Source organism: Phaseolus vulgaris, chromosome 3 (assembly GCF_000499845.2).
Source record: "Phaseolus vulgaris cultivar G19833 chromosome 3, P. vulgaris v2.0, whole genome shotgun sequence".
NCBI lineage: Eukaryota > Viridiplantae > Streptophyta > Magnoliopsida > Fabales > Fabaceae > Phaseolus > Phaseolus vulgaris.
In genome coordinates, this window is record NC_023757.2 from 39,857,645 (window position 1) to 39,925,764 (window position 68,120).

The 68,120-nt window shown below is 30.4% G+C and overlaps 5 protein-coding genes across 7 annotated transcripts; 2 read left to right on the plus strand and 3 right to left on the minus strand.

Annotated features, from left to right (window-relative positions):
* Positions 1 to 6,562: 6,562 nt before the first annotated feature.
* On the plus strand, positions 6,563 to 6,967 carry LOC137805625 (protein FAR-RED IMPAIRED RESPONSE 1-like). Its single transcript, XM_068605566.1, has one exon. The coding sequence runs from the start codon at positions 6,563 to 6,565 to the stop codon at positions 6,965 to 6,967; it is 405 nt and encodes a 134-aa protein (XP_068461667.1).
* A 33-nt stretch (positions 6,968 to 7,000) lies between these two features.
* Positions 7,001 to 8,525, plus strand: LOC137805627 (protein FAR1-RELATED SEQUENCE 5-like). Its single transcript, XM_068605567.1, has 2 exons — positions 7,001 to 8,383; positions 8,472 to 8,525. The coding sequence occupies exons 1-2, from the start codon at positions 7,001 to 7,003 to the stop codon at positions 8,523 to 8,525; spliced, it is 1,437 nt and encodes a 478-aa protein (XP_068461668.1).
* Positions 8,526 to 10,296: 1,771 nt separating this feature from the next.
* Positions 10,297 to 12,368, minus strand: LOC137805628 (uncharacterized). The gene is made up of 10 exons (XM_068605568.1): positions 12,264 to 12,368; positions 11,602 to 11,966; positions 11,441 to 11,522; positions 11,263 to 11,352; positions 11,155 to 11,187; positions 11,068 to 11,088; positions 10,844 to 10,972; positions 10,657 to 10,760; positions 10,451 to 10,541; positions 10,297 to 10,308 (listed from the first exon to the last, which is right to left on the minus strand). The coding sequence occupies exons 1-10, from the start codon at positions 12,366 to 12,368 to the stop codon at positions 10,297 to 10,299; spliced, it is 1,032 nt and encodes a 343-aa protein (XP_068461669.1).
* Positions 12,369 to 27,870: 15,502 nt separating this feature from the next.
* On the minus strand, positions 27,871 to 31,818 carry LOC137807638 (serine/threonine protein phosphatase 2A 57 kDa regulatory subunit B' kappa isoform-like). 3 transcript variants are annotated; one of them, XM_068608366.1, is made up of 4 exons: positions 31,630 to 31,818; positions 30,934 to 31,429; positions 28,725 to 29,907; positions 27,871 to 28,515 (listed from the first exon to the last, which is right to left on the minus strand). In XM_068608366.1, exons 3-4 carry the CDS (start codon positions 29,883 to 29,885, stop codon positions 28,147 to 28,149), a joined length of 1,530 nt encoding a protein of 509 aa, XP_068464467.1. In that variant the 5' UTR covers positions 29,886 to 29,907; positions 30,934 to 31,429; positions 31,630 to 31,818; the 3' UTR covers positions 27,871 to 28,146. The 3 variants fall into 3 exon arrangements, with proteins under 3 accessions (XP_068464467.1, XP_068464468.1, XP_068464466.1); XM_068608367.1 differs by having other exon boundaries at positions 30,128 to 31,429; XM_068608365.1 differs by having other exon boundaries at positions 30,934 to 31,818.
* Positions 31,819 to 40,956: 9,138 nt separating this feature from the next.
* LOC137807639 (palmitoyl-acyl carrier protein thioesterase, chloroplastic) lies at positions 40,957 to 45,490 on the minus strand. Its single transcript, XM_068608368.1, has 7 exons — positions 45,127 to 45,490; positions 43,623 to 44,132; positions 43,330 to 43,463; positions 42,838 to 42,951; positions 42,326 to 42,497; positions 42,152 to 42,220; positions 40,957 to 41,586 (listed from the first exon to the last, which is right to left on the minus strand). Exons 2-7 carry the CDS (start codon positions 44,112 to 44,114, stop codon positions 41,317 to 41,319), a joined length of 1,251 nt encoding a protein of 416 aa, XP_068464469.1. The 5' UTR covers positions 44,115 to 44,132; positions 45,127 to 45,490; the 3' UTR covers positions 40,957 to 41,316.
* Positions 45,491 to 68,120: the final 22,630 nt, after the last annotated feature.

A 68,120-nucleotide genomic window follows, 5' to 3' on the forward strand; every position in this document is an offset into this window, starting at 1 on the left:
CTAAAGCTTCACATTAAGTCCAATAATCTACCGCAATTGCCTCCACAATCCAACAAACATCCATAGTAAGTCAGTGCAACATGTAGAAAGTCACTGCAACACGTAGAAGAAGATAATCAAAGTCGAAGACAAACACAAATGTCAAAACCTCTCATAGTAATATAATGCCTGTCTACAAGAACCCCACTCCACATGTTTAGCCAAAACAATAACCGCCAAGGATAATAAAACCTAAAGTTTCCCTGAACCTCCATTCACTGTTTCTGAAACCTGTCCACATATATATTGCCTTCCAATAAAAGCTGAACAAGAATCATGGGGATTCGAGAAAACTAATCTCTTTTAAAGAGATGACATGACATAGTATAGAAGAGCTAAGGTAAATTCAAAATTTCAAAACCAAGGGAGGCCACAAATTCAAAACCAAGGGAGCCGCCCATAGGCTCGACACAGCACGGGAAGATTACAAGAAACACTTCCAAATATTACAATAGAGAAACCAGTTCACAGTTCAACCCATATGGTTGGTGACAAAGTCCAAAATTACTCAAATACCTTCAAATGAGTCATTGGTTGTGTTAGCTGTAAAGCCCAAGAATTAAAGAAAACCATTGACACTCTTAATAGAAGTTATAGAAAGTACACAAGATGAATTCATAAATTCAAGAAAGAAAAGCCAATAGAGAAAGTCCTACCAGGCGCTCTTGATAGAAGCTATAGAAACTAGAGAAGATGAATTCATAAATTCAATAATGAAAAGCCAAAGAGAAAGTCATATCAGGCTCAATGCTATGCAACACCTGACAAAAACAATTCAATCCTTACTGTTAGGTGATCAAGTCCAGAGAAATTAATAAGATGAAGCTGAAGAAATAATATTATCCTGAGCAGTTGCAAATCAATAAAAGTAGCAATAAAATGGTTGATGTAACACAAGAGGAGAACAAGAAAATCGGTATCTCATTTATTCTCAATCTGAACCACTGCAAATAAAATCAAGGAAAACACTTTAAAACAGAAAAGACAAAAATAAACCCTCAGAATATGAATAGCAAAGCCAAGACTCATGAAATTGTAGTCACAAGTAGACTAAAAATAAAAAGACAAAACCAGGAATTCCAATGATAAATTATGCTAGAACAAGTTCAAGATACAATTGTTCGATGCAGAAAAACAATACGAGACAAAAGAAAAAGTTTTGTAACCAAAGGAATGAAGTCTTCTTGTTAATACAACTACTAAAATGAAAGAAATGACTCCAAGAACCAAATTTTCAATACTGCTAAGAAAATATAATTTTTAGAACTTCAATGCAAAAAGATAGATAATCATGCAACACAAATTAGGCAAGAACATTGTTGCTTTGCAAGAATCAAGTTCAAGATCAAAATTCATTTGTCAATAAAAGAAACTAATAAAGACAAAATAAAGTATATCGGACAAACACATCGTCTATTTCAAACTTCAATAATCAACAAGAATATATTCAAATTTATATTTTTTAATCCTCAACCGGAATCATGCTGAAAACGAACTAACACAAACACATAAATGGTTGCATATGATAGATTTAACATAAAATAAATAACTACATCCAAACTCAAGTAGACATCTGTCATCAAAGAGAGACAAAAAATGTAGGATAACAAAACCTAACGCATCAAGGATCTCCATCCATTATTTAGATATCCTACCTCACATTCCTTTCATTCGTACACACTCGAAGATTTTAATCCTCAACCAGTCTTACACGCAAAAAAGGTATGAACACAAAGAAATCAATAAACCATAAAAAAAATTAAGAACAATATTTAAATTCAAATAGATATCAGTAATAAAAACCAAGAATTTAAGAAAGCATAAGATAAATTAATGAATTCAAAACCGGTGGAGCCTTAGTTGCTCGTAACTAAGGCACGATGAGATACAGGTCATCACACAAAACTAAACAAAACCCTGCTGCAAAGAAACAAATCACAATTCAAATCTTAATGTTCGGTGATCAACTCCAGTTCAACACATAGAAGAAATTAAAAGAAGATTCAACCCTTAGGCCTTATATAACATTCTCCAAGAGATGCTGCAGGACATTAAGTGAAAATAATTCAAACATCGAACACAATTCAATCCATGGAAATCAAGTAGAAAAAATTCAAACATCGAACATCATGTCTTACACTACACCACACATCCATTGCGTGCCTTCCCTGTACAGCCCAAAAGTTCAAGAAACGAATTAGCTGTACAGCCAAAAATTCAAGAAACGAAATAAGCTCTTAATAAAAAGAAGAATAGAAAAATGATAAAGATGAAGATGCAGATGCAGATAAAGACTAAAAAACTCTTGGACAGTTACACAACTAATCCAAACAAAACACCACTGCAGACAAACACCAATAAACAAATCATAATCCAATCCTTATTTTCAGTGATGAATACCAGATAAATTAAATAATAGAAATGAGACTAAAAGAAGACTTGGATCAATTGGCCTTTCTGAACTACTATGTTTTTCATTTCATCCATAGACAAAAAAAATCTCAAGACCCAAGCACCAGCAGAAAAGGGATAAAGGAATTTGATCAAAAGATTTAAAACTCTCCATCATCACAAAGAATCACATTCGGCGTAAATGAATCACAATCCAATAAAAGCACATTGATCACTTACTAATAATTCTTAATAACTCTTCTATTCCACGACGCAAACATCATGTAATTCCACAAAACATTATAGAGAATCACAACCCAAAGCAATACCAACAAAACTGATCTTGGATATTGACCAAACATAATATTTCAATTGGGGTTTTAGTTTCACGCTGTAGGATTTGGTTTCAACTCTGGAGATTTCCAAAAAGATGGTAAGTTACAGAGATTTAACATTGAAAAAGTGAAATAAGAGACGAAAGAGAGAAGAGTACCTTTGACGCTTGAAGTTCACAACTCAACCCATATGTTTGGGATCAAGAATAATGAATCGAAAGGTTTTGGAAAACTATTAAAAGAACAAAAGACCTATATTATAGAATTATGCAGAGAAGTCAACAAAATTAAATAGTAGAACTTTTCAAACCAAGAAGCAAACCATCAAATCAAAGAGTAAAGCCCAACCGCACTTGTATCATGCTCATCCCACAATGCCTCTTAGAACCATACATTATCAAAATACAACGAAGATTATAATCAAACCAACAAGTTACAACCAAGATTATAATCAAACCGACAAGTTGAGCCAGTTAAAAAATAATTCAGATGAACACAACAATGTCCTGGTGAAAGAAACATTTAGTTTCACCAATCACAGAATTTCCACCCACCATTTTTACATCTTACACCACACTTCATTGCTTAGCTTTCCTGTAAGGCCAATGAATTCAAGAAAACTATAATCAATAAGGATAGATGATGGAGGACCTAGACGTATCGCTCTTGCTTAGATACATACAATGAAATACCTTCCAACTATCCAGCCAATAAGAGAAACTCTAGACATTCCAAATCCAGCACATCAGAAAAATAGTGAGTAGAAAAGTAATAAAACCTGAAGCTTCACAATATGTGCAACAAACATCCATGATAAGTGTTCATTGCAACACAAGTAGAAAAATAAATCAGATCATCAAAGTCAAAGGCCCAATTACAAGAACTCCCGCTCCACAAGAGTAGCAAAAAGAATAACAACAAAGAAAATAATGAATGCAAAGTTAATAAAACCTAAACTTTAACTGTATCTCCATTCGCTGTTTCCAAAACCTGACCCCTACATCCTTCATGTAAAAACTCAAGAAGATTCACGGCAAAGCTCAAAGTTCACTACAACACAAGTATAAGATAATCAAATCATCAAAGTCAAAGGCCCAATTACAAGAACTCACACTCCACAAGAAAAGCAAAAAGAATAACAACAAAGAAAATAATGAATGCAAAGATTTTTTTTATCAGCATAATAAATGCAAAGATAATAAAACCTAAACTTTAACTGTATCTCCATCCACTGTTTCCAAAACCTGAACCCCACATCCTTCATGTAAAAGCTCAAGAAGATTCAGGGCACGCTCAAGAAGACTCATGGCAAATCTCAAGAAGACTCATGGCAAAGCACAAGAAGACTCATGGCAAAGCACAAGAAGACTCATGGCAAAGCTAAAGAAGTCTCATGGAAAAGCTCAAGAAGTCTCATGGCAAAGCTCAAGAAAACTCGTGGCAAAGCTCAATAAGACTCATGGAAAAGCTCAAGAAGACTCATGGCAAAGGTCAAAGTTCACTACAACACAAGTATAAGATAATCAAATCATAAAAGTCAAAGGCCCAATTACAAGAACTCACACTCCACAAGAAAAGCAAAAAGAATAACAGCAAAGAAAATAATGAATGCTAAGATTTTTTTTATCAGCATAATAAATGCAAAGATAATAAAACCTAAACTTTAACTGTATCTCCATCCACTGTTTCCAAAACCTGAACCCCACATCCTTCATGTAAAAGCTCAAGAAGATTCAGGGCAACGCTCAAGAAGACTTATGGCAAATCTCAAGAAGACTCATGGCAAAGCTCAAGAAGTCTCATGGAAAAGCTCAAGAAGTCTCATGGCAAAGCTCAAGAAGACTCATGGCAAAGCTAAAGAAGTCTCATGGAAAAGCTCAAGAAGTCTCATGGCAAAGCTCAAGAAGACTCATGGCAAAGCTCAAAGTTCACTACAACACAAGTATAAGATAATCAAATCATCAAAGTCAAAGGCCCAATTACAAGAACTCCGACTCCACAAGAGTAGCAAAAAGAATAACAGCAAAGAAAATAATGAATGCAAAGATTTTTTTTATCAGCATAATAAATGCAAAGATAATGAAACCTAAAGTTTAACTGTATCTCCATCAACTATTTCCAAAACCTGACCCCTACATCCTTCATGGCAAAGCTCAAGAAGACTCATGGCGATTTGAGAAAACTAATCTTAAAAAGATGACATGACAAAGTAAAGAAACAATAAGATAAATTCACTAATAAAAAATATCAAGGGAAGCCACAAATCAAAACGAAGAGCACGAAGAAGATTACAACAACACTTTGAAATACTATTGTAGATAAACAACAGTTCAACCCATATGTTAGGTGATCAAGTCCAAAAACATTAAATAATAAAGACCAAAATCAGCAAGGGAATAAGATTGAGAAATATAGTTAGCAATAATATACAGTCCGCTTCCATATCCTATCACAAATACTGAGACCCCAACCCGAAAGAAGTAAATAGAGCTCTCATGTTGGAGCTTTCCTTTTGGAATAGGTCACTCATAGCCTTGAGAGATAGTTTTTCATTCTCATATTGGAAATATAACTAAATATTACTGTCATTATGGAGAACATTCTCATTTTGGAAGATAGTTGGGATCATGAGATCAAGGATAAGCATAATTAAGAATCGCCCTAGCTTAGACACACAGTGACTGACACGTGTAGCTTCCTACTATTCAACCAATAAGAGAGAATAAAGCCATTTCAAATCAAGCACATAAGATAGTGAATGGAAACATAATAAAACCTAAAGCTTCACAAGTCCAATAATCTACGGCAATTGCCTCCACAATCCAACAGACATCCATAGTAAGTCAGTGCAACATGTAGAAAGTCACTGCAACATGTAGAAGAAGATAATCAAAGTCGAAGACACAAACACAAATGTCAAAGCCTCTCATAGTCATATAGTGCCTGCCTACAAGAACCCCACTCCACAAGTTTAGCCAAAAGAATAACCGCAAAGATAATAAAACCTAAAGTTTCAGTGGTCCGCCATTCACTGTTTCTGATACCTGCCCACATATATATTGCCTTCCAATAAAAGCTGAACAAGAATCATGGTGATTCGAGAAAACTAACCTCTTTTAAAGAGATGACATGACATAGTATCGAAAGGTTAAGGTAAATTCAAAATTTCAAAACCAAGGGAGGCCACAAATTCAAAACCAAGGGAGCCGCTCATAGGCTCGACACAGCACTGGAAGATTACAAGAAACACTTCCAAATATTACAATAGAGAAACCAATTCACAGTTCAACCCATATGGTTGGTGACAAAGTCCAAAATTACTCAAATACCTTCAAATGATTCATTGGTTGTGTTAGCTGTAAAGCCCAAGAATTAAAGAAAATCATTTACACTCTTAATAGAAGTTATAGAAACTAGACAAGATGAATTCATAAATTCAAGAAAGAAAAGCCAATAGAGAAAGTCCTACCAGGCGCTCTTAATAGAAGCTATAGAAACTAGAGAAGATGAATTCATAAATTCAAGAATGAAAAGCGAAAGAGAAAGTCATACCAGGCTCAATGCTATGCAACACCCGACAAAAAAAAATCCAATCCTTACTGTTAGGTGATTATCATGAGCAGTTGCAATTAATAAGATGAAGCTGAAGAAATAATATTATCCTGAGCAGTTGCAAATCAATAAAAGTAGCAATAAAATGGGTGATGTAACACAAGAGGAGAACAAGAAAATCGGTATCTCATTTATTCTCTATCTGAACCACGCAAATAAAATCAATTTGTTTCAATTGGTATATTATGTCGGTACACGAGGAACACTCACATCAATTGAGCCCGACGAATTCTAGATTGTTTCACGGTAATAGGAAAATATCTTTGCAAACAAAAAGAGTGTTGGATATTAATGACAATGCTGGGGTTCGTATAAATAAGACTTTTAGGTCTTTTGTGTCTGCTGCTGGTGGTTACGAGAATCTCAACTTTGTTGAACGAGATGTGCGTAATTATGTTGCCCAAAGTAGGAGAGCATTGGGGAAGGAAGGTGATGGAAAAGCTCTCTTAAATCATTTTTGTCGCATGAGGGAATTGAATCCACAATTTTATTTTGACATTCATTTGGGCGATGATAACTGCATACGACATGTATTTTGGGCTGATGCTAGAAGCATGGCAGCATGGGATAGTTTTGGAGACATTTTATGATTCGATACCACATACCTAACAAATAAGTATGATATGCCGTTTGCACCTTTTGTTGGTGTAAATCATCACGGTCAATCAATATTGTTGGGATGTGGACTCCTATCTTCTGAGGACACTGATGCTTTTGTGTGGCTTTTTCAAAGTTGGTTGCGTTGCATGTCAAACAGACCCCCCGTAAGCATTGTGACCGATCAATGCAGGGCAATGAAAATTGCAGTTGAAGTTGTGTTCCCAAATGCACGTCATAGGTGGTGTCTTTGGCACATTATGAAAAAAATACCAGAAAAACTTCAAGGATATAGTCAGTACAAGGAAATGAAACGTGGAATGAAGACAGTAGTGTATGAGTCCACAAGTGTTGATGATTTCTTGTCTTCGTGGGCAAATTTGATAAATGCATTTAACTTAAGTACAAACGATTGGCTTAGTACATTATTTGAAGAACGACATCGTTGGGTTCCTTGTTATCTAAAATCATTTTTTTGGGCCGGAATGTCAACAACGCAAAGGAGTGAAAGCATGAATGCTTTTTTTGACGGGTACATTAATTCAAGCACAAGTCTCCAACAATTTGTGCAACAGTATGAGAACGCTCTGCAACATAAGGTCGAATTAGAGTGTGAAGCGGATTTTGCTTCTCTTAACACCATAATTCCCTGCACATCTCAATCAGGCATTGAAAGACAGTTCCAATCGGAATACACACATGCAAAATTGAATGAGGTGCAAGGGGAGTTTAGAGGAAAAATGAATTGTGCTGTTACTAATGCCTATATTGAGGGTCATGCATGTCGTTTCACTGTTGTAGAGGAGTCTTTCCAAAATGGTAAACTTGAACACCGCAATGTAGTAGTTCTTTTTGACCGTGAACAACTAGATGTATGTTGCACTTGCTTGTTATTTGAATTTAGGGGAATTTTGTGTCGGCACTGCCTTGTTGTCCTTGCTCAAGAAAAAGTGACAAAAGTCCCAAAAAAGTATGTATTGGAAAGGTGGAGTAAAAATCTAAGGCGAAAGCACACGTACATAAGATCATCCTTTGCCACAAAAGACAAGGATCCACAAGTTCAAAGGTATGATGGATTGTGCAAGAAGTTTTATGACATAGCTGAACATGCCAGCGAGGAAATTAATACAACAGAAATCTTGCATAAACAACTTGACAAATTTGTGTTGGAATATGGTCAACAAAGACATGATCAACATAGGACAAAGCATAACATTTGTGGAGCTCCTGAACAACCAACACCAAGTACTCCTACCACAACAATCAACATGAACGGTGATATCCGTAGCCCTATACTTGTGAAAAGAAAGGGTCGGCCGCGATCAACACGACAAAAATCCAGGTGTGAAAAGGCTCCGAGAAGAAAAAATACATGTACTAGATGTCAACTTCCTAGTCAGTCAACTACGGTTAGTATAACAATTTCTTTTCATTTTTTTGTTTACTTTGATATGTCAAATGTAAATATTATATCTAATTCAAAACTAAATGCCTTAGGGAATTGAGGAAGGAAGTTATGTGGGAGGTGTTCAAGCAAATCTGCCTGATTAAACTGAAGGAAACATGAATACATTCAATGGGATGACTAATGCAATTGCAAGGGTACGTGTCTATTGTATTTGTTGTTGTACTTCTTCACTATTTTTCACGTTTGGAACTTCCTGTTTTGTTTAATTACTACGAAATAAAGTGTAGGTGTCAAGTACGGGGTCTGTTGGCTTTCTTTCATTGTTGAACTCAGTCCAAAGTAATTTACCAATATCTCAAGAATCAAATGCTTCAGAGTTGTTTAGGTTTGTGACCTTAAACCCAACAAATGTTCTATACATATCAATTTGTTCATGTAAGTTAAATTCATTATTTGGTTGCAGGTTGTAATGAAGGATCCACAAAACTTTTTGCACACAAGGAAGTGTTTTATATGACATAGAAGAGAACCTTTATCATTTTTGGTGCATCACAACTCCTCACTATTTGAACATCGTACATGGGATAAATTCCTATATGTATTGATAATACTTGTTGTACTGCAATGTTAAGTTACAAATCAATTTCATGTCTTCTTTGTTTCAACAGATGGTTATATAAAAATCATTCTTGCACCATTTGGTTGTACCTTGTGTATTGAACAAAATGATAACCATGATGTCTTCAAAATACAATCATTTTAAATTTGTTGCATTGAATTTCGTTGAATTGAATGACAATTAGGTTGGTCATAAAATTATTGTAATCCCCTCCTCTGCATGCATGCAGTTGCAGTGAGATAAAGCAACATGAAAACCATAACCATGCAGAAAGTAATTCATGGGTCCCCACTTATTAACACATGGGTCCCCACTTACAGTACAAGGGTTTCTATGACCACCACATCAGGGTAAAACCCACCCAATTAACATCCATACACTGGAAGTATGTCTCACTTGCACACAACATTCAATTCCATTTACAGGAATCCAAAATTTATTTTGAAATCAATGACCATGCACAAAGTTATTGTTGGGTCCCCACTTACAGTACAAGGGTTCCAATGACCACCACATCAGGGTAAAACCCACCCAATTAACATCCGTACACTGCAAGTATGTCTCACTTGCACACAACATTCAATTCCATTTACAGGAATCCAAAAAAATTTATGAAAACAATGACCATGCACAAAGTTATGCTTGGGTCCCCACTTATTAACACATGGGTCCCCACTTACAGTACAAGGGTTTCTATGACCACCACATCAGGGTAAAACCCACCCAATTAACATCCATACACTGGAAGTATGTCTCACTTGCACACAAGATTCAATTCCATTTACAGGAATCCAAAAAAATATTTCAAAATAATGACGATGCAGAAAGTAATTCATGGGTCCCCACTTATTAACACATGGGTCCCCACTTACAGTATAAGGGTTTGTATGACCACCACATCATGGTAAAACCCACCCAATTAACATCCATACACTGCAAGTATGTCTCACTTACACACAACATTCAATTCCATTTAAAGGAATCCAAAAAAATATTTGAAAACAATGACCATGCACAAAGTTTTTCTTGGGTCCCCACTTATTAACACAAGGGTCCCTCTTACACTATAAGGGTTCCAATTAATTTATTAACAAAGACCTTCACATTCATGTGCTCCAGTGACAACTTTCTGCCCAAAATATGATATAAAAAAATTCTTAAATTAAATAACTTAAATGAAATTGAGAATGCTTCCATTCATTAAATAAAAGTATCTACATTGTTCACATAAACTCATAATAAGTAACATTTTTTTTTGTTACAATTGAAAGTGTCCAATAAAAATCAAGGGCAATCTACTTCCAAATCTGTCAATATGCAGCACCCACGAAGTTAGCATCTCTTGACGAAAGCGTAGGAGCTCCTTCTAAATAATATATCATGGAATCAGTTTGCAATCACCAAACTATAAATAAATAAAATGTGTTAAGTTATCAAAATAACTCTTACCGTGGTGTAATTTGGAAAGGTATACCCTTCCAAGTGTTGTGAACCATCCCACAACAACATATATTTCACAACTAAAATACCACAGTCATAACTGCATACAACCAAAATAAATTTAACCCTAAAGAAGAATTCAAAATATTAACTCCAAACCAAATTAGAGAAAATATCAAATCAAAATAAATATGAATATTACTGTCAATACTAACCAATTCGGTTGTAGGGGAACATTTTCTTTTACCAATAAAATTTGACGACCACTCTTTCCAGAAAATTCGTCAAGAATTTCAAAAAGGTGTTGTAGACGATCAACCTACCACATGCAATTTAACAACAATGATGAAGAAATCCAAACCAAATATATTCATAAGTATTCAACAACATGCAGGTATTTACCATTGCTTTATCAATCTTGAATCGATCTTGAATTCCATGACCAATGGAGTCCAATACAAGCAATTGCCTGGTTCGACAATTGAGTGCGTACAGCCACCAGTGTTCCTGGAACACGGTTGGGACAAACACCTACAAAACGTTGCAAAGTTTAAAGTCACACTCAACATCACCATTCTAACAAACACCAACAAATTTCACAGAAAACATGAATAATATTAACTTACATAATCACAATAAGATATTCCCTAATATGGGAATAAAGCATTCTCATAAAATGACATGTAATCCAAACTGGACCATGAATTTTGTACCCTTTTGTTGATCATCTCCTCAATTACACGAGTCTGCAACAACAATTTCTATTATTAGTAATAACAAAAACTTATAAGAAATCAAAATGAATTTAAATCGACACTAACCGCAAAAAACGGATTGAATGAAAACCGATTCAACACTCCAAAATGAACAATTTGATTCATATTTAAGAAGCCGGTTACAAATAGCATAACCTACAAACACATTAAATATAACTAAGTAAATATTACAAGTAAATATTACAAGTAAATAGAACAACTAATACAATGTGTACATTTTTACCATATTGTCAACTCTTGATCGCGGCCTTAATGATTGCAAATCTAGCCTCGTCAACATGTTGTTTTGTATATCCACAATGACACTACATCAACATTTAACACCAACTCAATAATCAAGCAATAACAACAAATGAAGTAATGCCTACAATTATATGTACTTACCGTTTCATGTCAAACTTGAATGCAAAAAATGTTTTATAAATTTTGGAAATATCCAAACTGCATGAGCTTGGACCAGCACAGCTTGCTCCATGAGAGGTTGGATTGGCTCCACGCACAAATCCAACTGACCACTCCTTTTCTTTAACAAGCATTTGTCGGACCTCTTTAATTTGCTTGTCCAAATGATCAATTTTTAATTCGTTATCTGCAACTTTCTTCTCACAAAGTTTGTGCTGGTAAACTAAGTCGTCCCACTCACTTTTACCACCACTATTTTCCCCAACACCATCATCAGAATCTGCTAAGGCTTCTTTCAAAATTTGGATTCCTTCCTCTTCAGCACTTACTGGCCAATCGCATACAATCTGAAAAAATAATTACTTTTGAGTAAATTTTAATTTTCCCCAATAACATGCACAAAAAACTAAACAATTCGCAAATATACCTCAGCAGATAAAAAAACTTCATGTAACCTTCTTCCACGATTATTAACACTCGGCCAATGCAAAAATCGTGGAAAACCAATACACTAGGCACGGTCGCCAACACCCACATGGTGGACCGCCCACACCTATTTCCAAAAATATAATACGTAACTAATTAACAATTAAACAAAATCACTAATAATTTAAGACAACATAATTTTACAAATTTTAACTAACCTGCAAAACAGCGACACAACCTGCCAAATATATTTCACTAACATTCTTGTCTTCGTAGTAAACTTGGGATGCCCTCGTCAAACTTGTAACTAAGACATTATACATTGCACCCCCCCAATTATATAATTGTAATGCATCTAAATTGTCTAAACACTTAAAAGCAAAAGAAGTAAAGGTTCTAGAAGTTCTAGGAACATAAAATACATATAACCCTAGCAATATGTATAACCTAACAAAATCATCAACATTTTTGTTCAAATTTTTATCCTCCAACTTTTTCAAAATTGTTGACAAATTCATTTCCTCCCCTTCTTCAAACAATGTATTCACAACACCTCCCCCATCATTCTCCATTTTCACCTCTTCCCCCACAACCGGCAATCCTAATGCAAAACACACATCAAGAGTTGAAAATGGAACTATACTTTTTCTAATCCTAAATGCTTCCTTATCGGCTGCCCATCTACTTAATAGTTCTCTCATGAGGCTGTTAGATATATCCAACACTTTGTCCATTTCAAGCATCCACTTAAATGGAGTTTGTTTAATCCTTTCTTGTTGAAACCTACTAAGTTTACGGTTGACATCAACAATATATTGAGTCAGCACATTGTGCCTAACTCGTACCTGCAACATCAGAACATAAACCAATAACAACAACTTTATTTATTGAACCATGTCAATTCACAAAATATTCAACTATTATGAACAAAATGTAAAATTAGTACCTTCATATCAGCTTTTGCATGACGGACAAAATTCTTGGACCGTGAAGTTTCCATTCTCTAAAACTTCAAAAAACAAATGACCACCACATCAAGTTAAAACCCACTCAATTAACATTAATACAGTCCAACTATGTGTCACTTACACATGACATTCAGTTCCACTTACAAGAATGCAAAAACAAAATTTAAGACAATGCCCAAGCATAAAGTACTTCAGGGGTCCCCACTTATTAACACATGGGTCCCCACTTACACTATAACGGTTCCAATGACCACCAAATCATGCTAAAACCCACCCAATTAACATTGATACCATCCAACTATGTCTAAACTACATACAACAATCACTTCCACTTACAGGAATGCAAAAACAAAATTTAAGACAATGACCAAGCAAAATGTAATTCATGGTCCCCACTTATTAACACATGGGTCCCCACTTACAGTATAACGGTTCCAATGACCACCAAATCATGCTAAAACCCACCTAATTAACATTGATACCATCCAAATATGTCTAAACTACATACAACAATCAGTTCCACTTACAGGAATGCAAAAACAAAATTTAAGACAATGACCAAGGAGAAAGTAATTCATGGGTCCCCACTTATTAACACATGGGTCCCCACTTACACTATAACGGTACAAATGACCACCAAATCATGCTAAAACCCACCCAATTAACATTCATACCATCCAACTATGTCTAAACTACATACAACAATCACTTCCACTTACAGGAATGCAAAAACAAAATTTAAGACAATGACCAAGCAAAATGTAATTCATGGGTCCCCACTTATTAACACATGGGTCCCCACTTACAGTATAACGGTTCCAATGACCACCAAATCATGCTAAAACCCACCTAATTAACATTGATACCATCCAAATATGTCTAAACTACATACAACAATCAGTTCCACTTACAGGAATGCAAAAACAAAATTTAAGACAATGACCAAGGAGAAAGTAATTCATGGGTCCCCACTTATTAACACATGGGTCCCCACTTACAGTATAACGGTTCCAATGACCACCAAATCATGCTAAAACCCACCTAATTAACATTGATACCATCCAAATATGTCTAAACTACATACAACAATCAGTTCCACTTACAGGAATGCAAAAACAAAATTTAAGACAATGACCAAGGAGAAAGTAATTCATGGGTCCCCACTTATTAACACATGGGTCCCCACTTACACTATAACGGTTCCAATGACCACCAAATCATGCTAAAACCCACCCAATTAACATTCATACCATCCAACTATGTCTAAACTACATACAACAATCACTTCCACTTACAGGAATGCAAAAACAAAATTTAAGACAATGACCAAGCAAAATGTAATTCATGGGTCCCCACTTATTAACACATGGGTCCCCACTTACAGTATAACGGTTCCAATGACCACCAAATCATGCTAAAACCCACCTAATTAACATTGATACCATCCAAATATGTCTAAACTACATACAACAATCAGTTCCACTTACAGGAATGCAAAAACAAAATTTAAGACAATGACCAAGGAGAAAGTAATTCATGGGTCCCCACTTATTAACACATGGGTCCCCACTTACACTATAACGGTACAAATGACCACCAAATCATGCTAAAACCCACCCAATTAACATTCATACCATCCAACTATGTCTAAACTACATACAACAATCACTTCCACTTACAGGAATGCAAAAACAAAATTTAAGACAATGACCAAGCAAAATGTAATTCATGGGTCCCCACTTATTAACACATGGGTCCCCACTTACAGTATAACGGTTCCAATGACCACCAAATCATGCTAAAACCCACCTAATTAACATTGATACCATCCAAATATGTCTAAACTACATACAACAATCAGTTCCACTTACAGGAATGCAAAAACAAAATTTAAGACAATGACCAAGGAGAAAGTAATTCATGGGTCCCCACTTATTAACACATGGGTCCCCACTTACAGTATAACGGTTCCAATGACCATCAAATCATGCTAAAACCCACCTAATTAACATTGATACCATCCAAATATGTCTAAACTACATACAACAATCAGTTCCACTTACAGGAATGCAAAAACAAAATTTAAGACAATGACCAAGGAGAAAGTAATTCATGGGTCCCCACTTATTAACACATGGGTCCCCACTTACACTATAACGGTTCCAATGACCACCAAATCATGCTAAAACCCACCCAATTAACATTCATACCATCCAACTATGTCTAAACTACATACAACAATCACTTCCACTTACAGGAATGCAAAAACAAAATTTAAGACAATGACCAAGCAAAATGTAATTCATGGGTCCCCACTTATTAACACATGGGTCCCCACTTACAGTATAACGGTTCCAATGACCACCAAATCATGCTAAAACCCACCTAATTAACATTGATACCATCCAAATATGTCTAAACTACATACAACAATCAGTTCCACTGACAGGAATGCAAAAACAAAATTTAAGACAATGACCAAGGAGAAAGTAATTCATGGGTCCCCACTTATTAACACATGGGTCCCCACTTACACTATAACGGTACAAATGAGATACAAATTTAATATACTGACTTCGTTTCTAGGTGTGTGCGACAATTCCTCTTGTCGACTGAAACATAAAATATTTGCAGTATTCTAGACAACAAATACATAGTCAAGGGTAAAAAACTAAATATAATATGTACACCAAATGATGGTACCTATTTGCTGTTAACAAAATGTCCAAAAAAGAATAACCTTAGAGGAGGCTTTTGGAATTACAAGTACTTTTATGAACACATGATTTTTCAACTTACCAAATGTGTTATACTGACTTCGTTTCTAGGTGTGTGCGACAATTCCTCTTGTCGGCGGAAACATAAAATATTTGCAGTATTCTAGACAACAAATACATACTCAAGGGTAAAAAACTAAATATAATATGTACACCAAATGATGGTACCTATTTGCTGTTAACAAAATGTCTAAAAAAGAATAACCTTAGAGGAGGCTTTTGGAATTACAAGTATTTTTATGAACACATGATTTTTCAACTTACCAAATGTGTTATACTGACTTCGTTTCTAGGTGTGTGCGACAATTCCTCTTGTCGGCTGAAACAAAATATTTGCAGTATTCTAGACAACAAATACATACTCAAGGGTAAAAAACTAAATATAATATGTACACCAAATGATGGTACCTATTTGTTGTTAACAAAATGTCCAAAAAAGAATAACCTTAGAGGAGGCTTTTGGAATTACAAGTACTTTTATGAACACATGATTTTCCAACTTACCAAATGTGTTATACTGACTTCGTTTATTTTCATGAAATTTCATATGAAGGATTAGGAGACCAAAAACCTATAACTGCCCTTTAGGACTTAGGCAATGAACCCACGTTAATTTCTAAGATACATTTGTTGCTTCTCAGAAAATCAATTTCGAACGTCAGCCAACGAAATAGAACATCAATCCAAAATCCTTCACAGTCACACACCCCATACAGATTCAGTTCCCAGGATTACCTATGCATGCACAATCTCAAATACATCCACTATAGCAGTCAAATTTGGTCAATCACTACACCAAAATAAACAAACTTACATTCTCCTCCTTCCTCGTACCGTTTCGCAAACCACCTTCTCCTCCTTCCTCGCAGCGTTTCGCACACCACCGTCACTTCGCACTACTCCTTCGTCACTTCGCAATAAACCACCCTAAGTTAGCACTACTCCGCCGTAACCGTTAGTTAGCACCTTTGCCCTCTCCGCCGTCACCGTACACAACTTCTTCTCCGCAGTCACCGAAGTCACCGTTCGTCTATCTCTACACGTTCCTATGCTTGCTGGAAATTTGAATTTCAAACCCTAATACACTCTTCCCCCTTTTCAGATCACATGCCACGTTGCTTTTAACAAAAATACCAAAACTGCCCATGCCACATCATCCATTTCTCCACGTCACACAGGTGTAAATTGGAGCAAACGGTTTGGAGGTGTCAAATAATCATTTTCCCTATATATAAGAGAGGATTTTGGGCGCCAACTCACTTAGCGGGAAAATATATAATATAATAAATAGTTTATTACATTTTGGGTGACTTGTTAATTCAAACCCGTTTTATAAAATTTGTTTCGAATTAATTTATGTTAATTGGTTTATTCATGAGATATAATATGTGACTCGCATATTTCTTCAACTTTACCTAATTTAATGTGAACTTTTATATTATTAGTATATTATGTATGAAAATTTAAATGTAATTACATTTTTTCTTAACTTTTATTATTATTTAGCTTATGTGAATCAATTATAATAAAATAAATTGTTCACATATTTTAATATGAGAATATATGTAAATTTTAAATAAATAATTTATAATTTTTCTATATAGAATTTTATTAGTTTAATAAGAGACTTAATTAGTACGACAGAATGAATTTATTCGATTGACATGGTAAAAGAAAATTGAAAATGTAGTTTTCTTTAGACCGTATTCTCTAAACATTATTTTAGATACTATAACTTTAATATTATTTTTTTTCATGAATGAGGATTTTTATTTAAATTAAGTCATAAATAAATAGTTTGATTAATAAAACTAAAGTTAAATGCGATGGGTAATAATCAAATTGTCAAGGAAAGCTATTAATATTATATAATGTAGCTGGACAAAAGTTATTGTCATCCACTTAATGTTTTATTCTAATTTTTTTTAAGGGAAAGAGTCTATAATCTCACCAATAATTAATAGCATAAATTCTAAAAATAATTTACAGAAAAAATAACTTTTAATATAAATAGTTATATATTATAAGTTCAATAGAGTTTTTTATATTTCAAAACAAATAATTTTTATTATTGAATAATGGTAATCTTTTAATAAATATACTATATATAAATTTAAGGTATTTTTCATCTGTTATTATCAATTATAAATCCAATTTTCAAAATTGTACTGAAAGTTCAAAACAGTTTTAAATTCATACTTTAGTAAGTATGTTTTTCTTAGAGTGTAGAAAAGACAGTTTAATATAAAAATTTGACTCATAAATTATATAGGTCGTTAACATATTTTAAGAGAATAGTTTCTATTACATAAAAATTAATAAGAATTTGTTTGATCTCTTCTATTAGTGAACATTCATAATATTTTTTATTTATTACAACTTCAAAAATATATACACAATTCAATTAAATATATTTTTTATGAAAACTCTGTTAAAATTTTAGATTATCAGATAAAACAATTTATGATCGAAATATAAATATAGTCAATTCTTTTAAGATTTCATATACGATAATTCCACTTCAGGGAAGAGAAGATAAGAAAATTATATATATTTTTTTAAATAATATAATTTCTGAATGATACAATTTTGTTGTTGTTAATAATTGTAAGTCTGAAATTCCTTTCCTGCCTTCACTTTCTTTCTTTTTTTCCTTTTTTTTTCACACTTCATTTATTCTAAGTTTTGATCACACCCTATAATAGTTAAAGAGTTAGAAATTATTTTTATCCAATTAAATTTTCAAAACAGGATAAGTTCTTATTTATCCTAAATATTCTCTATTTATTAATTTTCTTATGATTTTGTCATCCATCTTGGTAAAATTAGTCAAGATCTTCAATTTGATTAACCTTATATTAAAATTTAATTAAGTTTAGATATTTTGTTTTAGATCTTTAAATTTTGAGTGGTTCTTTTCCTTGAGTTAGATTTTTTCTTGAAATAAGAAATTCAACACAAGAAAAATTAATTATATTTTTGGTAGAACCTTAGCACAATAATCTAAATTAAAGAGTGATGTGATCACTTGATGTTCTCTTTGATGTTGTGTGTTGTTGAACATATTTTTCATGTTTGAGTTTGAATTGGTTTTAAGGTACAACTTTAAAAATGACTTTGTATTATTGTAATAATTGATTTTTTTGATATTTTTCTCAAGCAAGTCAATTCTTGTTAAAGCGAAAATAACCATACATTCAAACTTGTTTTTAGCACTATTTTTGCTAAAGAAACCAATTCATTGATGAGACAAGAAAAATAAAAGAAAAGAAATAAGTTTTTTTCAACTTGAGCGGGAATATTTTAGCTTGAGCATGAATGGATTAAATATCCTTGATGTATAAATTCATGTATGATTTATATAATTTTTTAATACGTTTAGTATGAAATGAAATTACATTACAATAAACTTTGTGATAAGTGTATAGTAAATTTTGTGGTGTTACAATTATGGTATTAGAGTTGTTCGTCCTTAAGATAACTTGAGGATAGTGGGTATGGATGAAAATGCATGTCTGTCCTCCTCGCATTTGACCCACAAAATGCAGGCCAGGTTGGTCTGCCCCGCGTAAGATACGTGGGTTGCTTTTATTTACCCGCCTCACATGCTAGTTATCCCACAAGCTGATTTTTTTTTAATTAATGAAAAAATTTAAATATAAATTTTGAATAATTTTTTGTTTTATTTATTAAGTTAATTTTTGTTTTATTTAGATGAATTAGGTAAATAGTTTCATATTATTACGACACATGTAATAAAATATGAATAAAAAATTATAATAATATTTTAATTTTTAACGAAGTTTGAATTTTAATCATACTAATAAATTGAATAATAAATATTTCTTTAAATATATACTTTTTACAGATAATACATGCAGTGATTACTATTCTAACTTAAAAAATAATGTGTATATATATATAATAATAATATTATTATTATATATTTAAATTTTATTATAAAAAGGTTAAGACCTGACTAATGCATTTAACATTTAATGAATATTGAAACCTAGACAATTTATGCATTTTAAAAAGAAAAAAAGTTATTAAATTTCATGAAAGTGTTATGAACTAGAGATTGAGGGTAGTTTCTTCCTGCCTGACAATGCAGGGCGCACAATGCACCTCCATGCCTGACAATGCAGGGCGCAAGGTGGGCCATACGGGCTAGCCTGCAGCCTGCTACCAAAAGACGCAGGACGAGCTCACTAATTTAGCCCGCTGACTTACTTAGACCTGCCTCGCATAACCTGCGGTCTGCGAGGGCCAACAACGAGACATGACAGGTTGACCCACGTAAATAAAAATTATTACTTTATTTTTTGTGAAAAAAAAATCATACCCCATTCACCCTACTTTATTCAATGTTTTATTTATTTTATTTTAAAAAATTAAATTTAATAAAAAATTAATGTTTTATTTTAATCATTTAAAGAAGTTAATTTTTTTATCAACAATAAATATTAAATAAATAATAACCACTTTAGGGGTGAAATCCATGTAAAAAACAATTTTCATACTTGAATTTATAACTTTATCTTAGTTGAATATGAATAAAATTGTAATTTTTCAATAAAGAATAAATTTGATTATAATTAATGAAATTTTAATTTTTGAAAAAATATATTTTTCTTATGCGAGTGGGGAACCTCAAGCCCGTCGGTTACCTCTTATGCAGGATTGATAAGTGAAATGAACCTACACTCCTTGGAATCAAATGTGAAGCGGAACAACCCGCATTGCCACCCCTACTTCTTGCACTCCATACTTCAAAAAATATTCTATTATCCTTTGACATTTTTTGTTGAATGTTTTATCTTTAATTTTGGAATGTGAAATTTAGAGATTTCCAGAGTATAATATAAGAGTTGAAATTTGTGTTTCAAATTGTACAATATTTGTACAGTTATAATACAAATTTGTAAGTTTATAATACAAATTTGTACGATTTATAAAATTTAGAATTAATAGTTTTAGATTTTTTGAGATTATGAGACTCCAAGAAAAAATTATGGAATGCAAAAAAATGTAAATTTGTAATATGTGGGTTATACATGTGCGAACGACAGATTATGCGAGGTGAGCTTAAACAAGTCACCAAGTTAAAATAGAAGCCCACATTGCATTCTTTCTTAACCGGTTGACCCGCCTTGATTTGTCATCCTAGTAGTGGGGTTATTTTTGTGTGCATATATTTGTTTCTGTTTACTTTAAAGATAACTAAGAGTTTTTAGTTGAAAGTTGAAATATAACTTTTGAGATTGTGTTTATATTATAATGAATGAAGATAAAAGTATTAAAAAAGAAAAATCTTAAGAAAGTGGTCGAGGTGCCTAAATCAAGATTTTATCTTAATTCTAAAAGTTAGTTACATTTAAATAATAAAAAGTTAGTTACATTTAAATATATACATGATTATTTTTATATAGTGTGTAATTTAATATTGAACATATCTTAGTGTAATATGTTTTAATGTATTATATATTGTAGATTTTGAAGTTATTTTTTTAATTAATACTCTTACAATAACATTTGTTTTGGTGTAACATTTTTAAGTGAATTTGAGATATCTACCTTAAAGGATCCAAGTATAATCTATTGGATCAATTGAGTTTGTCAATTACCGTGCTTTTAAATTTGTGATGAATAAAACGTGATATTATCAAATTAGAAAATATGAATAAATAGTTGCTTAACAAGTATGGAGTGAATTACATGATGTTATATAGTTGTTCTAATTAATTGTGAAAGTAGATATAACATATTATATATATGCTTTGAGAATAAATGTTAGAGTCACCTTTCCCTATAGAAGTTGAAATTTGACTTGGTCCTTAAATGAGACTAATGTCAGTAAAATGACTCATGTTAAGTCATAAAACTAAAATGTAAATTAAAAACTTAGATAGAGAGGAGCATAAATGTTGTTAGCAAAGAAGAAAGTTGAGGAATCTATATTCTAAAAAGTTAAACAATGTTGTTGAGAAAAGATAGTTTTATACTTAAAGTTACATGAACCGTAACCACTAAATCTTATACCCTAAATCCTAAGAATTCCAGATTATGTAATCCGGAGAATAATCATGCATCTGAAAAATGGCTTCCGAATTATGTAATTCGGTAACTAATTACAAATTTTAAAAATGACTTCCGGATTACGTAATCCGAAATATTATAAAAGGGCATTTTTGGAAATTTGAAAACTTATGGAGGTGAGAGAAGAAGGTATGGAGGTGCAGGAAGAAACAGTCTATTTTATGATATCGTTGAGACAAAGCTGTTGGGTCCCTTTAAAAAACCTGCCTCCAACAGGAGTCATCTTATGCGTTTCATGTTTCAATTCAACAGCTCTACATCATGCATGACTTCGCCAAAAGACATTTGCAACTCATTCTTAATTTCTTCATCCATTTTAAAAGAAATAATATAAAGAATCGCTATCAAGATATCTTCTAGTGTTTTCTGAAGTGTTGAGGCAACCTAAATGACTTTCCTTTCCTTAAAATCTTTTGTCGTGCACAGTCAAAGAATCATGGTTAATATATTTTTAGCGGTTGAAAGTTATTTAGCACTTTGCCTGGATGATATGATATAAAAGTTGTGGAATGAAAAAGGAAAAAAAGTAATGAATGAATGGAAAATGATTTTGTGTAGATTAAATGAATTATAGAAATTGAAAGAGACAAAAGAAATGAATACGGGTTGAAAGTTGAGAAGTGAGTTATCCAATGACAGTCAGTAATAAAAAAAATTGATATTTAGGGACACAAAACTTCTTAATTGCTGTCACATGTAGTATTTCGAGTACAAATAAAGTGGACTTTTGTTTAGAGTCATATTTTCTCGCAATTTTCAAGGTTCTTCTGTTACCTTCTTCCTCCACTTCCATAAGTTCTTCTGTCACCCCAACATAAAAATATCTTTTTAACCTTTTTATATCACCCTCATAGAGCAGCTTTTGAATTATGTAATCCGGACACACATTTGAAAAAAGACTTCTGGATTATGTAATCCAGAAACTAAAAAAGACTTTCGGATTACATAATCCGGAATCTAATCATGCATCTGAAAAAAGACTTCCGGATTATATAATCCAGAAGCTAATTACGAACTTGAAAAAAACTTCTGGATTAAGTAATCCGGAATATTACAGAGAGGTATTTTTGGAAATTTGAAAATTTATGGAGGTGGGAGAAGAATATATGGAGGTGCAGGAAGAAGCAACCAATTTTCATAAGAGAAGTCACCTAGCAGACTGTTTCTTCCTGCCACCTCCATACCTTCTTCTCTTACCTCCATAAGTTTTCAAATTTCCCAAAATGCCCCTTTATAATATTTTGGATTACGTAATCCGAAAGTCATTTTTAAAATTTGTAATTAGCTACTGGATTATCTAATCCGGAAGTCATTTTTCAGATGCATGATTATTCTCTGGATTACATAATCTGAAAGTCTTATTTAACTTTCAGATTATGTAATCCGAAAGTCTTTTTTCAAAGAGTTTCCGAATTACATAATCTAGAAACTACTTTATGGAGGTGACACAAGAAGGAAAAAAATGTATTTTCATGTTGTGTATGAAGGTGGCAGAAGAAGATATGGAGGTGCAGGAAGAAACAGTCCACCTAGCATTCCATCACTCCAAAGGCTTTTACTTCTTGCACTCCTATTTTGAACATGTAACCCCGCAATTTTAGAAAACGACCATTTTACTCTTCTTTAAAGTGACTTATGAATTACCTTTTCTAAATTTTTTCCAAAACACTCTAAAATTCATAAAATACATTATATAACATTTTTTTTTAAATAGGATAAGATTTTAGAAATAAAATTTCTAGAAATTTTATTTTGAAACTTATAAGATACATTTTAGAACAAGGTTTTTGGAACAAGATTTCCAAAACAAACTTTCTGGAACATATAAAATACCTTCCATAATGCATTTTCTAAAACGAGTTTTTCAGAACAAGCTCTCTAGAACGAGAATTTTTTACTCTTCTCCTAATTATAACATTCTCCTTATTTTCTTTTTCTTTTGCATATTACATTTTGCAAAACATTTAGAATCTCATTTTTTAGCCTTAGTTTAAATGGGGTGATGTAACGTGGAAGAGAGTAAAAAGAAAGAAAAGAAAATGATTAGTGATTGTTTGTTTAAAAAGAAAGAGTGAAAAAAAAAGTAGTAAAGTTTATAATATATATATAATTGAATTAAAAAAAAAAGAAATGGTGGTTAATTTTTTTAATTGCTCTTACATCTAAATTAAATAGAAATACGTAAATTATTTCCAGTTAACTAATTTTTGATTGAATTTATAAAATCGATTATAATTAGTCATTATATCTTATTTAATAGGATTGCACATAGCGTAATTAAGTAAATGAGATAATCAATTATATCTTTAATATAATGAATTTAAGTATAATTAATTAAATAAATTTAATGCACGAAATAATAAGGTATTTTGGTATTGACTCGTTGACATAAAAAGAAAATAAGAAAGCACTCAAGTTATTATTTGGCTGAAAAGGGTAATTTGGAGAAATAATAAATAACAAAATCTAATAGAAATTTGGGGCCTTCACCTTTACTTCCTTCTAAATTCCACTTCCTTTTAAGGTTGTTTCTTTTTTAACCTCCATATATTCTCTCTCACCTCCATCAACTTTTATATTTTTAAAAATATTTTTCTGCAATATTCTGGATTAGTAATTCAAAAGTTTTTATTTTTTAAATTCATAATTAATTTTTGGATTACATAATTCAAAAACTTTTTTCATATGTATGATTAATTTTCAAATTACATAATTTGGAAGTTTTTTAAACTTTTGGATTATTGAAATTTTTTTTTTAAATGGGTGTTCAAATTTCATAATCTAAAAACTAATAGAGATGGTAAAAAAGAATAAAAAAAAATATTTTCTGTGTATGAAAGTGACAGAGAAGAAGAACCTATATAGGAAGAGTCCCTTTTAATCAAAGTGGATCACCTCCCCTAAATCCAAAATTTTCATTCCTTTTTCATATTAAATTCTGTGATACAAATACACTCTGAAATTTTTTTTAGTAATAAAATAGATTCTTTTCATTTATTTCATGCACCTCACTTCAAATTTCAAACCTCCTCACCACTTCCCGTACTTATCAGTGAAAGTAGATTCTTACCTTTTATAAAAAATAGAAATTTAAAACGTTTCATAAGAGTAATCTTTTAAAATTATTTCATAATTTATCTCCTTTTTAATTTTCAAAATTACAAAAAAGACAGAACTTCTCCATTTTTTTTATTGATTTGCAAATCCTATTTTTCATCTTCTTTTCTTACTCTTAATTTCTAAAATTTAATTTTGAAAAACTGAAACCAAGAAACAAACGCACCCATATATGTACTTCCTCCAACTACATTTACAAGTTAATTAGTTTTCAACAGTAATGTCCTGACTGAAGAGTCAAAATTGAAGTTTGAAGTTGGTTTAATTTTATTAAATATATAAAGACATTTATTGATGTAACTGATTATACATTTATTGATGTAACTGATTATACATTTATTGATATTAAGTGATTTCATAAGCTAAATAAATTCTTACCATGTTAAGTAAAAAGTAAATTTTAAATTTATTTTAATTTTATAAAATTAATTTATAAAATAAAATTTACTTGCATTTATATATTATAAAATATTTATTTCTATAAAATATGTATATCACTGGTTTAAATGAAATATTCATTAACTTCTTTTTACTTTTACTTTGGTAAAAAAACAAATAAACATAGTTTGGCCGCTATTAAATAGAAATTCAAAGCTGAACTCATAGAAACTGTTGAATACCATGCCTGTTCAAATTTGGACCCCAAGAGGGCTCCAGTTCATCACTCTGCTCTAGAATCACCATGTCTTTTGCCGACAACATAACACGATAAAGGGTCCCCAAAATGTTCATACTTTATTCTTCATTTAACCATTACATTATCACCAGAGTAACTTGCGCTAAATTAAAATATTCAGCATGGAAAAACTGAAAAATGGTACTTGTTAGGTCTATGCCTCCTTCATCATAAAGTCATTTTGCAAAGAAACCTTATCACAACCATAAGTCAAAAGTAACACATTCAGAAAGTTTCATCTTCATTTGTAATTATTAGTTTAGATAGATACACACAGAAGGGAGTATGATCACATTTTTATCATAGGACTGGTGCAGGCGATGATCACCCTTATCTAGGGGCAGCAGCAACATAACACATCCAAACAGCACTCACAGGTCTCGTAGCAGCAGAAGCAGCAGCACAAGGCAAATAAACTGCAATTGCAAATCCCAATGAAAATCCCCACCAGTCAACAAATGACAGCAAAAACAAAATAAAATTGATGCTTCATTCATTCTAATAGTACACACTGTGAAAGGAAAAGGAAATTATGAAGTGTCCAGAACAAAGAGTGCAACATCATGAAAATTGAATCATCTGTGTGCTAGAGTGACAACACTAATAATAACAAAAAATTTAACAACAAAAGCAACAATGATAACTATACAAACCAAGCGTAAAGGCATCCCTTTTCTTCGTGGCGTCTGCGAACATGTTCCACATAACTTATGTCTTGGTACTGTGGAGGTGCATACATTTTTTCCCCTTATTGTGTTGTTGAAGAAATTCAACCTTGAAGGTGAAATCATGCACCATTGAAAGCATACACTATATAGAATATTAAACCCTGAAGCAATTTATCTGGTATAGCATCAGGGGCTTGGACAGTTGGTTAGGGCAGTAACCAACCAAGTCATATGTTTTTTTCATTTTGTTTTTACTTATCAACTAAGTTTCCTCTCTTCCAACTGCCATTCAATTAATATCTCTGTTCAGTTTCTCTTCCTTTTTTGAATGTAGGATGCTCTTTGACTTTGAAGTGCTCATGGAAATATTATGAACATAATTAATTACACTATTCAAAGAAACTTGTATATACCAAATCCCAAATGTGAAGAACTTATGTATGGCAGAAAAAGTGATCTTAAATTGTGAATCCTTGAAGTCTTAAACTTTGATATATGTGATGCAAAAGTGATGACATTAATTATTGAAAAAGAGAGTTGAATATTGATTAGTCCAAACCAAAGAAGAGACTGATAACAGTGGTGTGTAAAGGGTGAACGCATTAAATCTAAAGTAAACTACTTTTTGAGGTTGGTTGCTTGCAGTAGGTAAGTAAGATATGCACATATCCCATTAATTACTTGCTTACCATCACAATGAAATACCTGGACTAGTTTTGTTCCATTTTTTTTTATGCAGATAGCTATGAAACGTGTTATTTTATTGCACTAAAATACACACAAAACACTAATAATTTTGGTATAAATATTTCAGGAAGAGATTAACATAAGGTTGAAATTTTAGAATGATGCATAAAAAATAAAGTACTTTAACTAAGCACGTCTTAAAGAATTTGAATCTTACAATTCGTGTTTAGACTTTGTATGTGTTAAAGTAGAGGTTTACATCATTCCCCACCAAAGAGGTCAATCTTTTTGCCTTTGTTAAGTAATGAGTGTCATGTGGGTGACTCATTTATTATAACTCCCTTTGTTTAATTATTGTTCCAAATACTAAATCATATCAATTTAACCACTAGATTGAAATCTTATAAAAATAAATGAATTGCTTAAAATTATACATCCTTTTAAAGAAGAATAAATCATAAACCAAATTCAGTCTTAATTTAAAAGCAGTATAACCTCTGTTTTTGTTGTTGTTGTTGAAGTATATGGCGTTGAAAGAGTGAGTGGTGAAGATAGATGCAAGTTTTTTGGTTTTCACATGGCATTATAGGGAGAGAGGGTGAAGAATAGAGTGTTGCAGAGAAGGGACTAAGGTGGGGTCCAGGAAGTGAGAAAAGTGAATAAAGAGTGAGGGTTACGGTGCTGACACTGCAAATAATTGCACGCACGAATAAGCCACCGACACACACACCCCCACACCTGCTCTCTCTGCTATGCTTTCTCTGCTCTCTTCTGCTCCTAACAACAAAACAATGATAATAGTAATATAATAATACTACAGTATCACTGCCTACTTTCTTTTCTCAATTCAAATAACCATCTTTCTCACCATTAAGCATTATGCAGCACCCTTCCCTCAGTCACCACAATTTTTTTTAGCCTAGTAAGTATGCATTTGTATACATACAAACATTCATGCATACCCTATTGTGCCAACAATAAAATGGCACAAATAAATAAAAACTCAAGAACCACACCACTATTATGTAATTAATTAGAACCTTAATTAGGCTTACATAATCATCATCATCATCATAATATCATATCATAACTCAAACCAGTTAATTAGCTTAGCATGCCACTGAGCATGTAGCAGATTTCACTGGGACTAAAACATCACCACCACCACCCATAGAAGAAGATTGGACACTAGCAGCAGCTTCTAGGCGTTCCCATGTTACTCTTCTCCTCTCAGCTGCAGCACTTGCAACTGAATCTTCCTCCTCAGTTCTGCGTTGGCATGCTGCTACCAGTTCCTCGTCCATCTGAGACAGCATCTTCCTTATGTTCTGAGTCAGGTTCAGCACTGCTTGGTTCCAGTGACTTTGAGCATTATGTACAATTGCTGAGAACACTAGAGGCAAAATCACCTGTCGGTTTTGCGTTATCAGATTCAGAATGTGCTCATTGTTCCATAGCAAGTGTGCTCGTTCTGCCACCTGAATTATTAAAGCATCACTATAAGTGCACAATCATACCAACAAAACCATGTTGCATGACATGATTCAAATGACTCTCGTAAAAAATGCCTCAATCAATTATATTATAAAACAACCATTTTATCTGTTTAGCACAACTATAGGACTCGGTGATTAACTGGAATTTTGGAAACCATGGTTAACAACAGAACCAATGTAGAAAAAACTACCTGATAGTGAGAACTGTTAAGACATTGAGCCATTCGTCGAAAGAGGGGGACCATGATCTTCTGGAACTCAGCCATGCTAGTCATTTCCAAAATCTCTTCCAACTCACTGATGAACATGAGCTCCTTTTGGCTATTTGTTACTGGCCAGTACTTCAATAGTCCCTTTATCACTGAGCTAGCAAGTCTTTGATCCTTGTCTATGAACTGTACAACACAATATGTTAACTGCTGGTGATAAATGCCAACAGATTTAGGTTTGTGCAAAGGAATTAAAGCCCTCCACAAAAATATCTTATGCTCTTCCTTCAATGGCAAGGCAAATCCACTAATCACACTCCCAAAAATCTCCAGCATCTCTGCTATTCCGTTATGCCGCTCGGTCTCAAAAACAAACCGGTAGATGATGTTGCTAACAGATTTCCGTGTGAAAGGCCTATGAACCATGAATTTCCCATAGATTCTGTGAAGAATTGTTTTCAAGCAATCTCTTTCTCTGGGGTCCTCAGAATCAAAAAGGTCAAGTAATCTTAAAATGAAAGCATGATCTACATGTGCTTTTGCCACCTTCACATCAAGAGAGTTAAAGTTGATGAATTGAAGGAGTAGATCATAAACAACTTGCAAGTGAGACCAGGCAGGATCAAACATAGGTTCCTCGTCTTCGGTTTCTCCACCAGCAGTACTTGTTCGAAACTTGGGTGGGAAAACCCTGAACAAATTAGTTGCACACATTTTACACAAAGCCGCGATTGCTGGTTCTGTGAACTTGACAGATCCAGAAGAAACAAAATCAACAAGCTCCAACAGCGTTTGTCGTTTGAGATCTTGCTCTGAACTGCTCTTATCAGGATCACTCATGTCATAAATTTTGCAGCAAAGGTTTAACTTACTGATGAACAGGCTTTGCTTCTGTGTGTTTGAAACATCTTTGAAGGACAGACACGGGTCTACTGCTTCCACTCCAGCACTCATGCTTGCAGGGAAAACAACCGAAGATACCCTCTTCACAACATTTAATTTGCTTGAAATGGTGCTTCCAACATTGGTACACTGAAAAACATTCCCAAAACTAGTAGAATTGCTAGAATCACTCCTTGAAGAATCTGATGAGTCAGATTTTGGCACCTTCTTCGGCAGTTTGCTAAGAATTTGCTTTATCATGGTGGCAATCTATCAAGAACGCCTGCAACCAAATTATCACTCTAAATTAAAATATCAAAGCTCAGGAGTTCTTTTAACTTGATTTGTCATGTAACAATAAAATCAGCTGCCATTAATGCAATCATTCAACAACATAACAAAAATGGAAAACAAGGCACGCTTAGGAGACATGGAAAGTGTAATTAGGACCAACTTAGAGATTAAACCAGAACATCCAGCATTAAGAACTAAAAAAAAATTACCGAATCCTCCGCAAGAAAGAACATTAGACCAGGGATGAAGACTAACTCAATATGCTCGAGAAGGTTGATAATCTGAAGAATAATGCAAAAATATGGGATATAAACAGAGAGACAAGATCAAGAGAGAGAACTGCTCTTTGGATAAGGGGAAGTGCCAAAGGAATTGAGGATAGTCAAGACATAAGTTTTTGAAAGAAGGTACTCCAAGAACAGTTAGCAGCATATTCTAGCCAGATCTACCAATAGTTTATAAATTTGTACCAATAGATATTATTGAATTCAGTGCATTAGTATGAATCTCGGTAATTTTTCAAATACAAACTATAATTAAGACCCCAAAGATGTTGTAGACTAAAAGACTAGTCATTCCCAGAAGCAGGAGCTGAACATACTAGAACAAGTTCATCTCAACAAGTTTCGGAATCAAACAATACAGAAGAGGGGGGTTGGAGAGAAAACACAAAAGAGAATGTAAACGACCCGTTTAAAGCAAGAAATTGACAAGCCTACAGTCGATACAAAATTAAAGACTTTAGAGAAGCAGCAACAGTGGGTGGGTAGAACCGAGATCTGGGTCTGAAAACTAGAAGAATAGATAGAAGAATCACAACCACTTGAGGAACCATTAAAGACCTTGTACCTGACAAGATCATTACCAGTACTAGAAAAAAAAAATTAATACTTCAGTACATAACAACTCAGTTAAACTCCAAAGTGAGTTTCAAAACAGGAACCCCACCAAAATTAGTATATTTAAGAACAGCTGTCGAGAAGGAGTATGCGTAAAAGAAGCAGAAAAGACCAACCTGATTTCTGTGAGACTGAAGCAAACCCTCTTAAGAGACAGAGAGAAGGGAAGCAGCTAGTCAGAGAAGAAGTTTAACTTTAACGGTTTGCATAAAGAGGTAACAAGGTGCAGAGATAGGTGAAATGGGAAGAAAGAGAGAGAAAGAGAAGGAAGAAGAAGAGGTGGGAGTGAGTGATTGTTTGGAGGTGAAAGAGTGAGGAGAGAAAAAATGGCGTTTGATCCAAAGAAGAATGCTAGATTTGGAAAATGGATGGAGAGGGAGCATTTTGAGGCATGAAGATGGATCCCTCCATGAATGGCACTATGCTCAGAAAGAATTGCTCCCTGCTTTTTTTCCTCGATTCAAGAGAACAAACGACGCCACATGTTGGTTTAGTTAATGTTGCTTTGTTACTCACAACACAACCGCATCGCAGGTACAACTACAACGCTCCAATCTCCACCCAACCCAACCCAACTTAAACTCCATCTTAATCTTCAGTTTACACTGCATCCTGCACAGTGAACTCAATTATATTATAATATGACTCTAATTTACGAAAGCCAAAAACATTTGTTACAAGTATATGATACCAAGTAAATAAAAAAATACAGTGAAAGTAGATGTATGATTATGAAATGGTTAATTTGGTTTTATGATTTATTTTATTGCTTGTTTTGGTTGGACAAAAAGGTGCATAGGGCATAGTCCTACATAGGGTGATTACGTAAAGTGAAAATTGAAGATTTTGGATGCCCGATTTCGAGGCTAGATTTTTGGAGTTAGAGGGTTGCAAGTGACAGAGAGAGAAGTGAATGAATGAATGAATAATGAGTGTGCGATGGATGAGAACAAAATAGAGAATCAGGAAAAGTAAGGGACAGAATCACCGCAAACACAGACAGAGAAGAAGAGGGGATAGGGAGGGTAAAAATATCATCATTCAACACATCAAATCACCAACAAATAAATTACCAATTTCCTATTTCAACGTCTAAATACAAAACATTTTTTTTCTTTCAACCAACAAATACTTTTATTGTTATGCTAATGTAACATATACTAAAACTAAATTCAATATTGTAGGTTAGTTGTGGTTTCAAATTTTACCTCGATTATCAAAACCTGTTTGTTCAAACATTTATATCTCTCCAACAGACATAGCATAAAACCCATTAAAATAAACAACACCATGGATTCATAACTGTGGTTGCACATATAACTATTAGACAACTGTATTGTGTTTTATTTAAAAACTTAAAATTTAAAGTTATTTTCTTAATAATTTTTTCTCATTCATAACTAATTTCTTCTTCAATTTGATTTCATGATTATTTCAATGACTAGAGTTTTATGAGAAAGTTGCCATGTTGGTTACACCCACTGACCCATCACACTCATCGATCATGTATGCAAACTCCCATTGTTATATATTATTCCTAGTGATCTAAAACCAAAAGAAAGGAACAAGAGAAAGCACCAAAAAGTGTGTGTTAGTAACTATGATATATGCATGTCACGGTACCTATATGTTACTAAGATACTGCATATGGTCTCCAAATATTTCAATAAATGTTGAAATTTGTTGATTTTTTTTTCTACCCATTTGCATGAGATGGAAAAGACAGTTTTCAAGTTTTGATGTTGTGGTACAAAATAATTAATCATCACTGGTGCACTTTGAAGAGGTTGAGTTTGAAGATGACTTGTTCTCTTTATTTTTTTTTCTCAACCAAAAGATGGTTAATGTGTGACTCCATTTAACCCTTATACATGATCATGACATTCCTCCTTTTCATGGCTAAAGCTATGTTTCAATCACGAACTAGCTTATTGAAATAAGACAAAAAATTTACCCTTCAATCAACAAGACAAAGTGAAATTTAAGTTTAGTTTGAAAATGCAGAGCGAAATGAAATGAAATAATAATTAATATTAAGAACTCATGTTTTTTATTGTCATTCTAATCTTAACTAATGATACAATTACTCACTTTGCTTAAAATTCAGATAAATAATTTTTAAATAAGTAATTTAAAAAAAAATCGGTGATTTATCAAGTAGATAGGATTTGTTTATCAAAAAACATAAAACTGTTTATTTTTAAAATAGTTAGACAAAAATATAAAAAATACATGAATCTGTACTATATATTATTGAAAGGTCACCTTTATAAAAAATGAGCACAAACAAATCACTGTTAAAAATACCTTTTTAAAAATTAATTAATAAATCGTATAACTAAATAATCATTACACAAAACAATACTGATTATACCAATAGATAAAAATCAAACTATTTATGAGCTAATATGAATACATACCCTAATTCAAAATGGGAGTATTAGAAATATCAGCGGCAGAAAGCAAGAAAAGGAAAAATTGAAAAGAGAAAGTTTGCAAAAATTGATTTTATTTTATATACAAGATAGAGGCTATAAATACTTGTATAGTAGCAAACTCAAAAAAAAAAAAAATCACTAAAAATCAATATCCACATTTTTTTTTATTCCCAACTTGATTTACGATGTTAAGTAATTCTAAGTAAAGTTTTGGTGAAGATTATTACAAAGTGAACTTTAAGTCTAACTCAACCTCATAAAATCAGCTCATGAGGTTGAGGGTTGCACCCACTTATATACAATGAAAAACTCTAATCTCTAGTCGATGTGGGATCTACAACACACCCCTCACGCCGAGACTGCCAACTCGTGCGTAGGACTATATATTATGGGTGATCCAATAGCGGTCCGATAACGGGTGGCCTAATAAACCCAACAAATACTCGTTAGGATAGGCTCGAAATGGCTCTGATACCATATTAAAATAGAAAATTAAATATGTTAACAAAGATGACAGTCAATTAATGATGTTGTTGGATATGAAATAGATTGAGAACTCATTTTTCAACTTGCTTTCAAATGTAATGTAAATAAATCTCAAAAGACTTTGTTCTTTTATGATAATTCTGATTGATAGCAATATGTATGGTTGTTTTGTTGTCACAAACAATAGCATAAGGAGTTGTGATATTTAAATTTGCCAACAAAATTCTTAACCAAATTAATTATGTTGACATGGATGCTAAAGATTTTGTATCAACTAAAGATTTGCTAATAGTGTGCTATCTTTTTACTTTTCATAAAATTAAAGAATTCTCTAAGAAGATACCAATTTATGGACTTTTTACCATCAATGCATGATCTCTAATCAACATCCACATAAACATGGAGTTTGGTGTTTGAACTAGATTTTAAAAGGGTGTCTTGATCAACAATACCAACAATGTTGAGCTTCTTCTTAAGAAAAATGGAGAAAACATTATCAATTGTAGGCAAAGGATCAAAGTGAAGAATTTGATCACAAATTTTAGAAAAATAACCATCGAGTCTCATCTAAAAGGATATCACATACTCTGAATCGGTATGTATTTGAAGATGTTGCAAACTATCACAGGTTCAAGGGAATTTTTTTTTTATAATTGGACAATTCTTTCCAAATTGACTTTAGCGTCGTGTAATACGTGTTAACATCGTGAAAACCTCACTAAGAGACATCAATTAAAAAAATAAATAAAAAGAACTATGATTGTTAAAAAAATTGAAAATTAAGACGGATGATAATGTAAACCAAACTAATGGACAAAACATGAAGTAAATGAAAAAAGAAAATGAGAAAGATAGTTAAATGCTAGATAAAGGCTAAATATTTTGTCATTTGCTTAACAACAAAATAGAAAAAAAAAGTGTTAGATAAGACATAAAGTATTGGATTTGGGTGGTAAGAAAAAAATTGAAACATTTTTTTAATATTTGTTTAAGAAATATTTGATTTGAACAACAATATATTGAATTAAAATTATTCACTAGGTATTCTTAAGATGACTCATTAGTTTTTTTTTTAAATAATAGATAAATTTCAATGTCCATAAAATGAAATAAACCTAATCCATTTTTATTTATTTTTGGGTGAGGCAATCCGTAGCAAATTAGAATTTAAATTAACTCAGAATAAATACATACATTTTTAAATATTTAATAATATACTAACGTTTCATATTACATACTCGTACATGTATGATAAAAAGAATATGTAAAAAATAAATTATAAGAAGAAAGTGAAAACAGTGTCATAATTAGGTTGCTGAGGAGAATAGCAAAATTGAAGTTACCAAAGCATACGACAGTTACATCTTTCTGCTGCATCTTCCATCAAACTCCAAATCCATTCCACTTTTATTATTTTGTTTTCTTAGAAAATGTTAAACAGCACAGACTTAGGATTCTTTAATTTCAAATGATTACAATTTAACTCTACTCATTCTTACAAAATTAAATTTTATTAAAAAATAAATTTTAAATCTAACTCAACTTTTTTGAAATATGAAATATTTTTATTTCTAGTTGATGTAAGATCTCCAACACTTCCTCACGTCGAGACTTGTCTACTTATACGTGAGATTATATATTATGAATAATCTGATAACAGATGACCTAATAATAAACTCAACAAATTTTTGATAGAATTAACTCTAATATCATATTATAAAAAAAACATAGATGAACAAAATCGAACACTAAAATCAGTTATTGATTGTCTTGCATGTACCCCAATCACTATCACAAAAGACTTTTAGATGAGTAGAAATGTTGGAAAAGAAAAATATATGATCATTCTAATCACTGCAGTATATTGAAGTAAATTTTAAGTCTAACTAAACCTCATAAAATGAACTTAAGATGAGGTTTGTACCAACTTATATACTATAAAATGTCTTTATCTCTAGTGAATGTGAGATCTTCAACATATTTATATCCTATAATTTGGTATTTAATTAATATAGAATCTTCAAACACATTTCTCTCACATTAAGGGATTGTCATTTGGAGTGTGGAACTACATTACAAATGCCTTCCCAGACTCAACAAAACTCAATAGATGTTAAAATAGTTTTATTTATTTATTGATTGAACTTAATATTTGAAGTGAATGGGAAAGCCACGTAGAGTTGTGATTCATAATTTTTTTTTTCAAATCACAAATGAAAAAAACAATATCAGAGTAACGTTAAAGATTTACTTCTTGCATCACAATAGATGTTGTAGTTCTATCTAGTATAGAAGTTGAGTACATGGAAACTATTCAAGCATTTTATATGAATTCAAAATGCTAATGAAAGAACTTTGGCATAAGCAACAAGAGATTGTCTTATATTATAAGAATCAAAGTGCCTTGCACAGCGCAAGGAATTTTTTCTTTCTTTCTTTCCATAATAAAAGCATATAGATACTATCACTTTATTCGAGAAGCACTACAAGAAAATTATTAAATAACAATCAAATTTAGATATCAGAAATAATTAGTCACTATATTAACTAAATTAGATATCAATTTAGAGACTAAAAAATTATTGATATCTAAAGTGGTTTTTATTATTAATAAATAATTATAAAATAATTTTTAAATTGGTATTTAAATTAACTACCTAGGTTTTAGTTACTAATATTTTAGATTCTAAATTAGTCTTTAAAAGACTAATAAATATTAATTTAGAATATAAAGTGGTAAGTAGCTAAAACATTGGTAGCTAAGGGGTTAGATACCCATTTAGAAACTATTTTATAAATTTTTATTAATAATATTGTTTTAATTTATAAAATGGTCTCTAATTTAATGAAATAATAACTAATTATTTTGGTTTTTAAAATGAGTTTTTATTTAATAATTTTTTTTAATGAAGTAGTAGATGAGGAATGTGTGGACATTAAAAAAAAATCACACCAATAAAAACCTATCAGATTTTATGACAAAGGTGATTAACATAGACAAATTTATATGGGTTTGATTTGATTGTGACCTATTGAAAAAGAAATAACATGAATGACAAAAAATAAAGTATGATGTGAATATTTGATTAAATTAATAAAAAATTTCAAATGGAAGAATGTGAGAAGAGAAGTCCCATATAAAGAAAAATTTACTTAGGTGTTTACTTTTCTTGTTACAAAATAAACATATTATTTTCTTAGTAAGACAAAACAAAATAATTCATTTTCTTTTCTACTGCTTTACTTTAGTGTTTGATAGGAAAATAATTCCTCCTTTAATGTTCTCCTAATAGCTATTTTTTCTATTTCCAAAAAAAAGTATAATTGTTTTGTTATTGGAGTTAGAGAGAGAGATATTAGTAATTATATTTCCTTTGATAAAATTACATTATTTCTTATTTTTTTTATTTGTTCCTCTTTTAGATACTAATTTATAATTTAAAATATTAGTAACTAAAAAATTTGTATTTAATGATTAGATCTCAATTTAAAACTACTTTATAAAATTTTATTAATAATAGAAATTACTTTAGATACCAATGATCTTTTTAGTCTATAAAATGGTCTCTAATTTAATATAATAGTAACTAATTATTTTGATCTCTAAAATTAGTTGCAATTTGATTATTTTCTTGTAGCGCGAGGTGACTTTAAGTGTACTTGACCTAACATAGGCTCAACTCAATTAGTCCTAACATGGGTCCACTTGAATCGTCTCGACGTGAGCTCTACTCGTCTCAATTTGAAATGTATTCGACTTGACTTGAGCTGAAGTGTGCCTAACTCGACTCAACCTAACTTGGGCCCAACTTGACTCAACATGCCATGGACTTGATCTTCCTTGACATGACTTGGACCCAACCTAACATTGGCCCAACCTAACCCGACCTACTTGACTTGGACTCTACCCAACTAGCTCATTCTGACTCAACATACTTAGGCTTAAGTTTGACGTGACTTGTGTGAAATTGCCCAATCTAAATTTAGTCTGATCTAACTTGTCCCAGTATGTGCTCAATCTGACGTGGCATAACTTGGGTTAAATATAATGTGACTGACCTAAATTTGATCTGTCTTGATCTGGCCTATAATCGATCTAACTCAATCTGACCTAATATCCTTATCAGTTTAACATGACATTAATTTGACTTAACTTGACTTAAATCTAATTCAACTCTACCCTTAAATCTAATTCAACTCTACCCTTAAATCCAAGTCAACTCTACCCGTAATAAATTTGTATTTGAATGAAGTAAATATTTTTCATAAGTACAATAATTTGTTTCATTTTTATTTTTAAATATGAATTTTTAGTTTAGAAAATGATACATAGGTTAGTACGCATTAACATTATAAATTTTGTTTTATGTAATTTCTTTTATTCTATGATTTATTTTTTTTACTTTGACCCATGTGGGTCGAGGACAAATCATGCCTAATTGATAGATTAGTTTCAATGTTATGTAATGTATAATAATGTATATATATATATATATATATATTATTATATCTATCGACTGGATATCAAGAAATAATATATGGTAGATGACAATATAAAAGAAACTATATATTTTAATCTATCCCAATTAAATTTCTGAAACAAAACCAATCATGCTAACAGCTTGTTATATATAGTAATCCTATGGGTGGGATTTGTAAATTTGTATATGCAACTTGATTTTACTTTAGGTATTTATTTTATGTTTTCTCTATAAAAGTATATTCTTGTCGTCCAACTTTATATTCTAAAAAGGTAATTTATGTGTAATTGTATATCATATTTCGGAATTTGACTCACTTAAATAGTTCTAAGTTTGAGTTCATTTATTTGGTTAAATAAATTGATCAAACATTCAGCAAGATTAATTTAAATATTTTAACCCATTTACATTATTACCTATATACAAACAGTTAAAAAAGAATTTTAAAAAACTATAAATTAATTTACACTTGACAAAAGAATCTCATTTTTTTTCCTATACATGCTTAGCTAAATATTTGCCTAAACATAATCATCACTTTAAAATAACCTTTATAATATACCATAATAAACACATTTATGTGGCCCAATATCAAAGACTCTTATGCTTTTGCTAGAGCCAACCATTGTCTTCACTATCTTAAGTTCAGTTAACAGGACCGAATCTGGCTCATGTACAATAATAAAAACAGCTATTAATTCAAAGTTTAATAGAAATAATGAAATAAAATGGATTATAAATTATTAATTTCTACTCCCTCATTTTATATCATAAAAAGGAACAAATATACAGAAAACGTGAAAAAAACATTCTTATAGTTCACAAATATTTTTGTTAAGTTTTAAATAATAACCTTAAAAATCATATTAAAAGCCATTTATAATTAAACAACAAAGTAAAATGTTTTGCTTCTTTTACTTTACACGCAAGTGTTAACTATTAAACTCAACAAAAATTATTATTCCGTGGAATTTTCTTTACATAAGTTATCATATTAGATAGTCAATAATATTTTTTCTTAATATAGTAAATAACACTATAGGATGAGAATGAAAATTTATTTTATTTTAGTATTTTAAATATGTTCTATTTGAAATAGTGTCGTAGTTTCTTCTTATTGTAAGGGCTAAAGTTATCTATGAAAATAAAATATATAAGCATCATTCTCACTTGCAGACTCTAAATTCATGACATCTCCCTATGTTAAATCCATTATACTTATATTTGACTCTTGCTATATTTTAATTTGTATCATTGTTTTAATTTTCAACCTCTTCATCCTGTATATCATCTTCCTCATTGTCACTACCCTTTACATTCTCAAAATTCTCTTCATCATCATCACTACTCTTCTTATATTCATTTTCCTCTTCGTCATTACCAATCTTTTTTTCACTCTTTTACTTCCATTCTATATGTTCATATAACTAAATATATTACTAACATCACTGACAATCAAAAAAAAAATAAAAATCACTGAGAATCTAAATTAAAGTTCTATGTTTTTGTTACAAAAATAAATTAGAACATATAATGAGCCCTTTATCTAGTTAATAATTCAACAAATAGTTTAACGCACAATTTAACTTTATCCAATCATATTATATTAAAGTCATAACATACATAATTAGATATTATATATATATATATATATATATATATATATGTTGATAAAATGATTTGACAACAAAGTTAATGTATTAACAAGATATTTATTTCCAGATATATAGAATCATTTGCATATCTTAGAAAGCAAATTGACAATAAAGTTAAAATACATTATATTCTCAGCAGTGAAACCTCAAATACATTATATATCCTGATCAAATTGTTTAGTTTTGTTTTTGATCAAATTATGCATAAGACAGTTTAAACTAAAAAAGATTTTAACGACTCAAGATTTGGAAAAACAACACATTCTTCTAGTTCCACATACCAAAACCCCTGCCCATTTTCAATTCCTGTCATTTCACAGTCTGACACAAACACTGGCGAAATAATTTCCACAAATAACTTTATTTCATGCACCCTTTGGAAAACTTGAAATCGTAATACCACCAAAATCAAATGTATGGAATATTCCATTTTCAGTTTCTTATTTCTTAGGACAACTTCAATGCAACTTAGAATATGAGGCCAAGACAGGCTCGTGGGTTTAATAAAAAAGATAACAGTGAAAGAAAAGTAATCAAATAAATAAAAAGACTTACCTTGAATGGGATAAGTAACAAGAAATTTTTTAAAAATGAAGATGTTTGAATAAAAAAAAGGAAAAAAGACAGAAATTAATGTTTTAAAAAAACACCTCAATTGTTGATCACATACTGTTCATCAGAGTAAATCAACTTTTCAACCAATAAAATAAAAACTAGAACTAACTGTTAACTTTTTCCAATCATAGACAGACTAAGACATCTGAATTCAACAAAATTAAAGAGGAAGTTAGGCATATTCTGCAAATACAAAGGAACCGAGAATTTGAAGCATATAAAAGTGAAAGTTCTAAGAGGCAGGAGTGGTGAGCCAACAAAATGTAGACTACAGAAATACGTAGGACAGCACATGCATAGGCCCACACACATTTTGGAGAGCCATATATCAACGTAAGATAATATGTATGAATTATTTTAAGAGGCTTCGAGGAGAAGAGATGTTTTGCATACAATAATTCCCATGTGGGAAGTTGGCATAAATACAAGCTGGAGAATGCATTCTTGCAATACAGGCTATACAATAATAATAATAATAATAATAATCATAATAATAATTAACTGTTCACAAGGAAAAGGAAAATTGAATCTTTAATTCGACCAAGAGAAAAGAATAATAATATACATATCTAGCTATTTTGAACAAGCAATTAAATATTGAAGACAGCCTAGCAGTAGCAATAAGAGATAAAATGAAATATGGAGAAGAAGGAGACCACAGCAGTAGATAATTACAATGAGAATGAGATTTACTACTGCTTTTCCCCTTACCCATCAAAGTAACACAGATTAGAAGGTTTCTATATATATATATATATGAAGACATGTAGATCGGACAGACAAAGGAGACTGATGCAACTCCGACCGTTATCCATTTCAAAATCTTAGGTGCTTTCTGCTGGAACCTGATTCACAAAACCAAAGTTGTTCACAGGTTTGGGCCTCCACTCAGTCCTACCCCTCACAATCTCAGCACCATTTTCAAGTCGAAGCAGGTGCTTGCACTCAACATATCCGCTGTCAGCCAGATTGTTAATGTTGGCACCAGATACAGCAGTCAGGGAATCCAGCACACTGTCCCTACCACACTCCCTTCTATACTCTAAAGTCATGGAAGAAAGCTCATGACTCTCCAAGATTGGCTGTGGAGCACTCTGCAACAATCAAAGGACATTCCTTTGGTTAATTAAGAGGCATAACAAAAATAAATTGAACATACCAAGCTATATCTCCAAGAATAAATCAACCAGCAATAACTAATAAAAGGAGAATACAAGTGATTTACACAAAGATCACCCTTATTGCGCAATTTTCAATGTTCTCTCAAAGGTTGCATATTACAACTCAATTTATATCACATTATTTTCAAGTCACCACCACACTGCTCCTCCTTGGCTCACAAAATAATATCATATCAGTCATTTCCATAAACCCGAAAAGTACCCATACTCTTAGACTTAATTCCCTCACATAAACACACAAGGACACGGCAGACAAGAGAGTAGGGTTCACCTACAGGGAAATTAGGTGCCTGAGTATATGACCTGAAATTGACCTGATTCTAATCAGATGACAATTTTCATTAATAATTCTACCCTGAATTTCACATGGCCTTCCCAAGCTTGTGCCACGATAGATGTTTTGAATGAAGAATTAAAGAATGAGAGAAAATAGAAAACAAGCATTGAAGTTTATTAGAACGCAAGGGTAGAAAACTACCTCCAGAATCCAGCCAATATACTTCACATTGTTGACGTGCTGGTTGATATCAAGATCAGTCCATCTAGGCTGCAAATTTGAAGACACGTTTTGTAAACCGATTAGAAAACAACATATGAAATAATTAAAGAAAATAGCTAATGACAGCGATTACAAAAAAACTAGTTGACATACACTTAAACCAGTACGAATAAAATCTGCTGTGTTATCATCAAGTTTGGTCAGTTTTCTGCTGTCCTCTTCAAGAATTGGATCAGAATCCACAAAGTAAGATTCTATCTCCTCTCTGACTTCTCCTGGAATTTTAGATAACCTTCTCGTCAGCTTATTCATCATGACCCAAACGCTGTAGACCACCAAAACCATAGCAAACTGTTCAGAAAATACCTGATACTAACTACAAGCTCTAAGGGAATGAATGTGTACATAAGATACTTAAAAATAAACTAAAATACGAAGTTATGTTTGTTCAATTAGAGGTTTTCACCTGCAAAATACACTCATACGATTACCTCAAATTTCAGTTGTGACAAATTTGACTTAAACAGGAAAAAAAAAAGATTGGTTTTCCATAACTTTTATAAGGGTTTGAAAGATCCAAAATTGTTCCAATCACCAATCATGCACATTCAGATGCACGTCTTTAAATTAGCTGGAAGCAGAAGGAAGGGGAAAATGATTTCTACCTGGAGGCTCTTGTCAGGATTTCACCAGTTTTGCAGTCACGTAAAACCCAATCACGACGCATACCATTCTTCCCAGATGCAGAAACCCACGTGTCTACTTGAACGATGTCACCCCTGAAGCAAATTTAGACAGACGACTTTAGATGATTAGATTGAGAACAACCATAATAATACTCTCTAATAGCTTATCTAACTGCAACCCAGCGCCAAGAAGCCAAAAATAACTGCATACTTTATACATCTAGTTCTCAAAATAAATCAACAACTATATCGCATAAGGCTTCCCATATACATTGTGCATAAAGCTCGTGTTTATCAGATCAACTGCCATCCCCAGAACTTCATATGTACCGTGATTTTCATAACTAAGTCTAAATAGTCACATGACTGTATTTGAGTGATAATTTCTTATAAAGATTAACTAAAATAGAGACATAAATAGCTTTAGCTTGGATACATTGCAAATCACATTTGTGCATCTGAATGACTTACCAGGTAGGATAGCGATCAACCACAACCTGCATACGAGTGACTACCCATATCAAGTTCTTTTTGCACATTTCTGGTGTAGAACCAAATCCATCACCAAGAAGGCCAGCACCCTTAACATGATTGAGTGCAGTTTCCTGTTTAACAACTAGTGAGATAAATCTCAAATGAAAACATTTAAAAAAATTATATCTGAATTTCAGTTCTGCACAGTGAGTAAATATACAACCCTGTGTTAGTTATAACATATTCATATGTGAACATTTAAAAAATAATTGGTATGAGAACGAGCTTACCTGCAAATGGTTCATTACTGTTTCTATAGATGCTGTTCGATCAGCACCAATCTCATACGATCTAATAGAAAAGTTTTCACGGAAGACAAGGCCATCCTGAACAATTTTTCCTATCCCAAAGGGGTCAATAAGCATGTCAGGTCGCCTTGGCTTCCAATCAAGCATCATCCACTGCTTTTCAGCTGCTAAGAAAATTGTCGTGATGGCAGCAAGAAGCATGCTCCAATCAGGTAACTGGTTGATAAAAGTCCTAGGAGGAGGTGAAGGTAAATCATCCTCAAGCTTCAAGCTTTCTACAGATGTAGCAACTGTGCTTCCATTAATTTTCGAAGGGGCTTGTGCCTTTGCCTTCAATCCAGCAGAACTCACCGGTTTGGACTTCAGTCCTCCAACTTTGGCATGCCCACCAACAAGCTTGTTGCCTGCTCCACCAGAGTCCGGCGAGGGAGAAGGAACAGGAAAAATCGATGAAGTAGCCGCAGTTGCCACCATAATGAATCTCTACTGCAGCTGCATGCAAAAGTTCATTTAAGTTAGAAAAAAAAATAAAAACATGTCTATATATATTCTCTTCCACCTCCCACCGAATGGGGAAGACAGATAAATTGGCGAACACTATAAATGATATAGATAAAATAATGGAGTATCAACGGCAGACATCTGGAAGAGGCTAACCACTTCAATAAATTTCAGTATGTCGAAATATCAGTCTGGTTTGACTAAAAAAAATACCCAAGTTCACCCAAAAATTATACTTCACCCCATATAACAAATAATAACAGCATTTATACCACAACCAGAGCAGAGTGGTAACAAACAGTTTTGGCAAAAGCAAAATTGTTTCTAAAAATTATTATTAAAAAAATAGCAACTCCAAACAGCAGTTCCAATTTCAGAACAGATCCACAGAATCCTCTTTTTTATGGCTCCACCCTTAATATTTATCTCATTTGAACTTGAACTACCAACTCTACCCAGTCGCGAGTCTCAATTTCCACGGTGAACAAACGAAAGGGCTAATAATCCATTTACAATACATTGAATCAAGCTTTTACCAGAAAAAATAAATAAAAAATCTAAGCGCGTAAAGGATTACAGCCACTAAAAAAAAAAGGCAATCCAAAGCACTTGCATGTTCAGAGTTTTACTTCAACTAAAATAGCAGGTGTATGTTATCACGTGAGAGACTCCAGAGGCGAAATCAGTCAATGAAGCAAAGCGAGACAAACAAGACAAACTCGTCAGATAAACCGGCGCAGATCTGACTCGGAATCCTTAAAAACATGGCTAACAGAAAAATGCAGAAACGATGCGAAGGCCGAAACCACTCCCAAAATTAAAAAAAAAAAACGAAAAACAGGCAAAGAAGAAAAAAATAAAGAACAGAAGAATGCAATCCAGTGGAGTGGGTCGAAATTGAGAAGAACAAAAAGTAGGCATCGACCTGGCATTATTTATTTGAAAGCAACAGTATTAATGGAGTTAAAGGGGAAAAAAGAAGAACCTTATGTTGAGAGTGTATAAACGCAGAAAAGGCGGGATTTTGTGCAGTGTCTGAGGGTTGGATCGGAGAAGGTTGAGAAGAAGGAAAATGAGAAGATGGATTGAGTGGGGGCGTAGAGGTGCAGTTGGTGGACACGTAGATCAGAGAGAAAGAGGATTGAAATTGCAGATTTGCGCGTAGGCGAGTGAAGCAGAAGAAGAGAAAGAAGAAGAAAGAAGAATGGAAGAGAAGAAGGGGTATTAGGTAATTTAGCGTTTTCCCTGATTTTGAATAAGAAAAGAATTGGAGAAAAGAGAGAATAGTATGTTGTTGTGTGTTGGAGAGAGAGAGGATAAGAACTCTCATTGCACCCTCTTCTTTTTATACTCTCCAGCTGGCCCTCCGCCTCCCTTTCACCTCTCTCTTTTCGCTTTTACCATTCTACCCCTAACTAATCTTTTTTTTTTTTATTCTATACTTTTATTTTTACTAATCCAAACTATGCTTTATCATTTTTTACCATATACTTCTTCCAACAAAATAGTTAGAAATCAAAATAGTATGATAAATAAATAAATAAGAAAGAAAGAAAAATTGTTGTGAGAAGAAAAGAAGGAAAGTGGCTAAGAGGTTACAAAATCGAAACTTTCTTCAAATTGTTTTAGTCTGCCGAAGCCACACATGACATCATAATAATCAATTGCTGTATGAGTTGGGTGAACGGTTTTTCCCAGGCCATTCTGCCCATCCACAATTTTCTTCCACCTTTTTTTAACTTGTTGCTAACAAACTACAAAAACCTTTATTCAAAATTATGAAATTTTATTTAATATGTTTTTTTTCACTTCATATTTTCTAAAGAAAAACTAATCAACTCATTATCCCATTAAATTAATTCTTGTGTTTAATCATAAACCTAATATGTGGTTATGTTAAAAACATTTTTAACATTTCTCTGGTGTTTGTTATTAATGCTAGAAAAATAATTGTTTATTTTTTTTCAATTGTTTAATAATAGTTTTCACCATGCCTATACACTTTTCATTTATTCTGCATCCTTCATATTCATTTAATTAGTGTAGAAATACTAAAAACTTCCCTAAATTAAAATCCATTAATTAATATGAAAATTAATTTATTATGAAGTAAACTTTAAATTTAATTTAATCTTACAAAACTTATTTTAAGATTTATATACACTTATATGTTAATGTTTTTATTTCTATTAAATATATGACCTCACATATATATAATTTTGATATAATATTAAAAAATAACTGTGTAAAAAATATCTATAAGTCTAATTAAACTTAATATTATGAAATTAATTTATAATATAAAATTACATTCAATTATATTTTTAGTTAATATGTGATATTTACACCATATTTTCGGGTAAGGATGTATACTTAAAAACATAATTTCTACATTGTAAAAATATCAAGAATCCATGTAATGTGAATGAAATTTTATCTATTTAAGATATAATCAGTGTAAGAAATTTTATTAATGGGTTGTTTTTGTTGTGATCTCTTGTTATGTGTATTTTAAGTTTTCTACTTTTTTGTTACTTCAATTTAGGATTGTTTTGTGTGTCTGTTAAGCTTTTTCTTTTTCTTATATGTTACTCTACAATTTTCCTTCGAGGAGTTTTTTCTCTCTCTCTTCCACGGTCAACTTTCAATTTTTGGTTATTATTGATTGAGATTGTTACACTTCTTTCTTATTGCTACAACTACTTTGTTTCTTCTCACCACCTTTATTCTATTTCACACCATGTTAGATTTTTTAATTTGCTGACATAATTTTCATTTTACATCTTATAATTATTTATAAAATAAAATAATAAAAAATATGCGTTAGAAATTTGAGTACAAACTTTATTATGGATAACATATGTAAAATTAAATTTTAGGAAAATAAAATCTAGGAACATGTTAGAAATTAAACAAAAAAAATTGATGCTTACTAGCTTTTAATGAATTAACTTATTTAAATTTCATATATATGAGTAATAAGCAATAAGAAAATTCTAAGTGTGACAAATATATCAAGTATTGAATGTGGACCGTGAGAACATTTAAATTTTATGAAAATATTATGATTTTAAATGTTATTATAAAATAAAATTAATATATATTATACATGTTGTAATATTTTTCTGCTAATGACAAGTCTTTGGACACATAGACAATTAAAAGATTTGTCATGAGTGAGCAAATTATTTTTTACATATTAAAAATTAGTAATTATTATACTATGATATTAGAATTACATGTGATATTTAATCTTTAGTTTTAGTTTAACATGTAGATTTAGAGGTTGATGTAGTTATTAATATAAATTTAAATATGGTTAAATTTTGGTATTTACCAATTTAAATTGGTATTAAAACTTATTTAGCTGACAAATATATATCTCCTCTGGTTGGTTCAAATTTATATTGCAATCACAAATATGCAAACACATAAAATAAAAATTACATTAAAAAAATGTACACACTATATCTGTCAATTTCAAATCATTATAGATTTGAGATTCTCAGTCAAATAAAATTTAAAAACTAATATAGAAATATATATAACATTAGTTTTGCCATTTTGAATTTGTTTTTGAATTATAAGTTATAATTATAGTGGATGGATATATCTTATTTTCTAAATCCGTGACATTTATACTATATAATATAAAAATATCCAGTATAAAATGTTTAATTTTTAATAATATTTTTATTTATTAATATATATATGTGTGTTTTTATCCGGATTGACATGCGTAAAGTCTTCGAGGTGTTAAATTCGTTGTTGACTATGATCAACCTTCATCTAGAGGAATGTTGAGCTTTATTAGTAATTTTGAATGAAAGTTTATTTTTAGAAAACTCTCCAACACTCGCATCATACGAGCATACTATTTTTTTTTAAAATAAAAACTTTCACGTTAAACATCATTATGTAACTTGACATTACAACTATGTTGACACCTCAAGTAACAACAATCATTTGTCATCACATGAAAAAAAAATATTATTAAAAAAAAGAAAATACAAAAATAAGGGAGACTATACCAAAACTCATATGTTAACAAAAACTATGTATAGATAGACTATATCTATTCATAAAGAATTCTAAAAACATAATAGATGGTAATCTATTATACAAATGAAAAGATTATCTATAAATAAATCATAAATTAACCAACTTATCAGCAGACACATTTCCTTCTCGAAAAAATATGAGTAACCATAAACCTAATTTTCCCACAATAATTAAGACAAGTATTTCATAGATTATGAAACATCCAAATAACATTAGTCCTAAACACAACATAAACCAAAGCATAATCAAATTCCAGACAAACATTAATAAGTACATAATTTGAATAGTAAATAACTATCAATTATTGTGTTGAATAGTGAGAAATAATTATTGTGTTGAATATGAGAAATAATTATTGTAATTGTATTTATTTGGCTTAAGAGATGTATCAGTAACTACTTCAGTTAGAAGTAGTAGTATTGCAGTCACATTCACATGGTTATGTTTTTTTAAAAATGTTTACCTATTAAATATATGATTAACGGCATAGGATTAATATACATATTAATAATTTAATAATATTAATTATTCTGCTTATTCAAGATAGAGTAATATATATATATATACATATATATATTACAATATATGATCTTAAAATAATTAAAAGCTAGGTTGTATTTTTTTTATTAATAATACAACTCATTCAAATAAATCTAATTTGAATTATATATTTACACACCAAATGAACAAAACTCGTTGAGTTAAACTCTACTTATCTCTTTTGGAGAGCATAGTACAAGATGTAAATGGTCATCTAAGATAAATGTTAGAAAAAAAAAAGAAAAAAAATGTTTTGCTCTATTTAAACTTAAAGTGGGATTTTAGCATCTACGTCAAAACTCATAATAAATAGTTGTTTTTTAAATGTATAAAAATTATATTATTAAATTTATAACAAATAAATATCTTTAAATATACAAAGCATGTTATGAAATGATAATAAAATTTAAACTATTGATAATTTAAAAAAATATAAAACGTAAGATAAATATGAAAATTGAATACACTGAAAGTGGTTAAAAAAAATAGTTGCAAGGGACGTGAGTGAAATGCACACATTTTAATGAAAGAATTACTAGAATACTAAAATATGCAATTGTTAGAGAAAAGAAAAGCTGAAAAACATAGAAGCGTACATGTTATAAAGTATTAAAATATAATAATCATTGCAGTCAACATTTTCATTAATTTAAAAAATACCATAAAAACAAATTTATTTTCAAATAAAATAATTGTTCATTATCGCAATCATTAATAAGTGAAGGTGAAAATAAAATTATTTAGCTGAATAAGGAATTAATATGTTTGAGAAAAATAAAAATATAAAAATGAGTTTGAAAGGTTTGGGTTGGTAAACGGTAAAGCAAGGTTTGTGTGTGGGTTGGGTCTCCAGAATGTAAAGCTTAAACGAAACATTATGGTTCCACCGAAATCACAGGAGAATGAAGCAGAGTTATAGGCTAAAGCACGTGCAAAAGTGGTACCTGTTTTCCTTTTTTATCTTTTTTCAAGTTTAGTTATTAATTACGCTTCAACAATGACGCACACGACAGTTCCGAACTCTCGCACCTAATTATTATTTTTTCTCCAATCTTTATTTTCTATAACTCATTCTCTTTATTATTTTAATTAATTCATCTCTCTAAATTTGGTCAAATAATAAATCTATATTCCTCTATTATCTTATCAGCTTTATTAATAGACAAAAAGACGAAGCCATACTGTTCAAATCCATTCGTTGAAAAAGAACGATCATATTAGTGGTTAAGGTTTGTCGATAAACAAAATTTAAACTTATCTTGGTAAAATGTATTTTAAAGAATAAAAATACTTATAATAGTTTGTTATAACTTAATCGAGTTAAAGTTATGATCGAATATAAAATTTGTTGTTAGGTTGAATTATTAATCTTTTAAATAATAATCATTGATACACTTTATCTTCTAAAAAGTATTTTATTTTCTTTAAATGATCTCGAATCCATAAATAGAGATATTAAAATATTTCAATTGGAATATGAAGAATCAAAGTAAAAAAAAAAAAGATTGTATTTAAGTTTAAATTTGCTTATGGTGTTTGCTTTTTTTTCATAAAGCTAATTTTTATTTTATATTAAAAATTATAAAATATTTTTGGATTAAATGTTACTTTTAAATAATATTTATTTTTCGAGTTTGTTTCATGATAAAATATATAGTAAGATATAAACATAACTTTAATCATAAATTTGTGTTTTATAATAATGAATAAATTCATTGTTTTAAATAAGATTTATCTAATTGTGCTTATTTAAACCTTAATTGTTACTTTTGTTAATAATGTATTTTTAAGTCAAGTTACTTATTTGAATCAAAACAAAAAATTAAATTTGAAAAGAAGAATAAGAAAATAAAATCTACATATATTAGAAATAGAATTGGAAGCAAATATTTTATTAGAAACAAAATCACTAGGATTCTCTTAATTTTCTTTATTTTATTATTTTATATAATTCTTTCATTTTGTATCCGCATGAAAGGTTAAACTTCTTTGGGTTGATTCTCTTGTAATTTCAAAATGAATTTTAAAGTCATGCGCAATTAAAGTTTTGTTCTTCAATGAGCATAAACAAATATTTAAATTGAAGGGGGATTTAGTATTACTTATATGAATATTAATCTTATGTTTGTTTTTACAAATGGGAAAAAATGGTTCAAAATGGTGAGAGACAATGGAATCTCATTTGTTTCAAGTAAAATAAATGCAATTTATAAGAATAAGAAATGAGATACAACTTTCCATACAATATGATGCACAAATATCTTTTAGCTTCTAACCATGTGATGTTTTAATCTACACAATCTAAACCATTAATGAAGTTAGGATATCATTTATTTTAACAATTGAGTTATGTGTTTAATATTACAAAATATCATTTCGGTATCACTAACACACCCATAAAAACCACAGTAGGTATCAATTGAAGAGTTCACACTAGATCGCAATATAGTATAAATATTCACATACAATATACAACATTGTGTATATCATACAATCACATATATAATATGCATCTCATCATCATCATCCTCACATATATAACCAAACATATATACTTTATCATATGTGTGTTTCTTAAGCGAGATTAGCTCGCTTAAGCGACCTTGCTCCCCTCAAATAGAGGAAGACTTCTTTGTTTGAATGACATCTGCTCCAAAAGAGAGAATTGTTTTGAACTCTCTTGCTCAAGCATTCACTTTTGCCTAAACAATCATCCTTCTTCTTGCATCGCTTAAGCATCATTTTGACACTTTAAAGATAATACTTGTCAACCACTCTTAGGAATACCATGCATCACTTTCATTTTAACACATGAATAATCATTTATTGCTTTAGTAGGACTATTTGTTGCATGCTTTAATAAGATCAAGAAAATGTCATGCACCATTATCACACTTTATTACTTGAGAGATCATGTGTCACTTGAGCAGTGAAAGTCCTAAAATTATCACAACCTTAATCACTACTTTTTTAAATTATTATTTTTTATATATATAGTAACATTTACTTTTATTTAGATAATCTAAATGTAACACTCAAAAATTGGTATTATTAAGTTTATTAAAACATATAAATTACATTCAAATTCTTGTATGCATATGTAGTATGTATCTCTATTCATTTGTCTTTACTAGCCATACTTATTTATAGTGTTAATAGTGTGTTATTTCGTTTATGGGTCGTATCTGTATCTGATACGTATATTTAATAAAACAATATTACATGGTTTATAGCATGGTTACCAGATTTATAGGATATTACTCGATTTATCACATATCTCTTTATTTTTTATTTGATATAACTAATTCATCTGGTTAGTCAATCACCAATGCCAAGTGATGTGAATTGTTCGACTCAGACCCATACATACTCAAATCTAATATGTGATAACAAAAACCTATACCTATACAACCGAATAAAAGAAAAAGGAGCTTAAAATTTGTGAAAGAAAAAACAAAAACTTATTCTATTTTAAAAATATGATAAGTTCTTCGTCCTCTTCCTGTTAGATGGGAATTTCCTTCACCAGACTGAGTTAAAATTAACACTGATGGGGCTGCTAGGGGATATCCTGGTCTTGCTACTTGTGGAGGTATTTTTCGTGAGAGTATGGAAAAATTTATTGGTGTTTTTTCAGTGTTTCTTGAAGTTCACACTGCTTTGGTTGCCCAGTTGTATGGAGTTATACATGCTATGGAGGAAGCTCAAAAGCTGGGACTTACTAATGTCTGGCTTGAATATGATTCTGCCTTGGTTTGTGTTGTATTTACTGCTAGGATTAATGTTCCGTGGATGCTTCGTAATCGATGAAATACTTGTCTTAATTTCTGTGGGACAATCAGGTTTAGGGTTACTCATATTTTTCGTGAAGGGAATGTGTGTGCTGATTAGTTGGCTAATTTAGGATTTATTCATAGAGAATCATTTCATTGGTATAATAGACTTCTATCTAACTGTTCTTAGAATTCTTTATGAATAGGTATAGTCTACCTATGTATCGCTTTTGTTAACATATGAGTTCTGGTCTAGTTCCCGATATTTTTGTATTTTTTTTTTCTTTTTTTTAGATAATACTTTTTTCATGTGATGACAGATGATTGTTGTTACTTGAGGTGTCAGCCTAACTGAGATGTCAAGTTGCCTAATGATGTCTAACATGAAAATTTTTTATAAAAAAAATTTTAAAAAATATGATAAGTTCGTTTTAAAAAAAAATAAAAAAAATTACGGAGTTATATCTAAATAAAAATAATCATCAAACTAAAAAAAAATTAAAGAGGAGTTTTTTTCCTAAAAAATTAAGTTTTTGGATAAATAAAAAAAAGGAATTAGTTTTAGATATATATATATATATATATATATATATATATATATATATATATATATATATATATTGGTGCATTATATTTTCCATTATGAAAACTTGGCATCTTTCATCTTTTAAAACAAAGTATCTAAAAATTGCTTGTTTTATTTTTAATACTTTTTTCACTTTTAATAGTCCGTATTTGCTATTTTTAAATGATAAATAATTGTATTGCAATCTAATGAATTTATTAGTTTTATATTTATATTGATTAAGAATTAAAATTATTATTGACATTTATCAATGCAACAAATTTATGAATACTATATATGATTTCTTTTACAGCAATACTCTATGTTAACATCTTTAAGATTTCCTTTCTTATAAAAAATGTTAACATCTCTAAACATCAATACTTGTCTATACAAATCTATTTTTCTCTCATCTTAATGAGACGACACAATTTTCCGTTTTGACTTGACTATAAAATCCGTCTTCTTATTTTCTTGTTCTGATCTTAATGAATGAGACAACATATATAATTTTCCTTTTTGATCTTTCAGAAATCTAAAAACAAATTATTCTTCAATAATTACTATTATATGATAAAAATAATATAAAAAAGTGCATAATCCATTCTAATTTAGTAGATTTTAAAAAATAACTCATATGACTTTATAAATACTTTTTCTTATAAATCCAAGAGAGTTTTTGTGACATATAACTGTTAAATATAATTTATTTCTAGTTATTTTAAAAGATGTCTTATGAATATATTATTATCGATATATCAGTTTACAAATATATAAATATTTAATAAAAAACTTGATACTTTATATATATATATATATATATATATATATATATATATATTGGATAGATTTTAATTTTTAAATTCGACCTATCTACTTTTGCTTATTTTGCAGTATTAATACTAATATAAAAATTCTGTTTTAGTAATTTAGCATTTGTTTTGGGTTGACTCTGAACCACTAACTTCCTGTAGAGGTCTCTCAAAGTAAATTATTTTATAATCCCTTATTTATAAAAAAATTTTGTTAAAATTCTTATTTTGAAAATAAGATATTAAAACAAACATATTTTAAGATACTAGTTGAAATATATATTGTTTGAATAATATAATATATTAGTTGAGTATTGAAATAATAAATAATCTTTACTTAAATAATACACTATTCAAGTTTGAGACAATTAAAACATATCTATACTTAAACGAAATACAATTTAAATAGTATATTCATGATATTGTAAATATGATTTAGCATTATTTTTTTATGATATCTTACGTTGAACATTTCACTTTATATTATCATTATACTAAGATGAAATCTAGAATGAAACACTTAACTTTAATAATTAAACTTATAGTTTAAAAAAAACTAAATTGTAAAAAATAAAAAATATGATTCATTAATGTAAAAAAAGGGGAGATGGGAAAAAACTTACAGAAAAAAGTGGGAGATGATGGTTTGGTAGAAAAGAATATAGCAAGTTCTGCAACTAATGTACAAGTGATACTTAAATACTTGAGATAAACAATTTGAGACTTTCCAACAATCAATGGCATTAAATTAATAAATGAAAATGCAACAATATGATTTGAATGGATGTAAAATGCTATTTTCTAGATTAATTGCTAGACATTTCATATATAAAATGTTTTTTTTATAGGTCGGAATGAGTAATTTTTGTCCTGTTTACCTAGTGTTTTTTGTTGTAGTGAATTCAATGGAAACAGAGTATTTGTCAAAGATATTTTGATGTATAAATTAGTATTCAGTATAAGATAAATGAAAAAAATAAATATGTTCAATAATACATATACTTTTAGTATTGTCGTGTGTGTAATAAATATTTATAGAGTCTCAATGACCCTTGATTATGAACCTGCATTCATATAGGTGAAAAGCTAATTTTAATATTAAAATAAAATTTTGTAATTTTAATAAAAGACTAATTTAATAAAAAGCTAGTTGTTGATTCCCTGAAAATTAAACTCAAATGTCCAATCTTACTACCATCAGAGAAATATTGAACTAAGTCATTTGGTGGGACAATCGACCATTAATACGATGGTACATAAAATTTATAAAATAATTAATATAGAAGACGGTGATGAAATGTGTTGTAGCAGTGGCATTTAATAAATTTTACGAGGAGGAAAAATGTTTTTGGCTCCCGGCGAAAAAACTACCATTAAAACGGTGGTTATTTAAAACTTTAGTTAAAATCGAATATATGGTATTTTGATACGATGTAATTTAGTAACTACAAGATTAGGTTTATGCATGCATGATAATAAGCTAGCACACATATGGTTAAATGAGAAATTTAGATTTAAATATTGGTGAAGAATGTTTAATGTCTAACTGTATATGCCCTCCTCTGCCGGTAAATGAATATACTTTCACCATTTTTGTCTATAGAAAGAAAATAAAAATAGCCAATATTCCTTTTCAATATTTTGTTGCTTACGTGTGTTTCCTTCAGAGAGTAAATAATGGAGAATCTAGAACTATAGATTCATATAGATATGGTGTTAACATTAAAAACTTTCCCTGTTTACTCAGATATGACGGATATATGTCAAAATCATAAACATGTGCTTAAGAAAGTGATACAATTCACATTCACCTCCCAATTTTCTCTCTACAAAAACAATCATAACACCCAAACTTTATCTTCAAAGTCAAACCAAATTACTATATTTCAAAACTTGTTCTTTGATGTTGGAGATCGATGAAAATATTTTATTATATATTAATGAATGAAAATTTCACGAGTTGGTTTTATAAAATTTGAATTAAGTTTAAAGTTCATTTCATAATATGATATCAGAGTCATTTAAAGTTTACATAACAAATGTTTATCGAACCTATCGTGTCATCCGTTATCGGATCATCTATAATATGTTGTCTCACGAGCTGTCATTCTCGACGTTAGGCTTAAAGTCCACTTAGTAATACATGATTTAATAAAAGCTGTTCAAATTCCTTTTCTAAATATATTCTGTGTACATTTCTCCTTCATACAAGAGAAATTGATCAAGTTTTAAATGTGATTACTAAGTATTAACCAATTCAAAAAAATCAAATCCAAAGTTAAACTAATAGGATTGATGACATCATATTAGTCTATACCTAATAACAAATCTGTTTAATTTATAAATTAAATTTGGTAAGTAGTTGGAACCTAACACGTGATTTATAATGTTTATAATATACCAACGTTAAAAGTTTTGAAAGTTCAGAGCTCAATTATTTTAAATATGTCACTGTAATTATTATTTCAAAGTAATCTAGAGTTGAGGTATGTGCTCTTTTTTAAATCTTACGTTATTGTCACTGTAACAATGATTTTGTTCTTTTGAATTCCATGCTTGATTTTCATAAAACTAGCAGCTGGATACATTTGATTTTATATTTTAAAATTGTAAACCAAACGAATACTATTTTTTTTTTCACTTAATAATTATATTTCGTTTTCACTTCTCAGCATGTATGCTGCTGGCTAATCATTTGAATGAAGTGTGAAATAGATAACTTGGTGTAATTAACATGACCTAATTTTCCTTTTTATAATGTTTAGTTTCATTTGCTTTGATGGATATGTTACCCTGATTTGTGCATCTAAAGATTATTAGCTGTCACAGTGCAGACAATAAAATAGAATAAAAGGGACATTTAAATGAATAATAAAGTAATATAAAAGTAGCTTTGTTCTTGAAAGTTGTAGATAAGTTTGACAAAACTAGAGAAAACTTTGATAGGTTGTGTCGAATCTTGGTGAGAGGGAAGCACGTTGTAGAAGGCTAGCCCATAAATTTGTGGAAAAAAATTGAAGACAGCACCACCATTAATGAAGAAATACAGTTGAGAGAATGAGAAAAATGATGGCCACGAAACAAAAGAGAGACACTCTCATGTAAACCATCCACAACTAAACGACATTAAATTGGCTTGGATCTTAACATAACATCCATGAAAATTGAGTCAATGCAATATCCTATTACCCAAAGACATTGATTTGTTTGTTTCTTGAGGGGCTCCATAAAGGGTAGGTTATAGTTTGTTGAACCGTATGTAGAGGAAATTATGGAGCCCTTTACGATAGAGTATGTGATGAAAACTACTGTTTTCACATATTTTTCATTGAGCCACCTTGCTTACACACGTTCATTAATTTTGACTTGTGATTTGCTTTGACTTTACTTTTATGCAGAGCTGTCACCTGCATATTCTTGAGGTTCGTATTCATGCATGCATGGCAGATCAGTTTCGTGGGATCTTGTTAGACGATGAATGAATTTTACATATACTCAACTATAAACCGATTAACCCCCAACTAACTGCTGCTCTAAATCAATTGTTGACCAAGACAGAAGGATCATTCACCATTTATGCCAACTTTTATCTGTAAATCAACCTATGCTGCACATCTATAACTTTATAATTATTAATTTTAATAAATATGAAATTAGTTTGGATCTTTTTATATTCCAGTATGTATCTCTTAGGTAAATGCTAACATGTGTTATAAGGACCCAAGTTGAAAATTGATTTTTTTCTAAAAATTCTCATCAATATGTTTTTGGTTTATGTACTTTTATATGAAATTAGTTTTTTTTTTCAACTTTAGATTTTTTTGAATATTTATAATAAGAAAGCTATTAGAATGAGTTATTTGTCAATTTTTATTTATGTGATAAACAAATTTTCAATGTCTATTAAAATGTTGAAATATTTTATGTTGATTCATCGTTGATGTGAATGTTATAATATAGTTCATGCTGAAAGATCGTTTGTTATTTAAAAAAAAAAAAGAACTAGTAAACAATTGTTCCAATAATTTTCTTACTACAAGTATATTTAGTATGTATAAAGTTTAGACTAAGAAAAAATAATAATTTCACTAGAGAAAAACATGTTTAATCCAAATCTTAAAAATAAGTTTCTCTTATGATTTTTTATACTTATTTTCAAACGATTTTTATTGGAAATATATGTTTTAAATCTCTCCAACATCCTATAATTTATGCCATTAGAACTCCTTTGGTGAAATGAAGATCTCCACCAAGTAGTGGGAGGGGACCCTCACTAACACCGACTGGAGATAAAGAGCTCAGTCGAATGGGTGATGAAGGTGCATACGTCTTGTAGTCTCATGGGACGACCGAGTGGTGGTGGTTGTAGTCTTCCTTTTGCTGCTTTCCCATAAGTGTCGATTGGGCTCGATCACTCCAGCAGAGGAAGGGTTGTCGGTCGCAACCATCTCTATACTACCCTTGCCCTTGCGGCCAACAACTTTTCACCGAAGCTCGGCCAGCAGAGCATCAACTTGTGGATTATTCTAAGTCATTATGCCTAAAAAATAAAGATAAAAGGTTAGCAAAAATTAAACCCGTCGAGAAGAAGAATTATGCAAACATGAAAGTTCGTCCACCACTAGGATGACTTATACACGGTCAAGAGCTTTCAGGTAGGGAGTTGACCGTGCATAAGTCTTCTCAACAGTTTATCGAAGACAAAGTATACCTCCAAGTCCTAGGTGCTACAGGAGGAACGAGGCTAGTGCTTATATCGAGTACGATTCTTGGTCCAATAAAAAGAAAATATGGACCAACCCTCTCAATCAAAGAAGAACCTCATACCTTCCGGCTCTATGAAAACCTTGAAAATTTTTCCCTTAATTTTTTTGTAAGAGGAGGTGTAGGAGCAAAAAGAAGCAATGTATGAGGAGTCGCAGAACTGAGTGAAGTACTCACTGACCTTGTGATCAATCCAAGCAAACTCAATACGACGGGACAACTCGCTCGTTACAACATGGTTTGATCGGTCAATTGTCGCGATCGGATCATTAACCCTAATCGGGCTAACGTCTAGCGGCACGACCTCGTGAGGCTTAGAAGAAGGTTCGGTTGCACCCACCGAATGGTCAACTCTAACTGAGCTAACAGTTTGGGGCACGACCTAGATAGCTCCGTTCGACAAGGGTTTGGTTGAAGACGACCTAGACAAAGAAGAAGGAGACAAATTGGAATTGGAAGAACCAAAAAGAAAAGACATCACTAACCTCTCGGAATGAAGGGAAAACACCTCGCCAGGTTGTAGAGTTCGAAAGTCGGAGCAAAAGAAGTAAAAGATGAAAGGTGGGGGACCACTATTTATAGGCGTTGGAAGGCCATGAACAGTGAAACGTCACTCTGATATGCACCATAAGATTGTTTCAGATCCAACGGCCCTCATCTTATCGTAGTGTTTCACACCAAAGTCATCATGAGACATGTCCTTTCAAGGCCTTCACGTCGTCAACACGTCACATCCTACCACAAAAAACATAACGATCACATCTAGACTCTTTGAGAAGATCTCTCGAGCATGGGGGCAAGTGTACTGGAGAAAACCTATAAGTCTCGATACCCAATGTCTCTTTCATATTGAGTAATTTTATCTAATGGCATTCGATCACAGAATCCATTGACAGCACCGACCGACATGTTCAAAGTGCATTAAAATCAAAAGAAAATTAACGAGGCTAAGCAATACAAAAGCACCAGGTAATGGACTAATGATAAACATATAAATAGTTACAACTTTTGAGAAAAAAGTACATCATTATCGCACATTAATTGCACTGAACATCAAACACCAAATACCAAATACTTACTTGATTGTCGAAGCACCTTTTACCCATGTTCTCCTAATCGAAAGCATACGAAATGAACAAGAGTTTAACTGAATAGAAGAAGTGAAAGTAAAAAAGAAAGTAAAATAATTTGATCTGTTGAGTACTTAAACAAGAAAAAAATTCACCGAGTGTGCATATAAATAGATAGAGATTCAATCATTCTTTTTTAGGACAACACATTTCATCTAAAGAAAAAGTGGTCTCATTAATTTGTAAAAGTAATATTCGCCTGGGTTAAGATATTCACTTTTCTTCATTTGTTATTTTGTCGTTACAGTGTAATTGAGTAAAAAACATGTACATATACACATTGGCGATTCTTAAATGCACTTCTAATGAAAATGTCAAGTTTCTCTCAATTATTTTTATATAAAATAATCTACTATTCAATAAAAGTTCAAACCTACAAATATTTAACCATGCTTTTATTTGGACAATATACATTGACTGTGTTTTATTTCAGTTTAAAAAATGTTTTTGAAAATAAATGTAGGATTGAATAACAACAACACTAATAAGTAATAACTTAAATAATATAGGATCATCTTATATCCAACAAAGTATTAGTTAAGCATGATTAATGAAGTTAAAGTATTTATACGTTTGCAAACAAAAAGGTTAAATAGTTGTAGGGTCATGATTGGAGTACGACGACTTAATCCATGTTATTAGACAATTGATTTGATGGAGATATAATAGGGATATTTGGTACTAATTAATGAGTGATAAGATAACTTCACACCTTAATATTGCATTTGTACAGGAAATTTTATAATGTCTAAGACATTAAATTTAAATTGATTTCTTTTCAAATGTTTTAATAAGTCAATTTAAATTTATTGAATTTTAATTTCTTTGGATAAAGTATTTTAATTACTACCAAATACAAAAAAAGTTATTTAAATATCAAATTATTATTGATAATTCAAATATATTAATATTGATAATTTTTTTAGTCATTCATGGTTAATGTTATTTTCCGTTCAAAGTTTGTCAAACTTTTTTCGATTGATATTGACGAACTTTTTTTTTCTGTTGACATCGATCAAAATTCCTTTAAATTAATGTCAACCACAATTATTTAAATTGATATCTATATGAGTTAATTTTACAATACTGTTGATTTGATTTTTTTTCAACTTTTTAATCGATGTAAACCGAAAGGTTTCTCAATTAAATTTAGAGAAAAAAAAAACTAGCTAATATTGACTAAATAGTTTTTAGTTAATATTTGACAAAAAATATTGGTGTTGATGAGAAAATTCACTATAGACATTAACAAAAAATAATCACGACAAATGTCAATAAAAAAAAATTAATTTACATTTGTCGAAAAATAGTGTCCTTAATATTGACCAAAGGAATTTTAGTTAGAATATCGAGTAAATAACAGTAGTGATGTATAACAACAACAAAAATAATCCTAATAATTTAAATAAAAAAATAGTTCTTAGTAACATAATAGAAAACTAGTAATCAAACACTAAAAAAAATTAATAAAAATTAATTTTAAAAAATAATAATAATTAGTTATTATATTGACTAAATTATATATTATTTTATGGATTAAAAAAAATTTAGTATATAGTAATTTGTGTTATTAATAAATAATTTATAATTTGGTATTTAATTAATTATCAAAATTTTAATTAAAAAAAATATGATAATTTTTTTTGTGAAACATAGTGGAAGTAAAGAAGTTGAGTGTGATAAATTAGTTTAAATAATTGGAATACAATTGATGATTTATATAATGTGATATAAGTGTTTCATGTGTAATTTATCTATTTTAGTATTCTCTAGAGTGAAAATATGTTAATTATTCCCTCCCATTATATGTGTATATGTGTAACAAAAGTGTTATAATTATTCTTGATATAGAACAAGTGATATTACATATTAAAAATGTTAAACAAAATTAAAAAGACCTTCAATTTTTTCTAATCCTCTCATATATATATTTCAACTTGTTACGTATTGTATCATTTAATCCAACAAACAAATTAATGTCATGAATATAAATTTTTGTCAAAAAAATATATAATATATACAACATACACAAGAAGATGATGACAAAGTTGTATTTAATTCAACAAGTTATAAAAATAAATAAATTAGATACCGTTTTTAAACATGTTCTCAAGTAATTAGAATAAGAGGATATATGGTTAGTCAAATTTATGAAGTTAGATAGATAACTAAAATGGGTTTATTATAATTTTGAAACAATTTCTAAAAGTGAAATCAAATTAAGTAGAACTCTTTAATGGCTATATTAATGGTTATGGTTACATGTCATATCAGGGGTAGCATTACATCAAACACATTAGAGTTTTTTTTTTTTTAGTTTAATATATGTTGGTTAAAAAAATATTTGAAAAGTAAGATTGAAATTTTTCCACAATTTTTTAAAAATATTTTATATCATGTCTTGCTATTTTAACTATTTTCTTTGATAAGACAGTTTTTTTTCCTTTAATTCTATCCAAATCATATTTAAAGTTAGTTAAATGTTTCAAGAATTACATTAACACTTTAAGTGTGTAATTTCAATAACCAAATTATAAATAGTTTTTATTTGATACAGTAATACATCTTTATTTCGAAACATTTAGGTTTCAAATCTAACATATAAATTCTTCCTAATCTATATATTTTTTTTATCAACAATAAATAAATTAAAACAGTTAAAAAAAATATTTCAACGCTTATAAAAAACTTCCATACAAATATACAAACAACAGAATACTTGATTATTATGCATATCTATTATATATGAAAAAATAAAAATTATAAAATTAAAAGGAGTGGATAAATAAAGTAATAAAAAAATAAATAAAAAACTGAATTAAATAAATAAGTACGATTAAAAATATTTGTTGACATAAATTTTATGTATTACTTACATATATTTATCTTTTAATGAAAGTAAAACCAAAATTGTAACAACTTAATTAAAAAGCAAAGAGAAACCACTACTAAAAAATTGTTAATTAGAGACCAATTTTAGATACTAAAAATCATTAATTGTTATATAGAGTAAATAGTTTCTAAATTGATATCTAATTAGCTAACAAAGTTTTAACTACCAATTATTTAGATTCTAAATTTGGTAGCAAAAACTTTGGTAGTTAATTAGATACCAATTTATAAATTATTTATCAATAATATAAACTAATTTAGAAATTAATAATTTTTTTAGTCTCTAAAATAATCTCTAATTTAGTCAATATAACAACTTTTTTTTTGTCTTTAAAATTAGTTTATATTTAATAATTTTCTTTTAGTGAACCCCCGTCACGTTTTGTTTTTTCTCTCTTTCTTTTCTCTCTCTCCATATTCTCTTCTCCCCTTCTCTCTTTATTTCCTCCCCCAATCTTCATTTATTTTAGAATCTTATCGGACCACGTTGTAGTTGAAGAGTTGAGGAAGATTTCTACCCGATCAGATTTTCAAAGAGTAAGTTCATTTTTGCTCTAAAGATCCTTTGTCTTCTGTTTTTTCCTTAGGATTTAGTCATAAATCTTGGTGGGGTCAATTGGGAAGAGTAATCCTCTCAACTTATTCTACTACATACTGAATTTTTGTTTTGTTTGGATAACTTGCATTAGACTCTTAAATCTTGAAGCTTATTCAGAATGAGGGGATAAAATTCTAAAAGTTGCTTGGAAAGCAAGCAATTAATGTAAGAGAAGCTAACTTAAATTTTTTTTAATAGCACCATAGGCTAGAAGATCTGGATGTGGAGGAGACGTGGTCTGAATATTCAATTTCTCTTGTAGAAATGTTGTGTGCTTATATATTGTGTTGTTTGTTTATATATTATTTAAACTTGTGAAAATATTAGATTTTGGTGGTTTAGTAGTTAAGTGTTGTTTTTTTTATGTTAAATAAACTTTTGAATGTTGTGGATTGTGTTTTGAATGATATTGTATGAAATTGAATTCATACATTTAGAATAATGTATGGACTAATGTTTGTATGTGTATTAAGTATTGATGTCTATATGATAACATAGATCTCTGAGTTTCACTGATGATCTAAGTCACATAGACTAAGATATTAGGAGATCTATTGATTGTTTTATGTTGGGATTTGAAGAAGATTGAATAATTTTGAAATTGATTCATGTAATTTGGTTTTATCTTTTGATTTATTTGTGCATATTATAAAATTTATATTTTCACGAGCAGATGATCATACAGGTGTAGGAGGTCCCGGAAAGCTTCAAAATATTTTAAACTTTATATTGTAAATATTTGTATTTCTATGAGCCATAATCTTGTAATGGAAATGTTTTGAAATACTCAAAGTTTGTATAGAAACTCGTAAAACTTTATTGTAATAGTTAGATGTTATTTTCTGAAGTGTTAAAAAAAAAAAGTAAATGCAACAAATCTGCATTAATTTCATGACAACTTTGGGGAAAATGTTTTATACATAGAAATCCAAGCTTCTTTCTACCTTTTATTTTTTATTTTTTTCCTTTTCAATAAAAGTTAAAAATTTAGCATTTTCATCTCCTCTGTCATTTTTATTCCATGTGTAAACAGAAAAGCATGATTCCTAATGCAATTTTATTGAATCACATACTAATTTCATGATTCTAAACCTCCACTCACTCATGTCAAGCATTCATCTCACTTTATTGCTACTAATTGGGTGGAAAATATAAAAGGTAAAATAAAGGTAAAAATCTTATAATAATTTTTCGCAGGTGGTGTGCTACAAGTTTGTGACACTGATGGACGATTTTTTTTAAGGGAAAACCTAGATTTGTTTTTTCCTCTTCAACAAATTAAGTTGATTTGGTCAATCTATTAAACTTTCTAAATGATCTATTTTCTACCAAAACAACCTAAGCATAGGAACATATGATTTAACAATTTAAACTAGTAATTTAATTTATGATTCCAACTTATTATATCTTTGGTAAACATTTAATTAGTGTAACTAATTACTCTTTAATATAAACAAGAATGATATATAATTAGCAAGTTATTATTAGAGATTTCAATCAAAGATAACAGTGGTAGTGGTATATTAATTAGTGCATATAAAAGTTATATTAGTCTACATATTATAAATTAATAAAGTTTTACTAACACTCATAATTTAAAAAAATGAACATGTAATTTGAGTTAAATATAAAATATATAATTATGAGCATAATAATATGATATACTACTTGTATATATATTCATATACATGCTTTGATTTCAGTAAAAAAAAAAAATTCTCATTTCTTTTTATCTTACTTTTTCTCATTTCTTCATATCTGTTCTTATTTTACGATAATATATTTAACTTTATTATAATTTTAAAGATTAGTTTTACAAATAAAAAAATTATTAATTACATGTTATCTTAACATCATTCCATTTTCAAATTCACTATAAAACAATTCAAGTATTTAGGAATATTATATGAAAAGTAGGTAACTGATCTATCTCATCTTCACATTTTATAGAATTTATTATATTCTCATTTCGGTACTACATTATAGTTTTTTTATATGGTAAGTAATTCACCTTGCTAAGCATAACAAATTTTAATGACAAATTTATAAAAGGTATCTATAGAATGCACATTGCTATTAAAGATTAAAAATAATAATGAGAAAATGACACGACACGGTAAAACTACTTCATATCCTTAAATTGTTTTTCCCCTTTAGTTTTTAGCCACATGTAATCTACATTTCTTACCAAATACATTCCATACAAAAAGGAATCCTAGAATTTACAAGTTAAAAAAAAGTTGAAGTTATAGAAAAGGCCTATTAATTACTAGATTAGACAAATTTTCAATCCCAATGGATACATTTGAGAAAACATGATGATGTAGAAATAAAGATACAAAGATTAAGATGATAAACAATAAATTAGTGTATATTCTTTGTTGTTTTCACAAATTGTACATGCATATAAATAAGGAAGGGAATGGACAAAGCCAAGGTATGGATTGAATATTAAGAAACAAATTTTAAATTTAACCCAATTTTATAAAATCAACTTATAAGATGAGATTTGTATCCACTTATATCTTATGAAATGTCTTTATCTTTAGTCCATGTGAGACATTCAACACTAGCTTAAGACCTAAAACTAGAAAGAACAAAAATAAATAATATGCAACACCCTCCCTTATAAGTTGGAGGAGGATACATAGTTGTTATTCAAAACTTGAAAATATGAATAGAGAAGATCTCATAATTAAGAGATGTGTTTTGTAGGTTGATGGAAGGTTATGGTGATATGTTTATAATTTGACTATCACGATAGAGATTTGTTGCAGAAAATGTGTGAAATGAAGATCACGTACTAATGTTATTGCTAAATGATAATAGTGTGAAAGTGAATTTGACATGTTCAACATATCAAGCTTCTAATAATAGAATTGACATGTTGAGAAAGATTGAACAACAAGATGATAGATGCTTATTTTCATTACATGTTAAACATAACTTAGGCAAAGTCACCTTCTTACAATCAAGTTAGTTGAGTTGAATGTTGAACAACTTGTGAAAGTGAAAAGAGATGACACTTGAAACACTGAGATCAATTAACACTTAGACTAGTAATGAATGCCCTGAATTGCTTGACAAGTTTGCCCATTGTAATAGTGAAAATGAATGTGTGAATATAATGATTAGAAATTTTGTAATAAATGAGGTGTTTGGTATTCCTACCAAAAGTGGTGGTGCCAATACACATTTATTCCATCTTTAAGAAACTAACAAAATGATTTTTCTTCTTTCTACATTGTCCCTTCTTTATTATGGTTTGAACGATCTCACATTACTTAATTGATCTCAAGTTGCTTGAGCAATATTAGTTCTATAGGAGAGAGAATTTATTCAGTTTCTCTCTCACTCAAATGCTTACACATAGCTTGAGTGACCAACATCAAGTGCTTGAGTGATGCTACTTGTTGTACAGTACAAGTTCCAAAACCACCATTCATCACCTACACCCCAAAGCTTAAGCGACTGTCTCTTCAGCGAGCATACTTGTTTCATGTTTCGACTAGTTTAAGAAACACTATACATCACTATGACATTTCAATATTTGAGCAACTATTTCTCTGCTTAAGGGTTAAGTGTCCCAGAGAAGAAAAAATTGACTAAACAACTTTCTTACTCAAGTATCAAGCCATAGCTTAAGTGATATGTTCTATCACTTGAGTAACATTGAGAATGCATGTTGCGATTAATCACCACTTAAACATCGTTCCAGTAATATACATCTAGATTAAAAAAACTCATTTCCAATTATGTATTCAATTGCAAGTTTTAATTATCCAAAACTCCTATTTTTACATTCAATAATGGTTGTACAATCACTTCTAACTTATAATAACTTTCTCTACTCTAAATTACAAGTTAGTATATATGTTCTTATATACTTTATAGAATCTTAGATTTTACTAAATTATAACATTATAATAACTTTCAATAACATGTTTTCTTATTCAACTTATCATTCATTAAATTTTCTTATTTATACAAACTTTCTAGGTATAAAATTAGCAAAATTGTGAATCTATATTGTTTCATAACTCAAGTTTAATTTCCTAACATCTATGACTATTCTCATTTTATTAAAATTTATATTTTAAAATTTAAACCTTATGGTAAATTTTTTAAAAAAATGAAAATAAAAGTAATCGTTAATAAAAAATCTAATATTGAATTATCATATATTAATTCTCTCAATGTATAGACAACTCACAACGATAATCCAAAATCAATATACATCCAAGATCTTTTTAAAAAATCCAAATCAAATATAAATCATTAACAAATTAAACACTCCCATAAATTTTCAGTATTTTTCTTAGCATTCATATGCAAGTAATTTCCAACAATTCTACATATTTCTATTCAACTTACAAACCAATTTTTTCAATAAAATACTTGAAAATTACTTATATAACTAACCCATAATCATTTCTATATTTATTTATTAAAGTCCAATTATATTTACATGTCAGGGTCTATATGCAAAGTATATGATGACTTAGATGCAATTCTTTATCAAAGATGTTGTATGAAGTTGAATTAGAATTAAATTTTACTCATTAAATAAATCTTATAGTCTTCAGGTAAATAAATTTAATGATACCAATTTCTCTTGTTGGAGATCCCACATCGACAAGAGATTAGAGCCTTTCATTGTATATAAGTGGGTGCAAACCTCAATCCTATGAGCCGATTTTATGGGGTTGAGTTAGGCTTAAAGTCCACGAGTGTTTGTGTTGGACCTATCGTGTCACCCGCTATCGGACCGCTATCGGACCACCCAAAATATATAGTCCCACGCACGAGCTTCTATCTATCACTCTCGGCGTCTTAAATGGAA

Coding starts and splice junctions, on each gene's coding strand:
- LOC137805625 (XM_068605566.1), top strand. CDS start 6,563: ATGTCGGTACACGAGGAACACTCACATCAATTGAGCCCGACGAATTCT.
- LOC137805627 (XM_068605567.1), top strand. CDS start 7,001: ATGCCGTTTGCACCTTTTGTTGGTGTAAATCATCACGGTCAATCAATA. Junction 8,384..8,471: donor TTCCTAGTCAGTCAACTACG/GTTAGTATAACA, acceptor TAAATGCCTTAG/GGAATTGAGGAAGGAAGTTA.
- LOC137807638 (XM_068608366.1), bottom strand. CDS start 29,885: ATGATAAAGCAAATTCTTAGCAAACTGCCGAAGAAGGTGCCAAAATCT. Junction 28,516..28,724: donor TTAACAGTTCTCACTATCAG/GTAGTTTTTTCT, acceptor TTAATAATTCAG/GTGGCAGAACGAGCACACTT.
- LOC137807639 (XM_068608368.1), bottom strand. CDS start 44,114: ATGGTGGCAACTGCGGCTACTTCATCGATTTTTCCTGTTCCTTCTCCC. Junction 42,498..42,837: donor ATCCTGACAAGAGCCTCCAG/GTAGAAATCATT, acceptor GGTGGTCTACAG/CGTTTGGGTCATGATGAATA. Junction 41,587..42,151: donor ATATTGGCTGGATTCTGGAG/GTAGTTTTCTAC, acceptor TGATTGTTGCAG/AGTGCTCCACAGCCAATCTT.
- LOC137805628 (XM_068605568.1), bottom strand. CDS start 12,368: ATGTATAATGTCTTAGTTACAAGTTTGACGAGGGCATCCCAAGTTTAC. Junction 11,353..11,440: donor GATCAAGAGTTGACAATATG/GTAAAAATGTAC, acceptor ATGTGTTTGTAG/GTTATGCTATTTGTAACCGG. Junction 10,542..10,656: donor GTTCCCCTACAACCGAATTG/GTTAGTATTGAC, acceptor GGTTGTATGCAG/TTATGACTGTGGTATTTTAG.